Source organism: Lissotriton vulgaris, chromosome 7, assembly GCF_964263255.1.
Source record: "Lissotriton vulgaris chromosome 7, aLisVul1.2, whole genome shotgun sequence".
NCBI classification, from domain to species: domain Eukaryota; kingdom Metazoa; phylum Chordata; class Amphibia; order Caudata; family Salamandridae; genus Lissotriton; species Lissotriton vulgaris.
This window is the reverse complement of record NC_141695.1, coordinates 1,036,066,976-1,036,139,064: the sequence shown is the minus strand read 5'-3', so window position 1 is coordinate 1,036,139,064 and position 72,089 is coordinate 1,036,066,976.

The window sequence follows — 72,089 nt, the reverse complement described above, 5'->3', positions numbered from 1 at the left end:
CCGGGCAATTGAGTCAGTGTACAGTAGGCGGACCCAGCATATCAAAGCTGGAGGGATGCCCATCCTCTGAAGGATAGTGATATATAGGTCCACTCAATAGGCTCAAATGCCTTTATGGTGTCCAGCAAGACTGCCATGGCTTTCATAGATAGGTCTAGCTGACGGAATAATGCAAAGATTGCTTGGTAAGGTCGTTTGATGCGACACTTTGTATATGGAAATTGGCCTATATATTAAATTGATTGGATATATATGAATTGCAATTTATATAGGCAGGTAATGACAGAACTTTTTCAAGCCTCTGCTGTATAGTATTGTATATGCTACAACATTTTTTGGCATGCCTGTTTCAAGCACACTTCGTAGAATGTGTTGCTTCTTTGGAGGTACCAATGTGAGTATTGAGTGAAGTCAGTTGGCTCCCCCCAAGGGGACACCTAATAGGGACATTTATATTAAAAATGGTATTTCTTCTATAATGTACAGCACGTTATGGAATAAATATACTAGCAAGGATACTGAGTTGTGGTGGCCTATTCATGGGTCATTTGACCTTAGAAAAATTCAATATGTGGAACAATGTATGTTTAAGCCCAAAAGTAGACAAGATATGTTTGACTGTGTACAATTGTGGGAGAAAGAAGCGCCTAAATAAGTGAGAAGAGAGCAAGCTTTGATAGATAAAGAACAAAGCAAAAATATCCATGGCAACGTGCTGGAATTGAAAAATAAAAAAATGAAGGAGATAAAAGAGAGAGAGGATAGGGAGCGTCGTTTACAGGTAAATGGTCAATACCCTGTCCGGCGCCCCCTCTACCCTCTCCTTAATAAACCACAGGATGATTCAATTTTGCTAGATCGTTCTCCGCCTCCATATACTTTTCCTTCTGCTCCTGTCACTGATTCTGATGATGATGCTTCTCTTTCGGATCAGGATAAGTCAGGATCAGATCCTCTGGGAGAGACTCGGTCTATGCTGACCGCTGATCGTGCGGCTACCCTTAGATCTGCTGCTCGTAAAGCTTCCTGTGATAGTATTTCTGCTTCTGATCTTTTAGCTGACGTGCAACAATGGCAGGAGAGGGAGCAGTTATAAGTTATATTTTGCAGAAATGTGCGCCGTAGAAGTAATTGAACGGTTTAGGAAGCATTCCACAGAGTTAGTGCCCGCTGATATAGCAACAGATTATAAGCAATTGCGTGATGTCTTTTTCTCCTCCCTCAAGTGGCTGACCTAATTAGACGTGTGGTTAAACTGCAAACTGATGCCTTCCATTTGCGAGAGGAGAAAAAGGCAGCTGCTGCAGCTGCACAGACACTTCAGACCACAGTGCTGCAGGCTGATGCTTCAGAGACAGACAAGAATGTTTAGTTCATGGGAAACCCATACGGGAAGCCGCACCTTTGTATGTCCCTCCTAGGGGTACGGGAACAGATGATAATAAAAATTCTGTGGATGCGAAGGGTTATTTTATTTAAAATTGGGTTAACACTCCTTGGAGCAGAGCAGGTGTTATGGCTCTTAATGCTGCTTTGCCTGACTCGCGGAAAATCTGCCTGCGTTTTATGAAGAAGTTGAAGGAGCCTTTAGTTCTTGTACCATGATTTTATCTGATATTGATATACTTTTTGGGCTTATTTTACCCCCTGATATGTGGAGATCTATTCGTAAAATCGATGATCATACATCTTTTGGGCATGTTTGGAAGGAACTAGAAAGGATTGGTGTGGAAAGGGAACCCGCACAGGCACCACAGCAATACATTTTAGATCTTCCTAAAGCTATACTAGTTAATTTGAAAACTCTCATTCCTCCTAAAAAGATAGATTGTACTGTATAGCATCCTGCAAGCAAAAAGCAGATGAATCGGTCTCTGACTTCTTCACACGTTTTGAGGAGGCATTCCACGACTTTAGTGGCCAGTCATTGACAGATGACACAGGCAGGCATCTGTTTGTCCATAATTTTGTCGCCAGGAATAGCCAGTCGCCTAAAAGCCAGCGAAAGTTCATGGACTATGTCTTCCCCAGTCTCTCTTTTCACTATAGCCCAGTATTATGAATGTCAGGAATTCGAAGCTAAGGGCAATGAGGATAAAAAGAATAAGGAGCTGAAAACAAAGGTTATGTTTGCTAGGTTTATGGTCCATCTTCCGGAAATAGTGGTCGAGGCGGATGTGCAATGTATCGCCCAGGTGCACCCTCTTTTTCCCAAGCTACTTTGTCTGCTGATCAGTGCGCTTACCGCAGGGAGATTGGATATTGGGCTTTTGAATGTCCTCGATCATGCACTTAGCAGTATCAGCGTGGTCGGGGACAAATGAGAGGCCGCCCAGGGACTCCAGGACATACGGGAGGCATGGATGATCGTGCTAGATTTGAGACTGTTGAGCATCCTCCAAATTCTTCAAATACATTTGATAGGCGTAACCAATTTCAAATATCCGATTATTTGAATTCGGATTTGAAGGACTCTGCTTATGCATAGGAATGCCTAGGGTGTGGAAAGGAATCAGTTGAAGTCCCAGTAGATCAGAAGGGTCCCTATGTACAGGCACATGTTTTGGGTTCTACTGATCGGTTTCTGCTTGCTACAGGAGCTACTTGTAGCACCTTGTCTAAACAATTGGTTGCAAGGGCTCCCCTGTCTGGCTTAACCATTAAATTGATAGCTTTCAATAGGACACCTTCCCTTAGCCCACTGTCACAACCACTTGCATTCCATGCTGATACATTTACTGCTCCATGTCCATTTCTGCTTTCCCCTAACACACTGGACAAAATTGTGGGTCTTGATATGCTTAAGTATTTTAGGGCTACAATATGTTGTTCCCCAGAAGGTGTGCATGTTATTTTGAATGATAACTATCTGGTGGTTGAGAAGTCCTGTCTCATTAGGGAGGATATTGCATTGGCTTCACTCCCTAGTACTTTGGGGGCCACTTCGGACACTGATGTGGGGCAAATAGTTATTCCACCAGTGCAAAATCATGTCAAAGAGGCAGCTTCATTGCCGCGATTGCCTCAATACAAAATTTCTCAAGAAAGTGAGAAGGCACTTGTATACATTGTTCATGAGCTGATTGAAGTGGGGGCTGTGGAATAAGTTTCTTACAATATTTGCAATAGCCCTATCCTTCCTATTTTGAAGAAAGATATTGATACTAAAATCTACAGGTTTATCATTGATGTACGAGAGGTTATCAAGATTGTAGTGCCACAATACCCGGTAGTCTCTGACATCACGACACTTCTTACTTTTGTTCCTCCGACTGCTACTACCTTTACCGTGATTGATTTGAAGAATACTTTCTTCTCAATCCCTATTCATCCTGATAGCCGATATTTGTTTGGCTTAACTTTAAATAACCGATCATTTAGATTCTGTAGAGTTCCCCAAGGGTATACAGAGAGTCCTAGTATTTACAGCCAAGCATTGAAAAGACAGCTCGGTTCTTTTCCTGTGCCGACTGAGGTGGCTCTCATACAATATGTCGATGACATCTTGTTGGCAGATGATACGCCTGAACAGTGTGAAGACGGAACGCTGGCATTGCTTTCCTTCCTTGCATCACACCATCATAAGGTTTCACGGAAGAAGTTGCAATATTAGACAAAAGGTTACCTATATAGGTCACCTCCTGTCTAAGGAGGGACGTGCACTTACACCAGACCGCATTCAAGCTATCTTAGATACACCTTTGCCCCGTACTCAGAAAGATGTCCATGCATTCATTGGTCTTACTTAAGGGTGGGCGTAAAATCAGTTTCACGGGCGAATTTGCGGATTTTCTCCGATTTCGCGATCCGCGAATCTCGCGAAATCGCGGTAAAATCAGCGAATCAGCGGGGACGAATTTTCAGCCAAGCAAGGGTTACAGCAGCAGGTGCAAAAGTTGAACCTAATTTCTTTGTAACCTTTTACAAAAGGGTAACAAACAAATTAACTTCAACTTGGACACCTGCTGCTAATTGCTTCCTGGCGCCTCGTTGCCTACTTGCAACTATTCTCTGACCCTGCTCTGACCCTTGAAGCAGGGTCAGAGAATAGTTACAAGTAGGCAACGAGGCACCTGTCCAAGGAATTAAACCTCATCAGGAAGCACTTACAGATATAAAAAACAGGAAGAAGGGAGAGGATGGCAAATACACCCATTTTGAGTTGTCAGGAGGGGTTAAACTAAAAGAGACCTTTACAGCACAATTTTCATATGCATTTTGCTAAAAATAAAAAGCTGTATGTTCTGTAGGGGCAACTCAGGAATCTGGCCCTTCAGATATCCGGCCTCTCTTTCTTTCTCTCGTTCTCTCTCTCCCTCTCTCTTTCCCTCTCTTTCTCTCTCTTTCTATCTATCTATCTATCTATCTATCTATCTATCTATCTATCTATCTATCTCTCTCTCCCTCTCCCATAAACGACTGCATGGGTAACTTCGCTATGCAAGCGGCTCGCGAAGACGCAAAAATCCCCGCGAACACGCAAAAAACCCAGCGAACATGCAAAAAAACAAAAATACGCAAATTTGCACAAATTCGTGAATTTTGAGGATCGCGAATTCGCAAATCCGCAAATTCGTGGATCGCGAATTCGCAAAATTCGCCCATGCTTAGTCTTACTTCTTTTTGTAGGCAATGGATTTTAGGCTTCTCACACATTGTTAAACCCTTGTTCGCTCTTCTGACTAAAGATACTCCAATGCACCTTCCGTGGACGAATGAATGTCAGAATGCTTTCCATCAGTTGCGTCATACTCTTTGTTCTGCACCAGTATCAGGCACTCCAGATTATACTAAGACTTTTACACTCATTGTACATGAGAGAGAGGGGTGTGCTCTCTTAGTTTTAGTACAGACACACAGTGACAAGCAACGTCCTTGTGCATATTTTTCACCTGTTTTAGATCCAGTTGCTCGTGCATTGCCTGGGTGTTTCCTTTCTGTTGCCGCAGCAGCTGTGTCTATACGTCAAAGTGAATGGATAGTCTTGTCACACAGACTGTTGGTGTTAGTACCCCATGCATGTACTTTTGAACCAAGCTAAAACACAGCATTTAACTAATGCTAGGTTGACAGGATACAAATTGACACTTTTGGCCCCTCATACCACTTTGAAAAGATGTTCAACCCTAAATCCAGCTACTTTGTTGCCATATCTAGCGGCTCAGTCTCGGTCACAAGAGCCTCATGATTGTATATTTCTTACTGAGGAACAGAAAAAGGGTTGTGTTGATTTGCAAGATACGCCCCTCTCAAATGTTGATGGGGAACTGTGAGTTGATGAGTCCTGTTTGAAAGTAGCAGATGGCAGGACATCAGCTGCCTATGCAATTAAAACACTTCAGACAGCTCGTATCCCACAGAAGTCAGCTCAGGCAGCTGAGCTAATAGCTTTGACATGAGCGTGTGAACTTAGTACTGACTTGTCTGTGAACATTTATACAGATAGCCGCTATGCTTTCGGAGTGGCTCATGATTTTGGGTTACTCTGGAAGGAAAGAGGCTTTCTTACATCCCACAGGATGCAAATACTTCATGGAGAATTGGTACATAATATTCTGACTGCCTTGACATACCCGAAGAAAATAGCAATTGTTAAATGTAGCTCACACAAGAAAGTGACCGATAAAATAGGACAAGGCAATGCCTTCACAGATCGCACAGCTCATGAAACTGCAATGCAGCAAAGCACCACATCCATGTACTTAGTGAGGTAACAAGCTGAACATTGGCATGATACCAGGCAGGAAGTGCTAGACATGCAGAGATCTGCTTCTGTTGAAGATCTTGAGCAATGGTCTAAAGAGGGAACGTTGGATGATGAGGGCTGTTGGAGAAATAAAGAGATGACCAAGTGGAGACTGCCCACGGCCTAGTTACAACCTATGATTCATATGGCACACGGGCCGTCACATGTTGGAGCCTCCTCGATAACGAAATTGCTTACGCAAGTTTGGGAGCATCCAGAAATTGCCGGCACAGCTAAAAAGACAGTACAGTCTTGCTTGATTTGTCTCCAGTACAATCCTGGTAAAGGGGCACAAACTCTTACAGGAGGGTTTGCTATACCAACTGCGCCTTTTGAAGTTTGCAAATGGATTACATTCAGCTTGAACGGTGCAATAATCTGAAGTATGTTCTATTAGTGGTATGTGCCTTTAGTAAGTGGATAGAGGTGTACCCTATGAAGGATAATACAGCTCTTACTACAGCAAAGGTGCTTCTGAAAGAATTCTTTCCGAGATTTGGTGTTTGCAAACTTTTATGGAGTGATAACTGACCCCATTTTATTGGGAACGTTGTTGAATATGTCCTGAAAGGATTAGGGATTAAGCAGAAGTTTCATGCTGCCTTCTATTCACAATCAGCAGGGCTAGTGGAGAGATACATTGCTTCTCTCAAGCTGAAGCTAGCTAAAATCCAGGCTTCCACATCCTTGAAATGGCCTGATGCACTACCTTTGGCCTTGTTGTCCATTAGATCAGTGCCACATTCACAATCTGGTCTTACACCACATGAGGTGGTATTTGGAAGGCCTATGAATATTTGGGGAATTCCTAAGGCACGCTCCATACATGATGTACCATTTGTTTTGATGAGTGACTACCTATCACAGTTGACTGACAGTTTGATTTCTATTCATCAACAGGTTTGAAAAGCTCTTCCTGACAGGTATGCAGGTGACAGCCTTGGACTCCGGCCTGGGGACCATGTAATGGTCCGATCCTTCCAGAGGTCGAGCAGCTTGGAGCCCAGGTGGCGGGCCCAGAGCAAGTACTCTTCACAATGAGAACTGTGGTTCGAGTGACAAACAGGAGGAACTGGGTTCATTCTACCCATTGCAATAGAGTGCCGTCTACCCTGGTGGAACCTGCTGCCCTGATCGACCATCAAGACATCCTGGATACTAGGAAAGACCAAGTCATATCACCTGAAGAAGTGCGGAAATCTTCCCGGACCACACGATCCCTGGTGTAACCCGATACCAACTGCGACCCTGGAAAGAAACTTCATTGTCGGAAAAGACTGGTTAAGCACCTGTCCTGGGTTAGTGAGAGACTGAGCTGAAAAGGGGGGGATCTTTTGGGGTAGTGACACCCATCTTAACCCTCAGGGAAGAAACCAACGGCTGCCCAGGACTTTAGAGCTCCAACAATTTTTGTTACTTCAACAACGAGATGAATATGCCTAAGGAGAAAACATCAACTGCTGCAAGAATCTGTGATAAGAAGATAATGTGCATTACTGAGTTTACTGTCACTGTAGTTGCTGTGGCAGTGATAACTTGGGTTGTAGAGAAAGTGGCTCCTGCTCGACAAGTTCTGACTGCCACTACTCCAGCACCACTATTTTACTCTCCCTTATCATGAGCAGAAGCAGAGACAATCTTATCTGGACAGCACGTTCATCCAGATGTTGCACAACAACAAACAATGCTATGAACATTACTGACTGTTGGGTGTGTGGAATGATGCCAGCTCATCAGAAAAATGGGGGAACACCTTTCATTCCTCTTCCCCTTTTCCATAATGGCTCTTGTGGAGCCTTGTTTGCACTCCTATTTGCTTCACTAAATATTACTGGTATGGCTGTAGGGAGACTAAACTATTATTAAATAAAGTGTGCTATCCTGATGAAGAAGGTGATCCACAAGCTAAAGGGACTAAATAGGAGTAGGAGGAGTACCGACCTGGAAATGCGAAGTACTCCCTATAATCTATCTAGCATAACATCAAGCACAGCATTGAAATCACCCCCGATGATCCAGCTATGGTCAGCCCAATCTGCAAGCACCCCGTTGACAGTGAACAGGAAGTCCGACTGATTTGTGTTAGGTGAATACACACATCCAATGACAACCGCCTCCCCATCCAATAGTCCCCGCACAAATACATAGCGGCCCTCCTGATCAATCCGTTGCTCCAGCAGCTGGAAGGGAAGAGAGCCACGTAGCCAAATCGCCGCCCCCCTCGAGAATGCAGAATATGAGGTAGCAAAGAGCTGCCCTCTCCATTTCTTGCGCAATTTCACCGCCTCAGCAGCGTTCAAATGTGTCTCTTGCAAGCATGCAATCTGTGTCCACCTTCGGTTGAGTTGTGCCAGGATTCTGTGCCGTTTATGCACTGATCCCATGCCACGCACGTTCCAGGTGCACAATTGGTAATTGTTAAGAGGTCCCATTCCCATCTGTGTGGTGCTGCAATATGTAACAACTGGGCGACCCCATAAGTCCTGCTGTGTTAGAAAGTGAGAGTGTCTCGCAAACAAGTAACCCCTGAACAAAAAGGTCCCTGAGCCAACGTACCCAGGAGCCAAACCATGGCGCCCAACGTGGGCACGAGTCAGTCAAGTTCGTGTGCATACTGGGTGTGTTAGGCCTCCGTCTATTGGCACTGAACTGTCTGCGTGGGCACGACAGCCCACAATACAATGGGCCCCCACACATACAACCCACTTTGTATGAAGGAGGGGATTAGTCATACGTTACCACCTTGAGAGGATCAATCGCGTCGTGGTTCAGAACTCTTCTTCCATCTGGGCCGTGATCTTCGGGAAGAGCTGCAAGCTGTCAACTGAACCAGACACCTCGGTGTGGGTGTCGGTGGTGACGGTGAGCCTGTCTCCGGTTGCTCCCGCGTCGTGGGCGGCCAGTGCCTCCTCTGTTAGACGTTGATGCGGGGATGATGACGAGTGTCCTGCTGTCTGGCGTCCGGGAGGATGCGTCGTCGCCAATGCTCCGTGGGGCGAGTGATGCCCGGGGCTGCGAGCGTCGTTCCGCCGGCCTGGCGAGCCCCCGTGGGTGTCACTGTGGTGGTCGGTGAATGGGTCCTGCGATACCGGATGGGTCAGGGTGACCTCCATCCACTCTGCCGCTTCCTCAGGCGAGTCAAAAAAATGGGACTTGTTGTTATGTAGGATTTTGAGCCGAGCAGGGAACAAAAGTGCATATTTCATGTTTCTGTCCCGCAACTTGCGTTTCACCCCCATGAAGTTGGACCTGGCCCGCTGAACAGTGGGCGTGAAATCAGGGTAGACCGATATATTCCTGTCCTCGAAGCGTATTGGCGCTTCCTCCCTGGCCGCCCGCAGGACAGTGTTGCGGTCTCTGAAGTGGAGGAGACGAGCGATCAGGGGGCGAGGGGGTGCCCCTGGTTGTGGGGGCCGCGATGGCATCCTGTGGGCCCTTTCCACACTGTAGAGGGCGGTGAGGTCTCTCTGGCCCACCAGTTTCTTTAGCCAGTCTTCCACAAATTGCGTGGGGTCTCTCCCCTCGCTCCTTTCCGGAATGCCTAGGATGCGGACGTTGTTGCGGCGGGCTCGTCCTTCTGCATCGTCCACTCTACCCCATAGTTGCTTTAATTGCTTCTCTACGTTCTCTAATTTCGTGGAGTGTTCCGTCTGCTGCGAGATTAGGTCATCCAGCGATATTTTCTGCTCCGCCACTCGATCCGCCAACTTGTTGTGGTCGGCCTTTAGTAGGGATAGGCCAGTCGCCATATTGTCCATGCGCGATTCTAGCGCGTCGCGTGTATTTCATTCAAGATCAGATCCAGCTTGGCGTCTTGCGATCCCTTACCAGTCGGCGGGATGATATCCACGTTGGAGGAGGCCAGTGGGTCTTCGGAGCCCGTGGACTGCACGTCCGTTCGGGCGCCCTGGTCCTGAGGTTTGCCCCTGTTTCTGCCCATTGTTCTTGTTAGCAGAGTGGCGCTGTAGTGGATGCAGCAGACCGCCGCGGTCCCACGGAGAGTCCGGCAGAGGTTATGTGAGGACCACTACGTACTGGGTAGAGGCGGACGTAGCGAGGGCCCCGGGGCTGGCGGGTGCAGTGTAGGCTATCCCGGCGAGGCGTCAGCGTGGGGTGGGTCGGTGCGCCACCGGCGACTCCACCTGCAGGTATGACCCCAGTTCCGTAGAGGTGGTGAGGGAGAAGAGGTGATGGGGTCCAGGCCACAGGAGAGTGTGCCTGTCGTGGCTTGCGGAGGCACGGCGAAGGTCGGGGCTGCAGCGCCGTAATATGGGATGGTGCACTGAGCTAAAAAACGGTGTTGGATCTAGCCCTGATCTCTTGACTGGGTGAGAGTATTCTGCTTAATTCAGAAACTCTGTCCATCTCCACCCCTTGTTGTTAAATATTTTGTCCACCATAAGCGTGGAAGGGTATACTCAGATGTGAGTCCCTTGCTCATTGCACCATCAGGATTCAAGCAAGCTGGGCCGAAGACGGCTGTAATGCCAGAAACCGGTCCCCGGAAGCTTGTTTCCTTCCCAGTGTAAGAATTGGCTTGGTAGTTTGGTTTGCCCTGTTCCCATCATGCACTGGGACAGGAACAGACTAATTTGCATATAGCAAGGTTCTGAGCTGGGATGGTGCACTGAGCTAAAAAACGGTGTTGGATCTAGCCCTGATCTCTTGACTGGGTGAGAGTATTCTGCTTAATTCAGAAACTCTGTCCATCACCACCCCTTGTTGTTAAATATTTTGTCCACCATAAGCGTGGAAGGGTATACTCAGATGTGAGTCCCTTGCTCATTGCACCATCAGGATTCAAGCAAGCTGGGCCGAAGACGGCTGTAATGCCAGAAACCGGTCCCCGGAAGCTTGTTTCCTTCCCAGTGTAAGAATTGGCTTGGTAGTTTGGTTTGCCCTGTTCCCATCATGCACTGGGACAGGAACAGACTAATTTGCATATAGCCAGGTTCTGAGCTGGGATGGTGCACTGAGCTAAAAAACGGTGTTGGATCTAGCCCTGATCTCTTGACTGGGTGAGAGTATTCTGCTTAATTCAGAAACTCTGTCCATCACCACGCCTTGTTGTTAAATATTTTGTCCACCATAAGCGTGGAAGGGTATACTCAGATGTGAGTCCCTTGCTCATTGCACCATCAGGATTCAAGCAAGCTGGGCCGAAGACGGCTGTAATGCCAGAAACCGGTCCCCGGAAGCTTGTTTCCTTCCCAGTGTAAGAATTGGCTTGGTAGTTCGGTTTGCCCTATTCCCATCATGCACTGGGACAGGAACAGACTAATTTGCATATAGCCAGGTTCTGAGCTGGGATGGTGCACTGAGCTAAAAAACGGTGTTTGATCTAGCCCTGATCTCTTGACTGGGTGAGAGTATTCTGCTTAATTCAGAAACTCTGTCCATCACCACCCCTTGTTGTTAAGTAATAAGGGGTCAAAGCGCGTGGCGCACTACCCCTCTTCAGATCCCTGTACCTGTGGTCAGCGTGTCTGCAATATGTGCCACTCCGTGTTGCGTGTCCGCTCCCGGTGCTCAGTCTGGTGGCTCTGGGGCATGCAAAGCGGGTCTGCCAGGGTCGGAGGGTCTCTACCAGGCCCCTACGCGATGGCAAGATGGCGCCAGGAAGTCACCGATGCCTGGCCGATCCGCGATGTGATGCAGGCAGCCTATGTAGGGCGAGGCCGGTCTCGCGGCGTTGGCGGTAGAGTGTGTGTGCCACCCGTACCGTGGTCCTTGTCTCTGTGGCGGGACATCGGAGACCCGCTGACTTCGTGGGCGGGCAGGGGGATGGTCCGGAGGTGCTCCCGCACCACAGAGGGGCCGTTCAGCAGTGCGGCCGGTCCGTATTGAGGTGGCCGAGCGGGGAGGGGATAGCGGAGCCGCAGCCAGGGTGGGCACCGTACCGCACTCCGGGTTCCGGCCAGCAGATCGGGAGAGATCCGATCCCGGGTCCCGACTGGACCGCGGAGGAGGCTGGGGGTAGGCCGGCCAGGCTGATCACTCCAGGCCGGGGCTTCGCCTCGGCTTGCAGGCCGCAACAGGTTCCGTCGTCGGAGCTCAGCAAAGGAGACGTCTCAGAGGGGCTACGCTGCACCGCCTCACGCCGCCTGCCTCCGGAGACAACCTGTGCCGAAATCAGGTGGGTTGCAGGCAGGGGAGTGCAGGATATTCAGCTTGTGTTTAGGGCATAGGACGGAGCTGGCAAACTACACGTCCACCATTAACGGCTCCAGGCCACGCCCCCCCTCTTTTCTTCTGTTACCTTCGTTGTCCTTCACCGCCCTAGCTGCTGTGTCCCCTTCAGCCCGCCACCCCAACTGGCCACTGCCCATTTGCTGCCCCAGCTTCCCACCTCCCAGCTGCTCCTCCCTCCCATCTCCCCATATATGCCGGCCGCTATGCGGCCGCGCCGCTGGTGCACCTATGGCAAGCCCATCTGCGCCCGTCCGCACCTGGACCGTGCCCAGCGCCAGAACCCCTAGCCCCCGCCCCCGCCACGACGACCGCCGCCACTATGAAGCCAGCACTCTGCATGCTCTCAACTCCGGACGGAGCCACACCTGCTTCATGGCCGTCCGGCCCCTTCATCTGCCGAATTGCAGCTACACCAGCCTCAGAGCCGACGAACCACCCACCAAGAAAGACTCCAACCACCTCCGATGCATACTACTGAACACCCGCTCCGCACGCAAACATGCCGTCGAGCTCTGGGACCTGCTCAACACAACAACCCCGGACATCGCCGTCCTGACAGAGACCTAGTTTAACGACTCCTCCGCACCCGACATCGCCATAGCCATCCCAGATGGCTACAAGATCACTCGCAGAGCCAGCACCAACGGAGTTGATGTAGGAATCGCCATCGTCCAAAATACCAGCATCAGCGTCTCGACTAGCACCAATGACGTGCTCAGCACCGCTGAACACATGCATTTCCAGATCCACACAGACCCTAACTCCACCCTCAGAGGCACCCTCGTCTACCCACCCCTCGGACCCCGTCCCCAGTTCAGCGACTCCATCGCCGACTTCATCAGCACGCACACCCTGCTCCCCATCGACTACATCTTCCTCAGAGACCTGAACTTTCCCCTTGAGAACAACAACAACTCTACAACACTGATCGATAACCTCACCAACCTCGGACTGAAGCATATCATCACAATGCCCACCCACACGCTCGACCCCGTCTTCTCGTCAAGCCTGCACGACTCCATCAGCCACACCACCGAACTCCTCTGGACCGACCACCGTTGCATCCACTTCGCCTTCCAGAAGCCCACCACACACCACCGCACCCAACAGATCCCCCGCCGCTGCTGGAGCAAAATCACTGAAGACCACCTACACGCAAACCTTGCTCTCAGCCCACCCACCGTACCCTCCAACACCGACGACGCTGCCCACAGCCTCAGACGCTGGATCGAGGACTGCGCCAACACCCTCGCCCCGCTGAAGAAACTCCCCACAGAGACACCAGCAAGAGGGCCAGCTGGTTTACCCCAGAACTCCAAGCCTCTAAGCAAGCCTGCCAGAAACTAGAGAAGAAATGGCACAGTGATCAAACTCCGTACAGCCACGCAGCACACAAGGACGCCATCCGCAACCATCACCACCTCATCAGGGTGACTGTTAGAATCGGAGGTCTCTGGTTGGCACAGTTATGCACTTGTGACAAGCAAGGACCCTCAGCTCCACGTCAGGGCAAGGGAACTACTCCTTTGAATAACCCCTGCTCACCCTCTAGGTAGTGTGGCTCGAGCAGACAAGGCTAATCCTCAGGGCGATAGTAAGTTAAGCATTCATGATCACACACAGTAAACCCACTGACCCACCACAAGTGGACACCAGTCGTATGGTTGTATCAAAAATACGTATACTTTATATAAAAGATAGATTCAAGCAGGATTATCACAAGACCAGAATAACATTTAGTAAATTGAGGTCACCAGATTACAATAGGCAAACTTAGTCTTTCAGTGTTCGTTGTTTAGCAAGGTACGATGACAGGGAAATAAGAACGTTGCGGACCCTGGATCCGATATGAACTCGAGACGGAGTTCAAGTGTACCTTGCTGGTGGAAGTCCGAGGCGTTTCAGGCGTGGCTACTTGTGAGGGCAGACCCCGAACGAGGCTGACGGTTCTCCCGAGGATCTCTCCGGCTCAATCCCCCTCGAGGAGCGAAATGAAGGAGCTAGACCGTGGAGGGTTGCGGCAATCCGGGATCGGTGCAGCTCACGGGGCGAGGCGCCGTTCAGGCCTGCGGGGCGTACTACTTCTTAGCATGCCGGGTCTGACTCGTGGATCTGTGAGGGGCGTCGAGTTCTCGGGCAGACGTGTGCAGCACCAGGCTTCCGGTACTACGGTACGGGGAGGCCTTTCTTGAGGTGCGGCACGAGCCTTGGTATGCAGGAGCGCAAAGCGGGACAGTCGGGTACGTTACGACGTACGGACCGTCCGAGGCGATGAGATGCTCTCCGTGCAGATTCCGGCTGGAGAAGATGAGAGGTGCGAAGCTCGCTCCGTAAGCGGCGAGGTGACAGGAGAGCTGGCGTCCTGGCACTGAAGTGGAGAGCGGCTCAGGGATGAGCGAGCTCTCTACGGCGGGGTGACTAGGCTCCGAGCTGTCACGACCTGGGAGAGGGCGAAGGCACCCGAGTCACAACTCTGGCGAGGGAATAAGAACTTAGGCCCAACAGCAAACGGGCACAAGCAGTTAGAACCCAATGGTCCTGGGGTTCGGTTTAGGGGGCAAGCCCTCAATCAAGCCCTTGGAGATCGTTTCAGGCACAAGTCTACAAAGTCCTCTCTGGTCCTTTCCTCTCCGTTCTCAGCAAGGCACCACTGCAGGCCAGTCTTACAGAATACAGACTGGTTTCCCCCCTTCAGCTCCTCTTGGTCCTTCCAGTCAGGCAGAGGTTCGTCACGGTCAAAACTGGATCTGATTTGTAAGGAGCGGAGCTCCTATATTTATACTGCATTTCTTGGTTCAACCCGGTTCTGAAGTACTTTGTTGACAGGACGCTGCCGTCTTCTTTCAGGGTGCAGGGCAGAGACATCAGACGCTCCGCAGGAGGTGGAGCCAGCATTTTGGTGGTGGAGCACAACCCTATTCAGAGTCAAGGACTACTCCGCCCACCTATCCTGGTGCAAGCATCTCATTCACCCTCCTGAGCACCCAACTATCCCCAGGGAATCTCCCAGCCCTGTCACTCACACAAACCCAGACAGCAGATACACATCCTGGCAGAGGCGGGCTGAACAGTTAGGCGAGCAAAGGCTAACTTTCTAAAAGTAGCATTTGCAAACACAGGATATTAAAATAAATCTTACTAAAGGAAGTATTTTATTATTCTGAGTTCAGGCATTCTAAACTAGACCTGCTACCGTGTTCCCTGAGTCTGCCGGGACTATAGCGTGTAATAGCTCCGACAGCTCATCTGGCATAAGAGAACAGGTAGCCCTTCAATAGTGAAGAACGAGAAAGGGCGGTAATTCACTACTAGGACATGCCATGCTCTAGGCTTGTCCTACCTTACGCTTACAATGCACCCTGCCCGTAGGCCTACCATAGGGGTGACTGATATGAAGGTGAAGGACGGTTCTGGGACTGGCAAGTGTGGGCACTTGCACAGTCAGCATGACAGTACGGGATTGTACGCGGGGTCAGCAATGGCGGACCCGAGACATATCTTACGAGGCCGCTTCTGTGGGTGGCGGAACCAGCGCTGCAGGCCCACTAGCGGCATTTGTATCTACAAGCCCCGGCACGCCTCATGCACTTTACTGGTGACTGACAGTAAACCAAATAATCCAATCGTGGAAATCAATTACACACACACTTTACATTGGGAGCACTTGCACTGCGGCACGGATCGGCCGTGGCGCAGTGCCCTGAGCATCGAAGACCAGCAAAACATCTGAGGCACATCAGCAAAAAGTGGAAGGGAGACTCACGCCAAGGTGCCAGGTCTAACACGTGTCCCCTCCAGCTGAAAGGTGAGGAGAACTACCCTACCCCAGGGAGTTCCTCATCACTAAGGCGGAAAAACCTTGACAGACCGTCAGCATTGGCGTGGTCTATGCCAGGGCGGTGTTCCACCGTAAAGTCCATACTCTGTAGAGAAATGGACCACCTCAACAGTTTTGGGTTCTCACCCCTCATTTGCATCAACCATCTGAGGGGCCTGTGGTCCGTCTATACTCGGAAGTGAGACTCAAACAAGTAGGGTCTTAGCTTCTTCAGGGCCCAGACCGCAGCAAAAGCTTCTCGCTCAATCGCACTCCACTTCTGTTCCCGTGGAAGTAACCTTCAACTGATGAAGGCCACAGGGTGATCCCAGCCCTCCTCAGTCGTCTGTGAAAGGACAGCCCCTATCCCATGCTCTGAAGTGTCTGTATGCACTAAGAACTCTTTGAAGAAATCAGTAGCCAGGAGCACGGGCGCCGTGCACATGGCCTTCTTCGGGCGTTGGTCCAGATCACTTTCCGGGGCTGCTTCTTCGAAGTCAGCTTCTTCCAAGTCAGCTCTGTCAAGGGGGCAACGATGGTGCAGTACCACTTGACGAACCTCCAGTAATACCTGGTGAGTCCGAGGAAGGCCCTCACCTCCGTTTGGGTCTTGGGGGCTTCCCAAGCCAGGATGGTTTGAACTTTGGGTTGAAGGGGCCCCACCTGGCTGCTCCCAACTTGGTGTCCCAAATACACCACGGAACCCTGCCCGATCTGGCACTTGCTTGCCTTGATCGTGAGACCAGCCTTGCGCAGAGCCGCCAACACTTCCCAAAGATGCGGCAAGTGTTCCTTCCACGTTCCGCGGAACACTGCGATGTCGTCCAGGTAGGCGGCACTGAACGTGTCCAGTCCAACCAACACCTGGTTGACCAACCTCTGGAATGTGGCAGGGGCGTTTTTCATCCCGAAGGGCATGACCCGGAATTGGTAGTGCCCATCTGGGGTTGAAAACGTTGACCTCTCTTTGGCCCCTTCGGTTAAGGCAATCTGCCAGTACCCAGACGTTAACTCAAACGTACTGAGGTACCGAGCAGCTCCCAACCGATCGATGAGCTTGTCAGCTCTGGGGATGGGGTGCGCGTCAGTCTTCGTGACCGAATTGAGTCCTCGATAGTCCACACAGAACCGGAGTTCGGGTGTGGCTCCCGGCGCTGCAGCCTTCGGGACCAAGACCACTGGGCTGGCCCAAGGACTGCTGGAGGACTCAATCACCCCAAGAGCAAACATCTTCAAGACTTCCTCTTTGATGCAGGCTCGTACCCTGTCAGCCACGCGGTAAGCCTTGTGCTTCACTGGTAAGCTGTCTCCCGTGTCCACATCATGGACGCACCAATCTGTGACACCCGGAACCAGGGAGAACAAGTCAGAGAATTGCCCCAGCAACTGGCGGCACTCACTCTGCTGCTCAGGGGTCAGGGAGGGTGAGAGTATAACTCCATCCACTGACCTGTCTCGCTCGGAGGCCACCAAGAGGTCCGGAAGAGGCTCGGTCTCCTCCTCCATTCCATCATCGGTTGCCAACAGCATGCCCACTTCGGACCTCTCCAAGTGGGGCTTAAGGCGGTTAACATGTAGGACCCTCAAAGGGTTCCTAGGAGTTGGCAAGTTCACCAGGTAGGTGACAGGACTCTTGCACTCCAAACCTCAAATGGACCCGTCCACTTATCCTGAAGTGCACAGGGCTCCACTGGGGCCAAGACCCACACCTTTTGTCCAGGCTGAAGCTCTACCAGAGTGGCATTCTGGTCGTACCACCGCTTCATCTCCTCCTGGCTGGCTTCCAGGTTTGCCTCAGCAAGTTGCCTGAATCGCCGGGTCTGGTTTCGGAAGGCCAGCATGTAGCTATATACATTCTGGGGAGGTTTCCTGGGAGATTGCTCCCAGCCTTCCCTAACCAGACTCAGAGGTCCTCGAACCGGGTGACCGTACAGAAGCTCGAAGGGACTGAACCAGAGCGACTTCTGTGGCACCTCTCGGTACGCAAACAGTAGACATGGTAAGAGGACGTCCCACTTACGCCTCATTGGTCCTTCTAGGCCCATAATCATGCCTTTTAGGGTTCGGTTGAATCTCTCAACCAACCCATTTCCTTGAGGGTGGTAAGGGGTGGTGAACTTGTATGTTACACCACACTCTTGCCAAAGGGACTTCATATATTTCGATATGAAGTTGTGCCCCTGTCAGACACCACCTCTAGAGGGAATCCTACTCAAGAGAAAATTCCCATCAGTGCTCGTCCCACCACGTGGCCGTCACTGTCCTCAGAGGGATGGCTTCAGGGTACCGGGTGGCATGGTCCACCAAGACCAGGATAAACCTGTTGCCCATGGCTGTCTTGGGGTCCAGAGGCCCCACCATGTCAATTCCCACTCGCTGGAATGGGGTACTGACGGCGGGGAATGGTTGGAGGGGAGCCTTGTTCTTCCCTCCACACTTACCACTTGCCTGGCAAGTCTGGCAAGTCCTGCAGTGAGCATCTGAGCCCCGGTGCATCTGGGGCCAGTAAAAGTGGGTGACAAGCCTGTCATAGGTCTTGTCCATCCCCAGATGTCCTGCTAAAGGTACATCGTGAGCAAAACCCAGTAGGAAGGCTCTGAACTTCTAGGGTACCACCAGCACACGGGCTGACCCAGGTTCAGCAGCCTTAGGCTCTGAATACAGGAGATCAGTAGACCAAGTGTTTTCCGGGCCAAACGCCATTGGCCTGGTCTGCAGCCTGCTGCCGCATACCCGCGAGAGAAGGGCACGTTTTCTGCTCCTCACAGAATTCCTCCCTGGAGGGATCCCCTTCTTGCTGCCAATGGGTCATCTCAGGCAAGTCTCCCAGTTCGGCGATCTGTTCCCCGGTAGGCTCCAGGGCATCCCCCTTGAGGTCTGCCTCCTCCTGGGCCATGGGAACTTTGGGGACCGGCTGTCCGCGCCCCCGTTGCCTCCTCTCTAAGGCCGGTTCCTGGGCCTCTCCCTCAGGCTTCAGGGCCTCTTCGACACCCTACTGGCTGCCATGGACCTCGTGGTCACGCACTCCTAGTCGGGTAGACCCACCATCCGCAGATGGGCCGTTTTCTCCACCTTTTCCCAAGGGGAGTTCTCCAAGTCGATCCCTAGCAGACAATCTACAGGCATGGAGGTCCTCACAACAACTTGAAGAGTACCTGAGACCCCCCCACACTCAAAGGGAACCTGAGCCATTCGACACTGGCTCTCAGAATTCTCAGCATTAACAACTTTGCAGTAGGCGTGCGGTACTACCTGCTCTTGAGACACCAGGTGCTGCCTCACTGCAGTCACGCTGGCTCCTGTATCTCGAAGAGCCTCCGCTTTCTTACCATTGATGGTAACTACCTGCCCATATTTCTTCGTGTTACTGGGTAGGTAGTTTTCTGGGACCATCTCACTGTCTCCTAGCGAGACTAGGGTCATCTGGACGGGATCCCCACCCATTGGGATTGCTACTTCCTCCCCAAAGTTAACATTATTTAGTTGCCGGGGTGGAGCACCAGTGGGTGCTGGTTTTGCAAACAAGCAACACTTAGGATCAGAGGCAACTTGACCCAGGTCGCCACACCTAAAACAGGTGATGGGCCCCTTTGGAACAGGTTTACCTGTTGGGGCCCCGGTTGATTTCGGGGGTGGAGGAGGCTGAGAACCTTTCCCTTGGTTCCCTTGGGGATTACTTTGGGGGCCTTTGCGGAACGCTTTCTGTTTTCCCTTGTCCCCCCCACTCTTCTGCTGGGGACCCTGCCCACCTTTGGCTGAGTCTCCCACTGGACCCTTGTGGACCCTGGTGCTGACCCAGCGGTCCGCTTCCTCAGCAAGCTTCCTCGGGTTGGACAGCTTGCTATCAATCAGGTGCTGGCGTAACTCAGGAAAACAATTATCCGACAAGTGCTCCCATGCCATTAAATCAAGCAGCCCTTGAAAATCATTTACCTCACTGCCTTTCACCCAACCTTCCAGCGCTCTGCAGAAAAAGGTCACATACTCCACATACATACCCCCTTGAATCTTCACACACTTTCTAAACCGTTGCCGGTACATTTCAGGCGTTAACCCAAACCGATTCATCAGGGCATCTTTCATGTGTGGGTAGGAGACTGACTCTTCAGGAGGAAGATCTAGCAGGGTATCCCGCCCCTCGGTCAGGAACCGTCCCCACAACCCTGCTCCCCAATCCTCCTCAGGGACCCGGTGGGAAGACATGGCTACCTCGTAGGCTCGGAACCACTGCCCTATGTCATCTCCTTTGAAATACTCTTTCACCACATCCTTCGGTACGTAGACCCTTGACTCTCCCTGGGCTGGCGTTGTGCTGCCACCAGGAGCTGCGTCCAAGCTCTTTGCTTTCAGCTCCAACTCTTTCAGGCATATCTCGTGCTCCAGCTGGAGCCTTTTCTCCTCCATGGCCATCGGACCTTTCAATCTGACCATCTCCACTTCATGTGCTCTGGTTGCGGCACTGTCTGCCAGCTCTTCGGCCGACAGGCCTCCCTGGCCTCCGATGAGGCTATCGGGTGGATCCACTACCACCTGATGGACTCTTTCCAGGCTCTCAGTGCCGTGATGCGCTGGGCTCGGGTTTTGCAGTTTGCTTGTGAAACTCGGAGCTTTTCGCATAGGACTCTCAAGTGCTCGGCTTTGCACTTTTCCAGCCCTTCCCAGTCAACATCGTCGATTCCAGAGATAACAGAGAGTGCTCTTGAGGTAGGTGAACCAGGCATGGTTTTGGAGATTGGAGATCTCTTGGCAAGAATGTAATCTGGTCGTGTTATTGGTCTGCTGTCACTAAGTGGTGATCAGTAATTCACTATATATGAATCATGAATGCAAATCCGAAATCCTCACCGCTGGTATCAATGTTAGAACCGGAGGTCTCTGGTTGGCACAGATATGCACTTGTGACAAGCAAGGACTCTCAGCTCCACGTCAGGGCAAGGGAACTACTCCTTTGAATAACCCCTGCTCACCCTCTAGGTAGTGTGGTGCGAGCAGACAAGGCTAATCCTCAGGGCGATAGTAAGTTAAGCATTCATGATCACACACAGTAAACCCACTGACCCACCACAAATGGACACCAGTCGTATGGTTGTATAAAAAATACGTATACTTTATATAAAAGATAGATTCAAGCAGGATTATCACAAGACCAGAATAACGTTTAGTAAATTGAGGTCACCAGATTACAATAGGCAAACTTAGTCTTTCAGTGTTCGTTGTTTAGCAAGGTATGATAAAAGGGAAAGAAGAACGTTGCGGACCCTGAATCCGATATGAACTCGAGATGGAGTTCAAGTGTACCTTGCTGGTGGAAGTCCGAGGCGTTTCAGGCGCGGCTACTTGTGAGGGCGGACCCCGAACGAGGCTGACGGTTCTCCAGAGGATCTCTCCGGCTCAATCCCCCTCGAGGAGCGAGGTGAAGGAGCTAGACTGTGGAGGGTTGTGGCGATCCGGGATCGGTGCAGATCACGGGGCGAGGCGCCGTTCAGGCCTGCGGGGCGTACTACTTCTTAGCACGCCGGGTCTGACTCGTGGATCTGTGAGGGGCGTCGAGTTCTCGGGCAGACGGGTGCAGCACCAGGCTTCCGGTACCACGGTACGGGGAGGCCTTTCTTGAGGTGCAAACACAACAGGTGATGGACCGAATGTGGATCAATGTCACACACTCACCCCAGTCCAAAGATCTGGGCCCAAATCCATCGTTTTTTTGCACTCCACACCACCCCGGGTTAGACAATGGCGATATGCAAATCAGCGCTGACCCTGTGCCCCATGGGAACAGTCCAGTCCAAACTACAAAAGCCATGTCCTTCCCAGAACGGAATCAAGCATCCGAGGACCGGACCGGTTTCGAGGTAACACCTCTCATCAGCCCGGCTAGCTTGACTCCAGTGGTGTGGAGTGCCTGGGACCCACGTCTGGGCATCCCCAGCGCACTTAGGGCGGAATATGCAAACACAACAGGTGATGGACCGAATGTGGATCAATGTCACACACTCACCCAGTCCAAAGATCTGGGCCCAAATCCATTGTTTTTTTGCACTCCACACCACCCCGGGTTAGACAATGGCGATATGCAAATCAGCTCTGACCCTGTGCCCCATGGGAACAGTCCAGTCCGAACTACAAAAGCCATGTCCTTCCCAGAACGGAATCAAGCATCCGAGGACCGGACCGGTTTCGAGGTAACACCTCTCATCAGCCCGGCTAGCTTGACTCCAGTGGTGTGGAGTGCCTGGGACCCACGTCTGGGCATCCCCAGCGCACTTAGGGCGGAATATGAAAACACAACAGGTGATGGACCGAATGTGAATCAATGTCACACACTCACCCCAGTCCAAATATCTGGGCCCAAATCCATTGTTTTTTTGCACTCCACACCACCACGGGTTAGACAATGGCGATATGCAAATCAGCTCTGACCCTGTGCCCCATGGGAACAGTCCAGTCCGAACTACAAAAGCCATGTCCTTCCCAGAACGGAATCAAGCATCCGAGGACCGGACCGGTTTCGAGGTAACACCTCTCATCAGCCCGGCTAGCTTGACTCCAGTGGTGTGGAGTGCCTGGGACCCACGTCTGGGCATCCCCAGCGCACTTAGGGCGGAATATGCAAACACAACAGGTGATGGACCGAATGTGGATCAATGTCACACACTCACCCCAGTCCAAAGATCTGGGCCCAAATCCATCGTTTTTTTGCACTCCACACCACCCCGGGTTAGACAACGGCGATATGCAAATCAGCTCTGATCCTGTGCCCCATGGGAACAGTCCAGTCCAAACTACAAAAGCCATGTCCTTCCCAGAACGGAATCAAGCATCCGAGGGCCGGACCGGTTTTGAGGTAACACCTCTCATCAGCCCGGCTAGCTTGACTCCAGTGGTGTGGAGTGCCTGGGACCCACGTCTGGGCATCCCCAGCGCACTTAGGGCGGAATATGCAAACACAACAGGTGATGGACCGAATGTGGATCAATGTCACACACTCATCCCAGTTCAAGGATCTGGGCCCAAATCCATCGTTTTTTTGCACTCCACACCACCCCGGGTTAGACAATGGCGATATGCAAATCAGCTCTGACCCTGTGCACCATGGGAACAGTCCAGTCCGAACTACAAAAGCCATGTCCTTCCCAGAACGGAATCAAGCATCTGAGGACCGGACCGGTTTCGAGGTAACACCTCTCATCAGCCCGGCTAGCTTGACTCCAGTGGTGTGGAGTGCCTGGGACCCACGTCTGGGCATCCCCAGCGCACTTAGGGCGGAATATGCAAACACAACAGGTGATGGACCGAATGTGGATCAATGTCACACACTCACCCCAGTCCAAAGATCTGGGCCCAAATCCATCGTTTTTTTGCACTCCACACCACCCCAGGTTAGACAATGGCGATATGCAAATCAGCTCTGACCCTGTGCCCCATGGGAACAGTCCAGTCCGAACTACAAAAGCCATGTCCTTCCCAGAACGGAATCAAGCATCCGAGGACCGGACCGGTTTCGAGGTAACACCTCTCATCAGCCCGGCTAGCGAGGCGCCGTTCAGGCCTGCGGGGCGTACTACTTCTTAGCATGCCGGGTCTGACTCGTGGATCTGTGAGGGGCGTCGAGTTCTCGGGCAGACGTGTGCAGCACCAGGCTTCCGGTACTACGGTACGGGGAGGCCTTTCTTGAGGTGCGGCACGAGCCTTGGTATGCAGCGAGACAGTCGGGTACGTTACGACGTACGGACAGTCCAAGGCTATGAGATGCTCTCCGTGCAGATTCCGGCTGGAGAAGATGAGTGGTGCGAAGCTCGCTCCGTAAGCGGCGAGGTGACAGGAGAGCAGGCGGCCCGGCACTGAAGAGGAGAGCGGCTCAGGGATGAGCGAGCTCTCTACGACGGGGCGACCAGGCTCCGAGCTGTCACGACCTGGGAGAGGGCGAAGGCACCCGAGTCACAACTTTGGCGAGGGAATAAGAACTGAGGCCCAAAAGCAAACTGGCACAAGCAGATAGAACCCAATGGTCCTGGGGTTCCGTTCAAGCCCTTGGAGATCGTTTCAGGCACAAGTCTACAAAGTCCTCTCTGGTCCTTTCCTCTCCGTTCTCAGCAAAGCACCACTGCAGGCCAGTCTTACAGGATACAGACTGGTTTCTGTCCTTCAGCTTCTCTTGGTCCTTCCAGTCAGGCAGAGGTTCGTCGTGGTCAAAACTGGATCTGATTTGTAAGGAGCGGAGCTCCTATATTTATACTGCATTGCTTTTGTCTTTGCAGGCCAGGTTGACTGAGCCTGGTTCAACCCGGTTCTGAAGTACTTTGTTGACAGGACGCTGCCGTCTTCTTTCAGGGTGCAGGGAAGAGACATCAGACGCTCCGCAGGAGGTGGAGCCAGCATTGTGGTGGTGGAGCACGACCCTATTCAGAGTCAAGGACTACTCCCCCCACCCATCCTGGTGCAAGCATCTCATTCACCCTCCTGAGCACCCGACTATCCCCCGGGAATCTCCCAGCCCTGTCACTCACACAAACCCAGACAGCAGATACACATCCTGGCAGAGGCAGGCTGAACAGTTAGGCGAGCAAAGGCTAACTTTCTAAAAGTAGCATTTGCAAACACAGGATATTAAAATAAACCTTACTAAAGGAAGTATTTTATTATTCTGAGTTCAGGCATACTAAACTCGACCTGCTCCCGTGTTCCCTGAGTCTGCCGGGACAATAGCGTGTAATAGCTCCGACAGCTCATCTGGCCTAAGAGAACAGGTAGCCCTTCAATAGTGAAGAACGAGAAAGGGCGATAATTCACTACTAGGACATGCCACGCTCTAGGCTTGTCCTACCTTACGCTTACAATGCACCCTGCCCGTAGGCCTACCATAGGGGTGACTGATATGAAGGTGAGGTAAGGTTCTGGGACTGGCAAGTGTGGACACTTGCACAGTCAGCGTGACAGTACGGGATTGTATGCGGGGTCAGCAATGGCGGACCAGAGGCATATCTTACGGGGCCGCTTCTGTGGGTGGCACAACCAGCGCTGCAGGCCCTCTAGAGGCATTTGTATCTACAAGCCCCGGCACACCTTGTGCACTTCACTGGGGACTGACAGTAAACCAAATAATCCAATTGTGGAAATAAATTACACATACACTTTACATTGGGAGCACTTGCACTGCGGCACGGATCGGCCGTGGCGCAGTGCCCTGAGCATCGAACACCAGCAAAACATCTGAGGCACATCAGCAAAAAGTGGAAGGGAGATTCTCGCCAAGGTGCCAGGTCTAACAGTGACCAAGAGGACCTCCTTCAAAGACCGCCTCGACAACAATGCACACAATAGCAAGTAGCTCTTCAACATCATGAAGGAACTCTCCAACCCCAGCTCCAACACCAACAACATTCCGCCGTCGCAAGCCCTGTGAGACTCCCTTGCCATCTTCTTTCACCGCAAGATAGCAGACATCCACGACAGCTTCAACACCCAGACAGCCCCAACAGACAGCAACAAAACAGACCCTCCGCACACCATCGACCACGACCCCATGCTAGCCTGGGCCAGAGTGAGCCTCGAGGTTGAGGACACCATCAAGACCATGCGCACAATCCACTCCGGCTCTCTTTCAGACCCATTTCCGCACCACGTCTTCAACAGAGCACGCAGCTCCATCGCACCCCACCTGCTCAACGTCATCAATCTCTCCCTTGAGACAGCGAACTTCCCAGAGAGCTGGAAACATGCCGAGATCAATGCCCTACTCAAAAAACCTAAGGAAGACCCAAGAGACCTCTAAAACTTCCGGCCCATCTCTCTGCTCCCGTTTCCGGCCAAGTTCATTGAGAAAACTGTCAACAGAGAGCTAAACCGATACCTCAAAGAAAACAGAATCCTGGACCCTTCCCAGTCAGGGTTCCCCAGCAACGACTGCACCCAGACTGCCTTCATCACCACCACAGACGAAATCAGGACCCTGCTGGACAATGGCGAGACTGCAGTACTCATCCTCCTAGACCTCTCTGCCGCCTTCGACACAGTCTGCTACCGCACACAACGCGCACGCCTCCACGCCTCAGGAATCCGAGACAAGGCTCTGGATTAGACCTCCTCCTTCCTCTCTGGCAGAACCCAGAGCGTCGGCCTCCCTCTTTCCGTTCCAAAGCCTCCGAATCATCTGAGGCATGCCCCAGGGATCCTCCCTCAGCCCGACGCTGTTCAACATTTACATGGCCCCGCTCGCACACGTAGCCCGACAGCACGACCACAACATAATCTCCTACGCCGACGACACTCAGCTGATCCTCTCCCTCACCAAAGACCCCATCACCGCCAAAGCCAACCTCAACGAAGGAATGAAGGCCATCGCCGACTGGATGAAGACCAGCTGTCTGAAGCTCGGACAAGACTGAGGTCCTCATCCTCGGCTCCAACCCTTCAGCCTGGAACGACTCCTAATGGCCGACGGCACTGGGGGCAGCCGCGACACCCACCGACCACGCACGCAACCTGGGAATCATCCTCGACTCAACACTCTCAATAACCAAGCAAGTCAACGCCGTCTCCTCCTCCTGCTTCAACACCCTCCGCATGCCCTGCAAGATCCACAGATGGATCCCAACAGATACTAGAAAGACAGTCACCCAGGCCCTCATCAGCAGCAGATTCGACTATGGAAACCCCCTCTACGCAGGAGCCCTGACCAAGCTCATCAAACAACTACAACGCATCCAAAATGCCTCAGCACGACTGATCCTCGACGTACTACGCCACGGCCACATCACCCCCCATCTGAGAAACCTGTACTGGCTCCCCGTCAACAAGAGGATATCCTTCAAGCTCCTCTCCAACGCACACAAGGCTCTCCACAAGACCGGCCCAGCCTACCTCAACAGACGGCTCTCCTTCTACATCCCCAACCGCAAGCTACACTCCGCTGACCTCTCACTCGCCACCGTCCCCTGCATCTGAAGAACAACCACTGGTGGGAGATCCTTCTCCCACCTCGCCGCCAAGACATGGAACACCCGCCTACTGAGCCTATGACAGACCCAAGACCTGCTGACCTTCAGGAGGATACTCAAGACCTGGCTGTTCGATCAGTAGTGCCCCCCGCCCCCAGCACCTAGATACCCTCGCGGGTATGTAGTGCGCTTTACAAATGACTGATTGATTGATTGATGCTCAGGGAGCAGGCAGAGTAGGGGGGAACTGGGACAACTACACTGCAAAGATTGCATTCAAGAGCAACACCCACCCACCCTGAATAAAACACCCAAGTGTCATCATGGGTCTAACCTGGTGTTTAAACCACAGCTGCACATGTATTTCATTCCTATACTGCATGGTAGTTCTCATGCTCCCCTGTGTGCTGAGCAGCTGAGTAGCATTGATTTCAACACCAACCATCAACAGATGCAATGCTAGGGCAGAGGTGCTCATGGGTATTTCTGTTTAGATCTGTAACTACTGTGCATCACAGACCTCACAACCAGTTTTTAAGCAGTTCTCACCACACTCACTGCTTTGTGACTGTTCCTTTCTTGTTTATTGTTTGTTCCTGATAAGATGATGTTGCTAATGTTATCATGACTTAATTCTTGAAAAATGTTTTTATTGATTTTATTGATAGTACATGTTCATCGCCAATAAACAGTGCATTTTGCTGCAACAAACAGCGATAACATCATCTACAATATTTGCATTACCAGAGGAGATATCTGCACATGTCATGGAGGAGCTGGCATGGTGACTGGTCAGGGATCGTCGTTGTCTGTGTTGTGGCCGCCATGCTGCGCATGGACAGTTTAATGTACTCCTCTGTGCATAAATTGCGTAGAGAGTAATCTATAGAAGCAGATTTTGCTGCAGCAAGCATGGTTTATCTGTCAAACAACAGTAACCTGGGGATGGGGAGCGGAACTTGGAGTTGACTTTGAGTTTTGTCACGTTTCTGCTGCTGTTGGCGTGTGCAAATGCCACCTGACGGTCCCCCACCCCTACAGTGGATGCGTGTGTTGAGATGGCAGCCTTCATTTAGGGAGAACCGGCTCAGTGCCCATGGCAAGCCTAAAGATGATGGACACCTGCGCAGGTCTATGACGACAGGTCAGATGGTTGCGTGGGCTGACTAAAGCTGATCCTCATCTAACTGTAACATTACCAGGATTGGGACCCAGTACGTGGAGATAGACATTTTTCTGAGGCCTATGACTTCTTCCCGACGTATTGCTATAGTGTCAGCTCTAGCCCAAGCGAGTGCAGAGTGCCTCCAAGCTTGTGTATGCGGGGATCAGGTGCTTTCCACCTTTTCATGATCAGTCGCTTTGCCGCTACTATACCCAGGTCTAGGAATCTAGAAGTGACTTTAGTGTTACGTGTTCTGCGAAACATATGCAGTAGATATGTAGGCCCATAAAGGGTATCTCTCTGCCTGTACATGTTCGAAGTATGTCTGCCACCCCTCTCCAGTACGCACTTAGGCATGAGCAGCCACAGAGCATGTGCACCAAGTCTGCGTCTGTGGCGACGCATCTGGGGCAAGATGCGTCAGTGCTGTGAAAATATCTGTTGATGTTGCCTGGCGTAAGGTACGCTCATTGTGTTATGTATTATTGTATCTGTCTAAATCAAGCATTTCTGGGGATCTGGGCTGGGCTGGCCAGCACTTTTCCCAATTTTATCTGGGAATGGTTGGCTCAGGTCCTGCTCCCACGTACGTCTGAGGGGGTCTAAACTGAACGCTTCATGTTGGTGAAGTGTAGCCGCAAACCACCTCGTTAGGTGTTTGCCTCATCCCATAACATGTAAATATTGCACAGTGAGGTGAGTTTGTGGTTCAGCAGCTAGGTCTCCCCACCTCAATGAAAGTGTGGCAACCAGAGATCTATGTAGGAGGAACTCTCCTGCAGGCAACCCGTCACTTTCTACCAGTGTTGTGTGAGAGATGAGGGAGCCCTCATTATATAAGTCTCCTAGCGTTTGTATCCCCGCCTCATGCCAAAGTTGCAGGTCGGTGCACGTAATTGTGGTCTGTCCTCTAGGGGTACCATCAAGTGTGAGTGCAGGGGCATAGGGTGTTATGTCTCGAGTTAAGTAGAGGCTTCTACGATAGCACCTATGGTCCACATTTTGTAATTGGGATTCGAGGGGTCATGCCCGTCCGCCAGGGTGGAATAGTGCAAGGATCTGGGATAAAGAGTAAGTTGAGCGTGTGGTTGCTCTGTCAACACGCTGGTGATCCGCCATTCATCGGGCGATTCATTGCAGCTGCGACACCAGGTAATAGTGCTCAAAGCAGGGCAGCACAAGACCTCCCGGATTAGTGGGCAAGTACAACTTTTTCACTGCCACCCTGTGGCAGTTGGGACCCCAGATGAAATCCCTGGCTGTCTTTTCCAATGCCGTAAAGAAGGAAATAGGTACATAGATAGGCAGATTGGCAAAGTAGTACAGGAATCTCGGGAGAGCTACAATTTTAATCAGTACCTCTCTGCCTACTACTGCGAGAGGGAGTTGTTTCCAGAACTGCATCTGGGATTTCACTGCCGTTAGCGCCCTTCATAGATTACCTTCAAAGAGGTCAAGTGGTTGACGGTACACTCGTATGCCTAAGGAGCGAAAGGTGTCCTCACACCATTGCACTTGCGTGCCATTGAGTGTAAGTGCTTGGTCGTGGCATCCCTCAAAAAAGGCGAATAATTTAGATTTAGCTACGTTCACTCTTAACCCTGACATAGCCTCAAAATCCTGCAGAATGTGAGCCAAACGCTCAGGCACCTGATGAATGTCACGCAGGTATATTAACAGATTGTCGGCGTACAGTAACATCTGGTGTGTGCCATTGCCCAGTGGTATGCCATCTTGCAGCTGTATTCTCAACGCCTCAGCCAGTGGTTCCATGGCGAGCGTGAAAAGGTGGGGGGACAACGGGCAGCCCTGCCTTCTTCCATGCCACACTTGAATCACACCTGAGACGTAGGATCTCACCTTCACCCTCACCCCTGGGTTGGTGTAAAGTAAACTGGTCAACTGTAGGAAAGCAGGGTCCAGTATGTATCTCTCAAGGGTTGCAAACATGTAATCCCATTCTAGAAAGTCAAAGGCTTTCTCAAGGTCTAAAATGAGACAGCCCGCTCTTGGCCATTCTCGTGTGGAGTAAGTTGCTATACGGAAAAAACGCTGCAGGTCGCGAGATGTGTTTCAGGACGGCACAAAGCTGTTTTGATCTGAGTGCCTGAGGGTGGGGCCGCTTGTGCCAGTCTGTCAGCTAGGAGTTTTGCCAATACTTTATAGTCAGTGTTTAGCAGGGCGAGAGGCCTATAGGATACCATATCAGATGGATCCCTGTTGGGTTTGGCCAGTGAGATCAGGTGGGCCTCGCATAATGAAGAGGGAAGTCGCCCCTCATCTACAGTGGCTGCTTAGAGGGCATGGAGCTGCGGCACTAGCCACACTTGATATGCTTTGTAGAATTCTGCCGGGAGTCCATCTGGTACCGGGAACTTCCCGGTAGCTAGGGTTGCGATTGCTGCTCTGATCTCCTACGGTGAAATCTGCTCACCCAGGAGGAGTTCGTTTTGGGATGGCGTTGCCTCAGGTAGCTGCATCTGGCTGAGGAAGGCGAGGAGGGTGTTGGGCTCTTTTAGCCCTCGGTGTTTGTGTAGCCGAGTGCAGAGTTACGTCAACACCATGTGAATATTGCGCTGCATGTACACCAAGATCCCTTTGTCATCCTGCAGCGCCGTGATTGGTTTACAGGCGTGTTCTTGGCGGATCAGCCAGGCCAGAAGACAGCCTGCACGATCGGCTGTGGAGTACGTGCGGGTAGTGTGTGCCGCATAGTTGTGGCAGTGGAGGTGCTCCACCAGGTCACCATGCTGTGTGCTTAGTGTCTCGAGCTGTTGCTCATCTCTACCTCCTCCCTCCCCTTCCATCTCGTAATGTAGGAGTATCTTTTCTATTTTACTAGGGTCAGATGTTAGTGTCTTTCTGATATTCCAGGACACGCTCATACAATGCCTTCTCGTTGTAAATTTAAAGGCGTCCCATTCCATGAGTGTGTCCCCCTCAGCACCCTCGTTAAGTAAAAAGAAATTGAGAATCGCCGTCCCCAGAGAGGATCGGAATGAAGAGTCTTCTTGTACCGCTGTTTGGAGTCTCCATGTAGGAGCGGGAGGGCGTTCAGATTCCCAGGCGAATTGAAGTAGTTGGGGGTTATGATCAGAGTGTGTGTGGCCCAGATATTCACTGCAACGGACTAGGGGGAAGAGCGCAGGAGATCCGACTATTCTGTCCAGCCACACATGTGGTCTGTGTGCCGCCGAGTAATGTGAGTAGACCCGGGCATCTGGGTTGCTGGAGCGTCATATGACTAATAACGCCCAGAGCATTAGCCAGTTTGTGAGGGACTGCACATTAGAAACTGCTGCGGTCTTGGACAGAGGGGGAAAGGATCTGTCCAGCCTTACACTAAGCACCAAATTAAAGTCCCCTCCCAGGGGACCCCTCTCTAACCAGCTAAAATCTGTGACAGGATTTCTAAGAAGAGTGGCTGGCTGACATTCAGGGCATAGCTAGAGCCTAGAAGGATTGGTTGACCGTTTAGTTGCCCGCTTACCAGTGTGCATCGTCCTTCAGAGTCAACTAGTACCTCATGACTTGTAAATGGGACCCCAGCCCTAACCCAGATGAGTACCCCTTGAGCGAGAACAGAATAGTTAGTGCCATGTACCTGGCCTCTCCACCTGCGGCATAGGCCCCCTAGTTCTGTATGAGTCATGTGTGTTCCTTGAAGTAGCGCAATGTCTGCGGCTCTATGTTGTAAGTATGCATATATTGAGTATCTACACGACCGGGTGAGCAGACCGCGCACGTTTCATGTGATTATGTTGACCTGTGTCATGATTCCCGTATATCCTGACTGGAACTGTGTGGGGTGGCCCCAAGGTGCGGGTGCTTGGGTCCTTGCGAGCCTACTCCACTCAGTGTTTCTAATAACAGGGTACTGGTATAAACTGAACTGTGCATAACTGGGAGGGCAAGTTCCGAAGTGGTACTCATCCAAACTATAATGCCCGTTCAGGGCTTAAACTGAGTCAAAATGACGTATGGCGTGGGGGTGCATGGCGTGAGTTAGTGCCAAGACTAATACGAGGGTGTGCAGCGTGTGTCGATCTGTGGACAGTGTTCGTCCCTCTATGCAGGGAAGTTGTCACCCATTTCCCAGACCCGCGGACTGTGTGTATGGTAATTGAAATGCGCAGCGTGATTTTTAGGACCTGAGTGCAGCATATGTGTAAAAGTTGCATGCAGGTAATGGCATTGTGTCATGTGGCATTAAAAATCAACATTATTAGTAAACAAAGCAATATTAATTAGTACTTGCATGCGTAGCCCTCTAAGTCTCTTAGATGATGTCATCAGTAGTCTGTGGGGTGACATCAGTCAGTCTCACCCAGTCACAATCTTGTAGTCTAGGGATGTACAAGCCACTGACGGTCGTCGATTCAGAGAAACTAATTTCTCGGGCCGCTCTACGGACCTGAGACCCTAGTGATGCAACTGCTTCCAGGGCATTATGGCGCTCCATCTCACTCTGCTCCGGCCACGGCGCCGCCGCCCCCGAGGGCATGTCTCCCGTTCTCCTCCACCTCCCACGACGACAGGACTTCCTATTGCTTGGTCGAGCTACCTCCACACTTGAAGGGCGAGGCCCCGTCCACAGGCCCGCCTCCTCCAGCCTGTCCCATGCCTCGTCCAGTGACTCAAAGAAGCGGGTAGTACCGTTGGCTACCACCCTCAGTCTGGCCAGGAACAGCAGAGAGTATGGGAGTTCCAGGTCGCCCAGCTGGCGCTTCACACCAGTAAAGGTGCTACGCCGCCTCTTCACCTGCGATGTGTAATCTGGGAACACCATGATCGGATTGCCACCAGAGAGCTTGTGAGTTGCTTGTGAGTTGCCCATAGAACCGTGTCCCTGTCTCTATAGTTCAAGAGTTTGAAGAGGAATGGCCTTGGCTGAGCCCCGGAGGGTGTTTTTTGGCTGGTACACAGTGCGCTCTTTCCACTACAAATTGTGGCGATAATGTTCCCGGAGGTAAAATGTCTCACAGCCAATGCTCTACATACTGTTCCGGGGCCCGGCCCTCTTTTCCTTCCGGCAGGCCCACCACGCAGACATTATTATGATGGGAAAGTCCTTTCCGCATCGTCGACTCGATCTTCCAGGGCGTGCATACAATCCAGAACGTCTTGAAGGGCCGCAGCGTGACTGTGGGTGACAGGCTTCAGTTCAGACAGTGACTGTGCCTGTGAGTGTACCTTCTCTGCCAAATTATGATGGTGCGCCCTTAAGAGAGTGAAATCAGATGCTACTTTGTCTATCCTGGCTTCAAACGATTTTCATGTTTGCTCCAGTGTGGCTCCAATTTTCTTGACCGCGGCTAATACCGAATCCAGTTTTGCCACCAGTGCCACATTTGAATTGTCCTTAAACTCACCATCTTCCATGTTCGGTGGTTTCAGGGTAGCAGCGCACGTTGCGTTCTGCTGTGCATTGTTGCGAAGGTTGCCTATGGCTAGCTTCTGCACCAAGAGCATTGACCCCAGGCACCAGGCAACCAACAATGTCAGGTTATTATCGCACAGCTGTTCCAGGTAGCTTAGGCAGGGCTTACCCACTGGGGTCTCCCAGGGTCCGGTCTAGAGCAACTTAACTCTCGGGAGGGGCTTCACAGCAGCCGGCCGCAGAGCCACAGTCCTAGGAATTCACTCCCACAGTCGACCAGAGTACCTGCACAAACACAACCGGGGGGCAGTTCTACCCGGAGTAGGGTGCATGCCACGCTCAGCTACTAACCACCGCTGCGTACGAGTTGCAGGGCGCGCGTCTCCCCAGTCTGAATCTGCCAGGGCTTGGCCTGCCAGTAGTCCCGGTACAAGTTTGTAATATCATTGTGTCGCAGTACAGGAGTGAGGACCCACAGGAGTGGGGGAGAGGGCCTCAGCTTCACCCAGGTCAATTCCAGGGACAAGGGAGGGACTGCAGTCTGCTGAGTCCGCAGCAGGCACCAGAGTGACAGCAGTAGCAGGACCAGCTGTTCTCCTCAACGTCTCGCCAGTATGTGTGTAGCGTTCGCAGGCCTGCAGATCACATCCACCAATGCCATGCTGCCAAAGCCTACGCCAGTAGGCCAACAGAGACTAGGCCCGGGTGCCAATGCGACCGTGTGCGCCCCATGCAGTGAGGGAGCAGATAACCAGGCTGCAGAGGGCGTTATGCAGGTGATCCTGGGTATCGAGACGTGCGTCGCAGCTGAGCTGAGTGGGTTGTGTGCGACTGTAAGAGCAAGGAGCAGGCCTCAGCCAGGTCCACGTTAGGTTTGTCTAGCCACCAATAGAGGGGGTCCACCCAGTGTGCCCTAGAGCAGCTGGTAGCAGTTAAGGGCGCAAGGCACAGGGCACTGCATTAATGTCACAGAGGCGATGGGCAGCAGCGTACCTGTCCCGGAGGTCCTGTAGACTTGGTCGGTGGCTCCAGCGATACCGGTGTGTTTCAGGCTGTTTGCGATGGGGAGCTGCTTGGTCCCGTCCCACAGTTCAAGACAGTGTTGCACCGCACCCCAGTGTAGGTGGCAGTGTGCAGTGTGGGGACCGCAGGGCCCAACCTCCACAGACATGGACCTAGGCTAGAGGTGCCCTGGCTCTCTAGGCACAGTCACTGGCTGCAGTAATGGCTGCATGCTTTAGTTGTCCCCCAGCGTGTTGTCCTGCAGTACAGGGCAGCAGGGGATGTTCCGGCGAGGCAGGCCACGTGGTTCTGTGTTCCGCCGCATTATGCCTGCTCCTCAGGGCCCGCCTCCTCCACACTACCGGTCACAGTTGATAGGCCCCCCCAGGGCCAGGTACGGGACGCAGCATCTTCCCGCCGATGGTGTCCATGGTGCTGGAAGCCCTAGTGATTGTGCGGCCCCTTTCCAATGCCCGGAGGGGAAGGTCCCCTTGGCAAGGGGTTGCTGCGGGTTTTGGGATGACGCGGCCACCGCTTGGCGAGGCAGGTCACAGGCCTTAAATGCAATGCGGCGGGAGTCAGGCCTACCGGAGGGTCCAGGGCTAAGGTTGCAGTGTTCCAGTGAGGTTGCCAGCGGGCAGCAGGAGGGCAACGGGTGCTGTCCGGATTCCACCGAGCACTGCCTCAGATATTACGCTGTTCGCCATAGATCGGCTGGCTCACCGCAAATCCATGGCAGTCAGGTCACAGTGCCGCGCTCAACTGCCCACCGAGTAGGCCGCAAATTGTCTCTCGCTGGTTCCATCACTCACACCCTCTTCTAGTGCAATTGAGATAGCTCAGCAGCAGCCACGGATCAACGCCATTGCTCTTCCAGTGTTTAATTGCACGGATGGGTCGGATGTCGGATACTGTGCTGGAAAACAGAAGGATTCAACACGGAGGGCTAGTGAGTTGCATTGGCCATGTTGGCTCGTGGCCACGCCCCGTTATCATGACTTAATATAACATGTATGTACAAAATACACTTTTGACTATGCCCTGTACATGCCTACATAATGTCTCCATTGTTGTTTTCGACAAACAATGAATACAAAAAAAAAGATCAAATCTGGAAGGGCATCAGTTCTCGTGGTTAATTGGATAAAATCAATAATATACATACCTCAGGGTGGTGAGCTTGCAATCAATTGGCAAACATTTGCGAGTTGCCTCTGAAAACTTTAAGTTTTTGAGGCTCCACATCACACAGTACTATCAGACATGCTGGCAGGTCCATCTTGAGCCCCGGTTGGATAATCAACATAGGGACTTGATGGTATGGTATATTCTTCCAATTAAACTACTAAGGGGCCGTTTACGATGTCATTCAGAAACTCTTCCAACTGAATTGGTTTCAGAGTCATTTCTGGCCAAATCTGGTTTTGCGAGTCCGACTGACCGATTACGATGCTTCCCAACCTCGTTCGGTCAGACTCTCATTGACTTCAATAAGAGCCTGTGTTCTGAGGGAGAACACAGGCTCCCATTGAAAAAAAAGGGGTGGTTGGGGAAAACCTTGCACCCTGTGGTGTACGCCTATGGTGCCTGCCACACTGTGCATTATTTAAGCGGGGGTACCTTGGGTACACCCACTGGCCCCAACCGGAGACCTCATGATGAAGGGGGGACCGCTACGGGCCGCCACAGTCAGATTCCGACAGCCGTTTTGTGTCGGGCAGACCGAATTGGAATGCTGTTCGAATCGGTCATTGTAATAACTCGCTCGAAAACTGCGTTCATATGACTGTACGATTCGGCTCCGAACGACTCGGGCTGTCTGAATGCCTTTCAGAACATATTCGGAGAGCCTGAATGGTTTCTGTGCATCGTAATCTTTCGGCTGGAAATGTGTACGATTCAGTCAGAAACATAAGTTCCAAATCGGTTACACTATACAAAATGTTCTTTGAAAAACTACCCTTTTCAAAACCCCTTCATATAATCACAAACATTCTAGAATATGACTTTTCCTACCTTTGGGGGAATGGGGTGCCTAGGGTTTGGGAAATGTATTAAATCTGTGTGTGAGGGAGAACTTTCTGTTGTAGACATCATGTTTCACTGATTGTAATCAATCATTGGATCTTTGGACATCACTAAGATACTGCCATTTGGCTGGAGATGTTCTACCTTAATGAGACAGGATTGTGGATACTGCTATATGATGATGCACTACCACATTCCTTGCCTACTGGCACTGCAGTTGTGCTTAAATGTTGGAAAGAGATATTCAAGTTGATGGACTAGGACAATGAAATGACCCAGGAAATGGCTCCCGGGAGGGCAACGGGCTTACACAGTTGCAGGCTTGTACTGATGGAGGCATTTTCAAATGAGGGGATATTTGAACATATGACCACATCAAATCCTTTAGGTCTGCAGTAAAGACTACACCACTCTCATTTTTATGAGTACCTCAAAGTGTCTCATGCATTAGGGACTCACAAACCAAATGGGACGCTGCTGCCAAAACTTACCCCCACTGCTATCATTGATTCTTTACAAAACAGACAATGCAAATGTCAACCAATACCAAACATAATAGAAGATATGAGAAATCTGATTCCAGATTTGAATTTGAGTGACGTTTGGCGCATAGAACATAAAAATTGCAAACAGTGTACATCTCATTCTTAAAAAAATAAACAACCTGCAAAGCCAGAAATAGTCACAGCTTGGTACTAAAGATAGAAAATATGGAATATGATAGCTCACTGATGTAAAGTCCTAAGACACAATCCTCCTGTGGGTTCAAATGGGAAAACATTGATCATCACTTTTAGAAAATCAATACTGAACTCTCTTCATATTTAGTTCCAATAGATTTCATTTAGAAGCTTGGATGCTGGGTTCAAGTGCTAACAAAAATTATGAGAAATATGAACAAAATACATAATACATACCATATTATCCTTTGATGTCTCCTTTCTTTTACTGTTTGGGAGATTTGACATAGCTCTAAAGGCATCCTTAAGAGAACAACTTTTCTCTGTAAGTTCTCTTTCAGAAGAGAGAAGTTCTTGTGCTTTCCATCTATACATCTGAAAAACAGACAGAGGCCCATTTTAGATAGACAGTAAGCAGTTTATTATTCCAGTTTACCTAATTTTCACCAATATTTAGACTTTATCTTCAAATATTCACAGAAGACACCCCTCACATGGGAAATTTGGTAAATCCTAGGGGAATGAAAAGTCAAAAAAAGTTTTTCAGAATTTGCAGGAAGACAGTACACTGTGTGAGAATGACAGTATCAAAGCTGTGATTGGCACATTAGAAAGTGCCTGTGAGCGTGGCGATAAGGCTATAAGACTTCCTTCTCTCAGGGTCCCTTGAAACAGTGGCAAATTCCATAGCAACTTTAACACTGTACTAAACGTGTGTGCCTGTGTGAATCAGTCCAGAAGAAGTTTGTGTGAATAAACATATACAATAGGCAATGGGCATGGAGAATTCATAAATGTCTCTCTGAGCCCATGTCTTCTTAGAACCAGCCAGTGATTTAATCCTGTCAAAGTCAAGATTAAAGCCCTTTCCAGAGTGGGACGGGAACAGCCCCATAATTAGTATGGGAGTATTGTAGGTGACTTGAAGGGACCTTGAAATCCTGATGGCCATTTTAAGTACATAGGCCCAATACCTATGCCTTTCTTCTCACTATACTTTGCATTGAGAGATACTTCAAGGGAGATTGAAGTAACCAGAAGGATTTACGATCGCTCAGAGGTGTTCTATGGACATTCTTCCTTTTATTACTAAACGCAGAGTTAAGTGTTTGCAGCCTTTCTTGCTGTGTTGGGGTAGATCTCTCTTGCATTATAGAGTGCCTCTGTGTGTTTTCACACATTTGGATTTCTATTTTGGGGCTCATTTGTAGGCCTATCTGTTGTGTGAATTTCACAAGCTAGTTTGCTTGTTTTCCAAAGAACTGTGCTATTGCACCTTATCCACCATGCACATTTGTCTGTTTAACCTTAACAAGGAACTGCACATTTTGTGCTTTCTGCATTAGTGTGAATCTGTTTATGCTATTTGTTGACATATCAATCTGTGACGTTTCCACGGTAAGCTCAAGCGTTACCCACTTCAGGATATTCTACCTTCCCTTGTCTACAAATAATTTGAGTATTCCTGACAGGGCAGCAGGGAGCGGACAGGACAAGTACAAACCAAGCTACTTAATGATCAACCCATGAGCTGTCCTAGCAATACAGGCATTGACTATGAGGTTTGGGGGTAGCAGGATTACAAAAGGAGGTCATAAAAGGTAATCCATTTATTTTTGCTATTCAGTGTCACAGGTCTCAAGTCTTCAAATGCTTAGCATTTTGGATAATAAAGACGAGTTGCCCACTCAAGTTATGACATCTCCAATGCTGGTATCCTTGGAACAGCATAAGGATTCACACAAAATCCACATGTACACAATCCTGTTTCTTCTCTTCCTACCCAGGTGAATGTGCAATGTGTTTTTTTTATTGTTACCCTTTTTTCTTTTAATCTGTGGTTTGTTCCTGACGTTCTTTCGCTTAGGTCATCAGATCTACCGCCTAGTTAGATCTGATGACCTAAGCTAAAGAAGGTCAGGAACAAACCACAGATTAAAAGAAAAAAAGGTAACAATAAAAAAAAAAAAAAAGGCGGACCACTCAGCCGTTGAAATGGTGGTCGATCTGAGGCAGAAAATACTGCAGAGGAGATGGACTTTAGACCGGACTTTGTTGCTAGATGAGGAGGTCAGTCAGGACCTGATGACACAGTCAGAGGAGTTCTTTAGGTTCAATAATGGGTCGGAGAGCAAACAAATAGTATGGGAAACGTATAAAGCCTGTATTCGAGGTATTTTGACTTCTTGGATGATAAGGAGGAATACATTAAGGAGGAAGGAAAGGGAAACTCGGTTACAGAAAATAAAGGAGAAAGAAATCGAACTGCAGAGAGCTTCAGCGGAGCAGTCTCTCAATAGGCCATCACTTCAGAAGGAGCTAGACATTTTATGTGCTGAATACCAAGCAGAACAAGATAGAGTCTTAAAGGAAAAATGGGACGTTAGCAAATTGCAACACTTTTCATACGGGGAGAAGTGTGGGCGTCTCCCTGCATGGAAAGCCCGAGCGGACAGAACGAGAAACCAGATGGACAAGATAGTATTGACAAGCTCAGGTGAGACCACAAACGACGATGATCTTATATGGAGCGAATACAGTACAGACTAGTCAGCAGGCTGAGGCGTGGTTGCACAATATACCGCTCCCTGAGATATCAGATACAGAAAGGGTTATGTTGGGTTCTGAGATAAGGGAAGGAGAGGTTAGAGCACAGGTGTCAAAAATGACTAAGGGCAAGGCAGCAGGCCCGGATGGGCTTCCGGTGGAACTATATAAGATCGCGCTTGAACAAATTGTGGTAGTCCTGACATCATTATTCAATGAGATCCTAAAACAAGGGGTACAGGCTCCAAGATCATGGGCCGAGGCCATAGTTACACTGCTATTGAAGCCAAATAAAGACCCAAGCAAGATTGAGTCCTATAGACCTATATCCCTATTGAATGTAGATTACAAGGTGTTTTCTGGGATATTAGCAACCAGACTAGCTAAGGTGGTAAAATCGGTAATACACATGGACCAAAGGGGTTTTATCCCAGGCAGGCAATTAAATGAGCTGACTTTCCAAGCAGTAGCAGCAATAGATACAGCCCAAGAGAAAAATCTGCCCCTAACTATTGTAGCAGTCGATGCGGCCAAGGCATTCGACCAGGTAAATTGGGATTACCTATGGATGACTGCGGCAAAATTCGGCCTTCCAGAGAACTTTATCGCTGCTGTTAAGTCATTATACTTTGCCCCAACAGCAAAAATCCTGGTTAACGGTGCCCTTACGGAGCAGATATTTATTGCGCGAGGGACTTGTCAGGGCTGCCCCCTGTCGCCCCTTTTTTTTAATTTGTATATCGAGCCTTTTGTTTGTTTGTTAAGATTAGATCCTGTAATTAAAACCTTTAAGATCGCGGACTTAGAATTGAAATTTGCATTGTATGCAGATGACCTGCTGATGTATACTTCAAACCCAGTAGAAGCCATACCTAGACTCAAACATCTCGCAGAAGGCTTTGGCAAGATCTCCGGGTATTCCATAAATAAAGAAAAAACTGAAATTATGGAATGGAATCAGCAGGTAGTAACAGAAGGGAACAAGAATAAAATGAGGTACTTAGGTGTTCATTTAGTTAAGAAAATCGAAAACATCCCGAAAATTAACCTAGAAAGAGTCATAAAAGATACTAATGCCCTATTACAATGTTGGTCCTCTCTCCCCTTAAACATTTATGGGAGGGTAAACCTTTTGAAAATGATTATCCTTCCTAAAATTACATTCTTATTTAATTCAATCCCATTATCTTTTCTGTTACCTTTAATTAAAAAGCTTCAAGGAAAATTGGGAACATTCATTTGGAACTCTAAAAGCCCCCGAATAGCCTGGAAGAAATTAAGAAGAAGCTTAAAAACGGGAGGATTGGCATTTCCTGACTTACTCCTTTATTGCCAGGCGTTTCATTTTAAACATTTTAGATTAATGGCCGGCCAGATGGACCAATCATCAATGGGTTTGTTATTTTCCGCCTTATTAAGAGACATTCCACAGGGGTCTAGCCATTTTCTTTTCAAGTTTGGGGATTCAACATTTTTAAAAAAAAGTAAGACTGAAGATTCTGAGGGCAGCCCTGAAAAATTGGGTATTTGTGAGGAAGAAGCTGAATATACCATATTATACATCGCAGGCCCCAATATGGGACTCACCAGGCCTTCCTGCCAGCCTAAATGACCACTTGTCATTACCGTTGAAACAGGCAGGGTTGATCTGTTGGGGTGATTTGCAGGAGGATGTATGTCTTCTGAACTGGGACACGCTTTCAAACCTTACAGGGGGAACCCTCACCAGGTTTAAATTGTATCAGTTATCTGGGTGGTGGACAACCAGGTCAAAAAGACCCCTAGATAGCAAACCTCCTAACCCTAAATTTGATGCGGTACTGAGGGTCGGTAGGTGGAAGTCCCAAATATCTTTCTGGTATGCAGCAATGTTAGAGGATGAGGAAGTGACAGAAGCTGAGATAAGCAAACTATGGAGTAACGTTACTATTGTTGATAGTGGAGCCCTTATGGACCTTTGGTATGATTCTTTTAACGTTTTAAAAGCGGTAATTAAGTCAGCAGCTTTCAAAAGAAACCACTTGTACACAATGTATAGGGCTTATATTACCCCCAAAAAACTGGCTAAATATTCCAACTTAGCGTACAACTGCCCGAGATGTGGTTACCCAAATGCGGACGATGTCCATATGTTTGCTGAATGTCCTGAAATAGAAGAATACTGGGGCAAGATAAGAGATTTCTTAGAAAATGTTCTTTCGGTACCTATCACAATTTCTGTATCCACTAAACTATTAGGGCTTTTTCCAGGTTACCAGATAAATGATCTCCCCACAAAATTTGTTTTCTATGTTATGGTGCTCGCAAGGCGTGAGATCTGTAGAGCCTGGAAGGATCCAATTTCCCCCACCTTTCCAAACTGTTTAAAGCAGATTGTGATGACAAGTAAGTCAGACATGGCGTGTGACCCTGGGAGTCGAGATAAGGTCTGGGCGGCTTTGGAGGCATGGCAAACCCGATGATTGGTATTCCAATGATTTAACTGGAGCCCTGTTGGTTCCCTGGACTCCTAAGTATATTGGGGCGCACACTGAGCGATAAAAAGGAGTATGGAAGGGAAGGCAGAGGCGACTTGAGGGCGCAGGCTTACCACTTTGCTTTTGGCCAATAAAAAAACAACTAGGGCCGGAATAGAACGACCAAAGCTCATTGAGGTGCCAGTATCCCATCAAGAGTTCCGTTTATGCTTTATGAGGATTACCAATTAAAAAAAAAAAAAAAAAGATCTACCGCCTAGTTAATATAATGTCCTAGGGTGCAAAGACAACACTGCAAAAAATAAGTATTTGCCACAATCTGAGTGCAGTGATGTTCTGGACCAGAGATACAAGCTAGTTACGGTAGTTGATAGGTAGTTGGCAAGCTACAGGTATGGGCTTTAAAGTGGAAGGTGTAGATTGTCCAAATTCCTCCTTTTACATTTTGAAAGCTATTTACAGGAAATGTAGGTGATTTAGTATCAGTCATTTTTCATGTCAGGGTACAGTTTAGACTTTGCACTACAGGTTCAGTGTTAACACAAACAAAATTGGACCATATAAATATAAATAATATATGCATTGTTTACCTTAATAAACTCTGATGGCTCCTCCGGTTTAGCTTCCACAGACGTTTTATTCAAGGTTTGCTCAAGAATGTCGCCCTTGATTGGCACTTCTTTCTTGGTGGTCAGAAGTTCTGGGATCATCTATCAATAGATGTGGGGAGAATAGGCATGGAAACAGGCTTAGATCTGCTGAAATAGGATAGGTTTCTAGTTATATAATTGTTCAGCAATGATCTATTTTAAATGCTTCAAAAGCATGTACCCCCGAAGAAGAGACTAAGGTCTCGAAATGCATTGGGTGTGAAGTTAAAATGTATATTTTTGTATTGTATGTAAAACATTGAATTGTTTAACGTAACTGAAGAGTTTTTTCATGTAAAATACTTCAATTATTTTTGATGCAAATATAAAAATAAAAGCTTTTGAATAAGCAAATGAGAAAATGGATTGAACTTGTTTATTGCAAAAAATAATTCAAGTGTTGGTGCATGTTGTAGTCTCAGTCGCCCATGTGGGGCTGGGCCTCTATTATTTATTGTCATGTATGCTCAGTAGGCATTTATTACAACATTGCACACCTATCGAAAAATAGAGATTAAAATTGAATCTGAGTGCGCTAGGTACACTCCTATTTCTTTTTAAAAAAGCAACACAGCCATGTCACACATTAATAGGGGCTCCTCTGTCCAGTTTGTTTTTGTGCCTTCATACTCCTCTCAACACCGTAGATGAGTCTCAGTACTGTATCACATGTGAAACTAGTCAGGCTTCACTGGACACTGGTTTTGGAAGGATCATGAAGTTCAGAAACTGTTCAGAGACTTATTTTGCGGACAGCTAGACCCTAATGGATTCTTCTATGTATCTCAGAAATACATTTGGCTAGTGCTTTTTTCAAGCCCTGGCAGTTAGCTAACTGAAGGGAATGCCATGTCCAATTTCCATTAGGGATCAGGAAGCTGTGGGGATCTTTTTAGCTAAGCAAGGGTAAAAGACATGATGAGCTGGACGTAAGTCACTTATTGATACCTCTACGTAGATGACTCCCTATGACTCCCTCTGATGAGCTGCTCAGTTTCTACACTCTTCATCTTGTTCTACAGCTTCTCTTTGGTCCTAATGCCGGTGGCAATTTTAGGTTTGAGACTCCCCCTTCAACGAGGGGATAAGGAGATACCAAGGTAAACCGGTATTTATTGGCTACTCTCCTGCTCATTGGGGTGAGATCATACTAAATAGTAGGCCATGTTCTGTGGCAACTGCGAGAATTATATTCACCCCATTGATTCCTCCTGAGCCAGAGCCATGCTAGAAAACAAGTGCTCTAGGCTACTGACACATCATAGATAAAATTCTGCAATTCTCACATTGGTGTACTTTGAATCATCACAGTGTAATGTGAAGATTAGGGGTGGAAGGTGGGAATAACAGTATATTGCACCCTTCTAGAACAAAGGATAAAATACTATTGAAACTTGCTATAACTGTCCACAAGGGTGTTAGTGTCCTCTAAATAATGTATACTTGCTTCAATATCAGTAAAGTGACTTTTTTTTAAAGATTCTGGTGCTATTTTCCATCTGGCCTTATGACCCTAATGCATGGGCGGGTCTATAGAATGGAAGGTACTAATTCCTTGTTGTTATGCAATATACATAAGGCTTGGAATGTAAAGTTGGATATTTGCAATAAAACATAAACCCTTGACCATTTTTTTTTAACATTGGTTGGCACTTTTTTGTCTTTTCCTTATCTTTTCCTTATTTAACTTTCTAAAAGCTTTATGGGTACAACAGGAAAGTCTATATCTGTGGTAGCATCATAAATGGTCTCAAGGAGAAATGCTTCAAACCATGTCCAATCAAAAAAGCTCAAGGAGCTTCTTCTGGGTCTTTAGCAGGCCACAACTGCAGTTGCATGGTCCTGAATTACACATAACAAAGGATTAATGAGCACTGAGATCAACACTACGGGCCCATTTCGCAAAGGACCTCTGCACTCATAGCGAAACCTCTACAATGAGAAACTGCAATGCAGAGGTCCTGAAATGAGTGCGGGGCACCCGTCACAACTGTAGGGCCTCTGCCATGAGTGTGGAGGCCTTTTATTGAATTTGGCCCTTGAAATCCAAGATTTTCTGGCAATTGGCATAGGATGATGTGTGAAAAGTAAATGGCCAACTCACTTCACAAGAGTCAAAGTGACAGCGCACTGACAAAGAGAGAATCAGTTGTAAATCGAGACTACAATTACTAATCCACCCTGAGAGTAAACATGTTCTCTAGCAACACAGTAAACTGTCATTTTAACATTGTGGACATGGCAAAAAAATAAAATGTGGGCTATACATTATCACTTAATTTGTCAAACTGGATAGACGATGGCAGCTAGGGACCTTTCTGCTGCACCACTACGTGTGTTATATACAATAAACAGTTCACTTGTTAGGATCCTTATTTTCTGCCCACCTCTAAAAGCCAGCCACCATCTTTGGCCTTTCATTATAAAGTCTATTTACACAAATAGAGAGGCAAATACCCAAGAAGTTCAACAGTAATTACAACTTAGTTACAGTGTTAGAACACAGAAAGGTATGATGCGAGAGGTCCAGTATTCTTATAAACATCTTATGCTTCTTTCATTGTACCGCTCGTAGCTGTGTGGGTGGACATTGACCTTGTAGTGCTGTTTGTACCTGTGTCCCTGGGAGCAGAAGGACATCGTTTTGGGCGGTGGCAGGAACAGCGGGACTGCAAGTCCCAGGAACACCAGCGGCTTGCTTCTCTGCCGCACCAGGAGACTCTTCCCTCTTGACCCCGCCTCCCTCCCGGGTGCTCAAAACCACGACCTGCGGCCCCCGCTCCGCAGGAGCCGCTCGTAGCTGTGTGGGCGGACATTGACCTTGGAGTGCTGTTTGTACCCGTGTCCCTGGGAGCAGAAGGACATCGTTTTGGGCGGCGGCAGGAACAGTGGGACTGCGAGTCCCAGGAACACCAGCAGCTTGCTTCTCTGCCGCATCTGGAGACTCTTCCCTCTTGACCCCGCCTCCCTCCCGGGTGCTCAAAACCACGGGTGCTCAAAACCACGACTCGCGGCCCCCGCTCCGCGGGGGCCACTCGTAGCTGTGTGGGCGGACATTGACCTTGGTGTGCTGTTTGTACCCGTGTCCCTGGGAGCAGAAGGACATCGTTTTGGACGGCGGCAGGAACAGCGGGACTGCGGGTCCCAGGAACACCAGCGGCTTGCTTCTCTGCCGCACCTGGAGACTCTTCCCTCTTGACCCCGCCTCCCTCCCGGGTGTCCTGCCCAACCATTGGCTATAAGAACTTTGTGGGTTACGCGCCCCGGGGGACGCGCGCGGGCAGGCGCCGGGCTTAGCCCGGGCAAAGGGCGGGCCGTTTGAGGCCGTTAGAGGACGGGAGAGACCGGCCCGGGCCACCTCCCTAACGCATTATTTTCTCCGTTATCTTATATTGACCAGTGTGTCCTGAAGCCGGACACAATATAATGACCGGTAGAGAATCAAGAAGCAAGGCTGCTCACGTGGTCTCAGGTACTTTGGACAAATTCCTCTACAAAGCAAATTTTGTGGTTAACAATGGTCTCACTGTGTTAGAAAAACAAACTGAGGAGGGTGTAGTAAATTCCTCTTTGGCTTCTCTGGGATTATCAACTAATGCTAGCACACCTTTATTGCTTGACGCCACCCATCTGTCATTAATGGATAGCATTGACCAGACCATAGAGTCAGTCTTACAACAACTAAGGACACCATCGACTTCGCATAGGGACAGAGACTCATCACGCATTCTTGGTGATGCGGAGCTCTCTCCCGCCGCTGAGTTGGTACAGTCTGAGGCTCAGGGGGAGGGTTCCACACTAATAGAACATACGGGTTGTAGAGGGGATCTGGCATCGAAAAGGAAAAGATCTAGGAAGCCCAAAGGTGCTAAAAGGGCTAAAGTTGATCCCATAATGCCCACTCATGTAGATAATGTGGGCGCGTCTGGTACATCACCTATGGGAAATGATATGGAAACATAGAGCATCCCATCTGTCTCCTCCATACCCGTGCACACTGGGCCATTTATCTTTGGTGGGGCCTCCCCCAACACCGCAGAGCTCCTTATTAGTTCACTCACTGACATCCTCAAAAGCCTTCTGAATCCCCTCTCCCTCAAATTGGATTCAATAGAGTCTAGACTGATAGCTCTAGAAAGATTGAGTGGCTCCAATTCCACCATTAGCTTCTTCCGGGGGAAACACCAACATTAGCATAGTACCTGTGCTTCAATCTGCACCAGTACCACCTCCTAGGTTACTTCCCCCCGGTACCAGTTCCCAGAAGGTCGAAGCAACCTCCTACGGCCAGTTTACCCAGCCAGGAGAGACCATCTAACGAGACAGCTAACGGTTCTAACCAGTTGGTTAGCCCCAACACCAGGCGTAAGGAAGTAAATCTGCCCCCAGAGGCGGCAGCCTACACCGTAATGGAATCACATGATTCTCTACGCAATAAGGTAATTAGCTGGTTAAACATCCAAAGGCCTCTACCACCTAACTTAAGAGGAGATGTTCTTATGGGCAGAAGGGTCCCATGGGTTGGGTTTACCGTTAAGAAATGTGTGGGGGACTGTATAATTGTTAGCTTCAAGAGTCCACAGGTTGCTACCTACATTTGCAACTGGCTTGGCAGTTCAGGCAATACCTCTATCGAACTGGTCCCTCTCTCATATTTTTATCCTAATGTACGTAATTTAACTTTGAGGAGGGACGATGGTTGGACACGGGTGTGTTTTGCAGTGGATGGGTCAAGATACAGGCCCAAACATAATGCCTTCCCTGCCTATGTTAACTATATGTTAACTATATGCATCCAAACAGATTCTCTTGTCTCGATTATGTCGATTGACTTCAAAAGGGTGTGCCCCTACAAGCTAACTTAAACACTGATAGTGAATGTGTAGGTCAGGGGACGGCGAGAGGTGATATCGAGATTCCCACTCGAGAATTGGAACCCCCCTTATGGAGCAGCTCAATTCTCACTAGTCCCAGGGGCCAAGTAGTTACTTTACCCCAGAGCCCACTGGGTAGTAATTTAACATCTATAGCCGTGTGTGCTCCTAACCTAACACCTGCTGCTCCATCTCTCCTGGAAACATCAGTGCAAAGGCCCGTAGTTCCACCCACGGATACTGTATTAGAAATAACTGAGGGGCTGGGATTAAAAGCTCCTACTGAAATCCTGAAGGTTCTCTCCTGGAATGAGACGGGTATTGCAAATAAGATACATACAACAGACTGGGATCTCCTAGTAGGTAGTAGTGATGTCTGTCTTTTCCAGGAGACGTGGGCCAGGGAACCCCTGAGTAGAACGGGTTATGCAGTCTTCGAAATTCCGGCCAGGTGGAGTGGCAAGGGGAGGCCTTCGGGTGGTTTGGCGGTTTGGGTAGCTAGTCATATTGGATGCAATGCAGAAAACGTATCTACGTTCTCGCAGGTCATCCAGTGTGTACTGCTCAAGTGGCCCAATGCTTTAAATCTGGCAATTATTAATGTATACTCCCGCCCAGTCAGTGTGGCCATGGAATCGTCTACTCTCGAAGACCTATCGTCTTTTCTGGGCCAACTGCCAAGTGACTGTAAGATAGTGATGGGCGGAGACTTTAATTGCCATTTTGAACCTTTAGAAGGCTTAAAGGAGGGTGATCTTACTGCTGAGGATGACTTCTGGGGTGTTCCACCATGCCTATCCCCACACCCTAAATCCTGGTCCCCACTCGCAGTGCAAATCATGTCCCTTACTTTAAACTTTGCGATAAGGGCCTGCAATGGTCGCACCCCGTCCGACAGCCCTTCATTGTGTACCTTCAATAGGAAGGACCATGAGTCGAGGCTGGATTATATTTTCGTAGATATTGGTCTGTGGTCTAAGGTCCAGGACTTCAGGGTGGTAGTTAGAACAGATAGCGATCACAACACACTTTTACTAGAGATGCAACATCCTGCATCTGTTGGTGGGTCATTATCCGCTAACCCTAGTGATGACCCAGGGAATCTGGTTCTCACCTCCAATAGACGTAGAGTAAAATGGGGGAAACTGATAAATGCAGAAGGAAACATAAGCAAAATCTATGAAATAGCACTACCCAAGTTCAAAGAAGTGGATGGAATTAATCGAACAGCCTAGACACCCAGATTATAACGAGAAACTAGGTCAAATCCATGCAGACCTAGTGGGAGCCCTTGCTGAGGTTTTTTATCCAGTGGTAGTATCACGCAGCAAAAAGACCCGAACTCCAACCTGGTACAATTCTTCTTGTAAGAAGATTAACACAGAGCTAATTGCCACAGTTAAAGCAGGTTCAAATAAGGTTAAGGTCGCTGAACTTAGGTGGGACTACAAGGCGGCCATGGCACTGGCAAGGTCGGAGTAGGATTGGAACCGATGGCAGGACCTCTCCTCAGCACTAGAAGCAAAGGATTCTAGAAAAGTTTGGTCCCTGGTAAATACTGGCACAGGAGAAGCTAAAGCGGCAGTGGAGCCCAACATTGCTTCCTCTGCTTGGGAGGCCCACTTTGGCAAATTGTATCAAGACACTACTCTACTTGCCAATTATGTGGCCTCCGAGGCCATATCTATCCCTGCAGCTGGTTTGGAATTTTCCCTCGGTGAGGTGGTCAGTGCAATAGAGAGACTGGCAATGGGGAAGGCCCCAGGTCTTGATAGATTGCCCGGTGATCTTTTTAGACACCACCCCGAGATCTGGGGCCCGTACCACCTTATTCTTTTTAATGCAATCTTAGGAGGTATGGAGATCCCCTGTACTTGGCTGGGGGCGGAGATAGTGCCTATTTTTAAAAAGGGTTCTCCTCTTCTCCCAGCCAACTACAGGCCGATCAGCCTTTTAGATGTCCCCCAAAAACTATTCTCTCACCTTCTCCTGGACCACCTTTTAGATTGGATGGAGGCCAATGAAATTTTGAGTCCCCTACAGGCTGGCTTCAGGAAAAACACGTCCATCATGGACCAGATTTTCTGCCTCGTCCTACTGTACTGGAAAACGGTGAGGATTGAGGGGGGGAGGCTGTACATGGTGTTCGTGGACCTGAGGTCAGCCTTTGACTTGGTCCCACGTAAGAAATTGTGGGAGGTCCTGAAGAAGCTAGGTGCTCCTGCCCAACTACTGCATGCCATAATTAGGCTGCACGATAGTAATTATGCGCAGGTTAGGTGCGGGAGGGATGGAGCGCTGTCATCAAGGTTCCCTGTTCTCAGAGGGGTAAGGCAGGGTTGTGTCTTGGCGCCAACCCTGTTTTGCCTCTTTGTTAACAGTGTCATATTCCATCTTGACAATGTTAGGGACAATGACGCCCCCCTTTTGGCAGGCAGGAGGGTGCCGGCTATTATGTTTGCTGATGACACCCTCCTGCTCTCCAAATCCCCGAGGGGGATCCAACGCATTTTAGATGGATTTGGCCTTTTCTGTAGACAACATGGTCTAGAGATCAATACAGAAAAGACCAAATTCATGATATTTAATCCATCCCCTAAAACCAGACCCAACCCTACTTTGGGATTAGCTAGCCTCGAAAGGGTAACAACTTTCCAGTATCTGGGGGTAACATTACATGAAAACTTATCCTGGGACCCCCAAATAGCAAGATCCCGCCTAAAGCTGTCCCAATTGTCAGGCGCAATTTCGACGGTTGCAAACACCTCAACCTTTAAACCCATCAGCCCGGCAGTAGAAATGTATAAAACCCAAGCAAAGGCGGCCGCATCCTATGGTAGCGAGCTATGGGGGTATAAAGCAGGGCTAGAACTTGCCAGAGTGGAAAATAATTTCCTTAGACGCCTTTTGGCTCTCCCTCGAGGCACACCGCTGCTCCCCCTAAGAATAGATGTGGGTCTCCCCTCTATTGCTGAAGAGCTCAAGTCAAAGCCATTAAGGTTCTGGCACAGGCTCTGGTCTACCAGTGACCTCGCGCACTACAGGCAAGACCTTGTTCATGTTATGAACCTGAACCATCGTGATAAAATTCCCTGGCTGGCTTTTGTAAAGAAATAATTGTATCGTATGAAACTGCCTGAGTTGTGGGAGGATCCCGAACAAGGTTGCCAAAGGGTTTCTCGCAAAAGATTGGTGCAAATTTTTAAGGAGAAAAGATTAGCACTTCTGGTGTCTGCACCGAACAACGGCACTTTAACTGATCGTTTTCTGGAATCCAAAAATTCCTACCAATTTGAAGGTTTTATGGATATTATTTTTCCCATTTTAGCAAAAAAATTGTTTATACAATGGAGGCTAGGCACTTTGCCTATCAAAACCTTTACTTGTAAATGGCTAAAGGGGGTGAAAAAATTTGCCCAGCTGTAATAACCAAGACGAAGATGAAATTCATCTTTTGTTTTTCTGCCCAGCATAAAATAGACCCAGAAAATACTGGCTGGTGCCGTTATGCAGGAACTTGGGATTTAGGAGTTACTTGTATGCGTACAGAATATTGAAAACTAGTACTCTGCCCCACATAGTTTTTGCAGTTGCTAAATTCATAATGGCCATGTGGCAGATAAGAAATAAATTACTGAAGGTGCGGGCAATGCTATGAACTGTTTTTTAACCCTCATTTATGCCTGGATTATTATGGGAAGTAATTTTATGTAATGTGTTTTTATAATAGTGAAGTTTTTACTGTGAAATATGTATTGTATCTTTTATGGTCTAAATGACCGAAATAAAGAATTTTTGGATTGGATTGGATTAGATTGGCTTCTTTCATTTATTCTGTATGAGTCAATACTGTTCGACATAGCCACGTGTTTCACCAATGATATAGGCTTCTTCAGGGCTGTGGACATGACAAACAACACTGGCAAAGACAATGCACATAAACATCAAACAAAACACACATATATAAACAAATACATAGTCGCAAATCCAATGAAAATCTTACATTACGGTGCACGCATATTTTGGCTGTTACACATAAATTAGTGAACTAATGTGCTGTGTTAAACACAGAGAATAACAAAACATACATTGGCAGGGACCCCCTTGAGATTCAAACGTATTAGACATTAGGTGATACCCTGTAGCAACAATAGAGTTATAGTATGTTCTCCCTTATACATTTTATGTGCAGATGGAATGCATAGACCCAAAACAACAGCTCAGGGAGAGGTACCTATATTGACAAAGATCATAAAAAACAAGGAACCTACATAGACTGACACCATCTTGTGTGTCCTATGCATAAAGGATTCTAAAGTAAAATGTGTTGTAGCAGGGCATCTGCTACTTCACAAGCTATTGCTTTAATAACTAGCATCCTCTCTTGCACCTGTCATCGTCCTCATCAGTAGGGGATGAATTAAATGTCAAATTAAAATATCTATCATCCTTGTAAACCATCAAGTTAAAACCAATAAGAAAAAAGAAGAAAGAAAAAGGAGCTGTGTGACACACCCACCGTAGGACTGCTGGATATTCTCCTTAGCAGTTGTAATTTGCCGGTCCAGTATTTCACTCTCGTTCTTGGTCAAAATCTGAGGGATATACACATTCCATCGTCAAAAGACATCATACTCTGTGCACTCCCACTAATTACGCTTATTAATTATATAAAAGAAAGGGTGAGGGGGACAGAGGTCGCATGCCACACCTCTGTTATCAATCCTAAACCCATATCCTCACAGTGACATAAGGAAGTGGCGCATCAGTCTCATTCAATAAGTGATTCATTTGCATATAGGATATCGGCATATCATATAACATCCCCTGCCACGCCATCTTGAGAACAACAGAATACATATGGGCTCTCATCGCCCCATATGTCGCAAAATCAGAACTCCCTCATTACATCAGGAATTGTGGGAGTTAAATCAAAGTGACATCACCTCATTGCCACGCGTGTATTGCATGCAGGTGCCAAAAACGAAACGAGTAGTGAGGTCACACCACACAATAGTAAATCCAAAGCCAGTCTGCTCAATACTTTAAATTAGTCATTCACTGAGCGAAAATTAATTCAAACAAAATGTTGAACAAAGCGGACTCTCAAGAACGCACAGAGTCTAGAGCTGAAACAAATTGAAATATGATAGTACTAAGACCATTCATACCACTTCATAAAATAAATTGGGTAATCTAATATTGTGCCCAGTAAGCACCAATTCATACCTTGTTAAACGGTGCTCTGTGTGTACACCTGTTCGTACCCCTATTTCAATCTTCAACTAAAATTTCAAGGCTCATCAGATCTGAGGCTGCAATTAAAATTCAAACACAATAACCATTCTTGTGCGTAATACCAAAAACCTCAAGGTTCAGGGTCCTCTCTACGCGTTACTATCAAACCCATTAATGATGTTACCATACCATTTAGCTATTGGAAAGGAAACACCCATAGCTCATCATAACTTACAAAAATTTGCTAGTAGACCAATTAGTGATACAAACATTTCCTGTTAAGTATCTGGAAGGAGACACCCATAACAATTCTTTACTTGTGGCTAGTAACAATATATTAATGTATTTTGGATAATGGAAGGGAGACACCCATACGAGTTCAATATTCGTGTCATAGGTAGCTTAATTCAACACAAAACATAGACATTCCTCACAATTGCTCAGAGGGACAAGTCTCACAAACTGCTGCTACTAGGGTATGTGCATAATCTCATCATTCACATCCGTGGACTTACGGACTTACCTGTGTACGGTCATCACGGGCGGACTGCAATGTTTCCACACACAACCAGAAAAAGGAAGAAAAACAGAAATTTCTCACTCGAAATAATTGAATCCTTTAATGGACCTCGACTATAGTTGAATTGTAGCGCACCGCACACGCCACCACATCCAAAACTCCCTACGTATACTATGATCACCGCATAGTTCAGGGGTGTGCATAGTGGTACCGTCGTGCCAATTACCATCCCATTCTCTTGCACAAATCCGGTCATCTGATGGGAACAATTAAACCTTCTGGTACGGCATTTCTCACCAATTCACAAAAAAGGATGCAGGAAGTCATACTATCAATATGACTCAATGCACAGTCAGGGATCATGCCAGGTCTAATAAGACATAATCAATCATTCCCATTAGGTGGCTATTGTTACATTTACAGTATGCATTGTGTCAGGACCATGTTTCACCATGCTATTCATTCTGGCTAAATACCCATGAGTGTGTATCTCTAACGAGTTGTGTGGAGCACCCCATCCTCACCACTTTATCAGATGGCGAGGCTCGTTCTTTAGGGATCACTTAAGCTTGATCATAAGAGCACCATGGTAGTGCACTTCATATCAGTCTCATATCAGTCGCATTTTACCAAGGTATACACATGAAATGTAATTCAGACTGTCACCTAGAAATGTTTATGTGCAACGTATGTCATTGAATTTATCAGAATGAAGAGATTGTCATAAAAGTGATGTAACTCAGTATCGAGATTAATTCCCCCACTAACTGATCTCAAACAACAAATCCATTTTGCCTCCAATTTCCTTAGAAACAGTTGCCTGTCACCACCCCTCTGGGCTGTTGTTACTGGGTCTATAGCGTGAAATCCAAAATTGGACCAGTTATTCTCTGAGTCACATACATGGGAAACCAGTGCATAGGAGATATCACTGTTCAAACATGCTCTCCGAGGTTCTTGGTTGCGAATTTTGAGTGGGACAACCGTACGCCCAACATATATTTTGCTGCACACAATTTTCTCCCTGAGTGTACTGGGGTAGCTCAGACGTGGGTCCCAGAGCCTCCACACCACTGGAGTCAAGCTAGCCGGGCTGATGAGAGGTGTTACCTCGAAACCGGTCGGGTCCTCGGATGCTTGATTCCGGTCTGGGAAAGATATGGCTGTTGTAGTTCGGACTGGACTGTTCCCATGGGGCACAGGGTCAGAGCTGATTTGCATAAAGCCATTATCTGACCCAGGGTGGTGTGGAGTGCAAAAAACGATGGATGTAGGCCCAGATCCTTGTACTGGGGTGAATGTAAGACATTGATCTACATTCTGTCCATCAAATTGTTTTTTGTAATTTTCTCCCTGAGTGTACTGGGGTAGCTCAGACGTGGGTCCCAGAGCCTCCACACCACTGGAGTTAAGCTAGCCGGGCTGATGAGAGGTGTTACCTCGAAACCGGTCCGGTCCTCGGATGCTTGATTCCGTTCTGGGAAAGATATGGCTGTTGTAGTTCGGACTGGACTGTTCCCATGGGGCACAGGGTCAGAGCTGATTTGCATAAAGCCATTATCTGACCCAGGGTGGTGTGGAGTGCAAAAGATGATGGATTTAGGCCCAGATCCTTGTACTGGGGTGAATGTAAGACATTGATCTACATTCTGTCCATTAATTTGTTTTTTGTAATTTTCTCCCTGAGTGTACTGGGGTAGCTCAGACGTGGGTCCCAGAGCCTCCACACCACAGGAGTCAAGCTAGCCGGGCTGATGAGAGGTGTTACCTCGAAACCGGTCCGGTCCTCGGATGCTTGATTCCGGTCTGGGAAAGATATGGCTGTTGTAGTTCGGACTGGACTGTTCCCATGGGGCACAGGGTCAGAGCTGATTTGCATAAAGCCATTATCTGACCCAGGGTGGTGTGGAGTGCAAAAAACGATGGATTTAGGCCCAGATCCTTGTACTGGGGTGAATGTAAGACATTGATCTACATTCTGTCCATCAAATTGTTTTTTGTAATTTTCTCCCTGAGTGTACTGGGGTAGCTCAGACGTGGGTCCCAGAGCCTCCACACCACTGGAGTCAAGCTAGCCGGGCTGATGAGAGGTGTTACCTCGAAACCGGTTTGGTCCTCGGATGCTTGATTCCGGTCTGGGAAAGATATGGCTGTTGTAGTTCGGACTGGACTGTTCCCATGGGGCACAGGGTCAGAGCTGATTTGCATAAAGCCATTATCTGACCCAGGGTGGTGTGGAGTGCAAAAAACGATGGATTTAGGCCCAGATCCTTGTACTGGGGTGAATGTAAGACATTGATCCACATTCTGTCCATCAAATTGTTTTTTGTAATTTTCTCCCTGAGTGTACTGGGGTAGCTCAGACGTGGGTCCCAGAGCCTCCACACCACTGGAGTCAAGCTAGCCGGGCTGATGAGAGGTGTTACCTCGAAACCGGTCCGGTCCTCGGATGCTTGATTCCGGTCTGGGAAAGATATGGCTGTTGTAGTTCGGACTGGACTGTTCCCATGGGGCACAGGGTCAGAGCTGATTTGCATAAAGCCATTATCTGACCCAGGGTGGTGTGGAGTGCAAACAACGATGGATTTTAGGCCCAGATCCTTGTACTGGGGTGAATGTAAGACATTGATCTACATTCTGTCCATCAAATTGTTTTTTGTAATTTGCACACACAAATGATAACATACACGACAAAGCAAGTGAAGCAATTGATAAAGTGTCTAACCGTGTACTTTCTCCCCATGCTATATTAAAAACTTTTTATGATCTGCCCCAAATGACATATACTACATGCTCCACAAGGGTAGAAAATGTACCAGAGGTTAGTTATCTACTTGGAAGTGTAAATTATAGAAGATGCAGAACCACCATTAGGGAGATGGTCTGCCTGAGTTGAGGAGAAAGAAGGTACAAGAAACATGGCTACTGAGTCCAATTGGTTTCTACCCTAAGATTAGAGTAACTAAATAATGCATAAAATCCAGCACGTTTTTAATCGTTTCCATCAGAGGACCGGATTTGTGCGAGAGAAAGGGATGGTAATTGGCACGAAAGTACCACTATTCTCACCCCTGATTTGTGCAGAGATTATAGTATATGTAAAAGGTTCGAATTAAGGGAGTTCTGGACGTGGTGGCGAGTGCGCTACAATTTAACTATAATCGGAGTCAATTAAAGGATTGGATTATTTCAAATGAGAGGTTTCTCTTTTTTCTTTATTTTTCTGGTTATGTGTTGAAATGTGAAGTGCAGCAGAGTAACATGCTGACATTATTTGTTTATTTTGATGGACCGGATTACGGAAGCTTGAAATGCAACTCCTATAACGTTGGGCCGCGTAACTAAAAGACACAGTCTAGTTTCTTTTTGTCTGCACCAGAATTTCTTTCGTATTTAAGGTATTTAAGGCTTCCAGGGCAGAAAGGGTGCCTTCTTTAATTTGGAATGCCACATTGCAGTCCGCCCGTCATGGCCATACATAGGTAAGTCCACGGATGTGAATGATAAGATTACGCACATACCCCAGTAACAGTTGTTTGTGAGACCTGTACCTCTGAAAAATTGTGAGAAACTTCCATGTGCTTTGTGTTGAATTAAGCTATCTATGTCGCGAGTTATAACCTGGTATGGGTGTCTCCCTTACGTTATCTAAAATACATTAATATATCGTTACTCGCCGCAAGTTCATAATTGTTATGGGTGTCTCCTCTCAGATACTTCCTCAGGAAATGTTTGTATTGCTAATGGGTCTACTAGCAAATTGTCAAACGCTATGATGAGTTATGGGTATTTCCTTTCCAATACCTAAATGGTATGGTTACATCAGTAATGGGTTTGGTAGTAACGCGTAGAAAGGACCCTGAACCTTGAGGTTTTCGGTATTACACACAAAAATGGTGAAAAGAAGAGCCTTCACAGGTTTCTTTAGTAATATTCTTGAAGTTTATTGTTTATACAGCATCCCAGCACAGAGTAGCATCTTCCATAACCAGTGCTCTCTATCAACTGTGCTTCCCAGGAATCTTCAGTAACTCCCATTCTATTACATCGCTAAGCAACAGGAACCATGGCATAGTGCTAACTAGACATCTCTACACATCTCCCCTTTATACAAAACACAAAAGAATTAAACATACTTAAACAATAACTGGAAGAAATGATAATTAGTTATACATATCCTTATAATAACACAATAAACTTAATTTTTCTTATAACAAATAGAACCATATAATAAGACATCATGGTTCACACACTTTGCAAATATTTCCCAAGCTCCGAGTTGAACCATCTTCCAAAATCACCACATTGGACATTACATTTTTAACTTGAAACGGTCTTAAGTATTTGCTTTCGCCTTTATGAACCCATTCATTATTCCGTACAAAAACCCAGTCACCCACTTGAACAAATAATTGCTTTACTCCTTTTGTAAAGTTGTAAACACTCTTCATCCTTTCTTGACCTCTCTCAACTTTCTCTTTCACTCCATCTCGATCTGTTCAAATCTTCTCTTTTTTACATAACCAAACAGGACATTCTTTCTTCCCTCGTCCTCTCTTCCCTTAAGAGATACAAAGGGAGCCACACCAGTAGTGGATTGTGGAATAATTCTATGCATCCACATCATTTTTCTTAACTCTTGTCTCCAAGATAGCCCATTTCCGAGTGACAATTGAATATTATCCATTATGATTCTATTAACTCTTTACACCAGACCATTTGCTTGAGGTCGAAAAAGAGCTACTCTCTCATGAGTAATACCCATCCTATTGAGATAATTTACCATCTCATTTGAGACAAATTGTACACCATTGTTGGTCACCAAAGTACCAGGTATCCCTTCTTCTAGAAAAACTTTTTCAAGAAATTGTATTACATTGCTAGTGTTGATCTCACCCATAGTTTCCACTACAAACCATTTGGAGTGATAGTCTACCAATACAAGAATAAACCCATCTCTCATTCCTAACTTGTTGACTGGACCAATGAAATCTATAGACAAGTGTTCCCAAAGTCTCGATGGAAATTTAGCGCATTCTAAAGGAGGTTGATGCACAAGCTTAGATTTATCACTGTTTAGACAAAATTGACAATTCTTCGCCAAAGCTTCTACATTGCTGTCAACTCCAGGCCACCAGAATGATTCCCTAACTCTGCGTTTAGACATTCCTTGACCGGGATGACCTTCAGGAATAATCTCAAGGATAGGTTTCCTTATTCCTTCAGGAGCTACGACTTGCCACCTCCTCAGAACATTTCCTTTGCTTAAACTCAACTCATCTCTTATTTAAAAAAATTCTTTCAACTCTAGATCTTTGTTATCTTCAAAATCCCACCCTTGCACGATCCTAGACTCTACTCTCAACAAAATAGAATCACACTCCTTAGCTTTATTCAACTCCTCAGATGACAAGGCTATGACTCCTTTGTTAACATCAATATCACCATTAATGTAACCAAAAACTGCATTACAATCCTCATTCAAAGATCCGCATCCTCGATAAATAATCAGCAATTATACTTTTCTTTCCTTTAACATATTCAATTTCATAATTGAACTCCATAGCAGATAACAACCATCTAGAAATTCGGGGTGTTACACTACCTTCTAACCCCCTTCCACCTTTAAAAATATATAATAATGGTTTATGGTCTGTATGAACCTTGAAAGGAAGTCCCCACAAATAAAACTTAAAATAACATATCCCCCACAACAAGCTAGAGCTTCTCTTTCGATAACCGAATAAGACCTCTCTGCACCTTGTAATCTTCTTGAGGCAAAACCAATAATTTGCTCTTCATCATTGACCACTTGCAACAACACCGCTCCAACTCCAACACCAATAGCATCGTTAGTTAAATACGTTTTCCCAGTAACCTCAAGACCCCCTAATGTAGGTGCTTCAGAGAAATTTTTCTTTATAAGTTCAAAAGCTTTCTTGCACTCATCAGACCATTCAAAGACAACATTCTTTTTCAAGATTATCCTTAAAGGTTCAACAAGCTCTGTAAAAATGTCTACATATTTGGCACAATATTCTGCTAAACCTAGAAAAGATTGGAGTTAATCTTTATTTGATGGTTCAAGAGCCATTGTCACTGCTTTTACAATGCTGTTCTTAGGCCTTATCCAATCTGAACTTACTTCATGTCCCAGATAATGAACTTTTGTTTTCCTTAGCTGACATTTTTATTTTTTTATCGTTAGATTATGTTTCTCAAGTCTTGTCAATAGTTCTTCAAACAACTTATCATGGTCAAAATAATCCTTCCCAGCAATTAAAATGTTGTCATGGAAACACCAAATCCTTTTCATGTCTCCCAAAATATTTTTCATAGCTCTTTGAAAAGCGGCCGAGGCCGATGCAAAGCCAAAAGGCATCCTCTTGTATGTGAAAGCACCAAGAGGGGTGGTAAAAGAAGTCAAATGTCTACATGACTCATGTAATTTAATTTGGTGATATGCTGCAGACATATCTAAAACACAAAAAATATGCCCATCATCCATGGTTGATAACATTTCTGATATATTAGCCAGCTGTTCTCTATCTACCCAGATATTCTTATTGAAATCTATACAAAGACAAATTTTACCGCCATCCTTTAGGGCAATTACAATCGGATCCAACCACTTAGAAGCTTTGATTGGATCAATGATCTCTTGCTTCAACAGATTATCAATTTCTTGACGTAAAGGTTCCAACATCAAATTTGGCATATTTCTTATCTTATGAACAACAGATGTAGCATTTTCTTTTAGAATTACTTTATGCAAGAACCCCTTCAATAGTCCTAACCTTGAATTAAAGACTTTAGGATATTTTTCAAATAATTTATTCTCATCACATATGTCTTCAAATGGATGTCTTTTCTAGAACCATAACGGTTCTTTAGCATTAGGATCAATAATGATGTTTAAGTCTCTCTGATGACGCCATCCGAGGAGATCAGAACCAAAATCTGTGATATATATTCTACCTCTAACTGCTTCACCCCTAAATCTTAAAGTCATCCAACACATTCCCAATATTTCAATTCTATTTCCTGCATATCCAACTGTACGGATATCAGGATTATCCCTAACTGGACCATTTCCTTTTGACCAAATATCTTCAAAAGACCTGTTGGATATAAGAGTATATAAACTTCCAGAATATTACAATGGGGCTTTTCTAGTTTATCTGTGCTCTCCATCTTCACTTTATGGGTAGAACACAATTCATCTGCTTCCGAAACCTTGAAGTTATTTTGTTCCCCATCAATCATCAATAAAACATCATCAACATATTCACAAATATCTTCAACTTCTTGGACCCTATTTCTCCCAATTACTTTTGTACGACACATTTTGGAAAAATGTCCCTTCTTACCACAACTTCTACATAAAGTCCCGCTAGCCATACAATTGAAGCTAGAAGCTATATGTCCTGGGGCTCCACATCTAAAACATTTCATATCTCTAAAATGGTAATTTCCTTTCTCTGTTTGCGGTTTCTTAACATCTACATTCAATTTTACATCAGTTTTCCTATCACATTTTTTCTCAACGACCTCAACTTTTTCCAGTTTTGTATTATTAAGAGAACCTTCCATTTCTTTTAACCACACGTCAGTATGTTCCATTCCTTTCACAATTTTGATCATTTCAACTACACTCTTTCATCAGTAACTTCTTTTTTATTTTCTCACTGCTAGTACAACGTACTATTTGATCTCTTATTAACAAATCATTTAACTGTTCAAATTTACATGTTAAAGCTAGACCGCTCAGCGTAGAAACATAAGCTTTATGTTCATCACCCTCCTTCTGATTTCTAGTAAAGAATTTGTGACGTTCAAGCACAACATTAGTTTTGGGAGTAAAGTGAAGTTCTAACATTTGTATTGATATAAACGTTGTTAGGTTGTCCATCACCCATTTCCAGAGAAATTTCTGGTAGTTCTTCATATACTCTTCTCCCTTCAACTCCCAAATGATGTAACAGAATTGGTTGACATCTAACTGGACCATACTTATCTCCACCAATGGCTAAAAGATAGGTTATAAATAGTTTTTTCCATTGTACCCAAGGTATTACTGGATCTCCTGGAGATGATAAAAAAGGTGGCGGAGATGACATAGATTGATCAGACATAGTACCTGTAAAGCAATAGAAAAATAACAATTTAAAATAATAATGTAAAATATGAAATTAAAATAACAACTTAAAATAATGAAAATACTTTGTATATAATGTTTTTGTAGCGTTTGCTCACTGAATTTCAGATTTTCCTAGTATAGGTATAATTCTCTTAGTTGCTTGAGAAAACTATATTTTCCAATTGTTTTCGATGTTCATATAATCTTTCTACTACTATCAGTTCCTTTTTGGTGGTTTTTGTATTATTTCCATTCTCCTACAGGATCTCCATTGTTGAAATAGTTCTTCCACTGTTTTTGTTTTCCTCCTAGTAGTACTTTTATCATGTCTATTCCCTACAGTACTTCTATTCTTCAGTTAGTCCTTCCTCTGTGTTTACCTTTCTCAGCAATGGACAAAGTAAACGTCGGAAGGAGGAAATCACCATGAATACTGAGGTGCCAATCGAACAAAAAGGAAACTTCGGGAGGAAATCGCCGCAATACCGATGCGTGACCAGGTAGAGAGCTTATTTTTCTCTTGTAAAGACTTTTGTTCCACTTTCCGATGCAGTGAATAATTATTGCGCTGTACCGAGAGTGTTGGAATTCTTGCTTCAGCAAGAAAATATCTTCCATAGACCGAAGTTAATTTTCCAAACTATTGCTGAAGTCAAATTATTGCCAAAAACAATGAATTCATCGGACGGGCAGATATGGGACTGCGAAATGCTCGAGTGGCGTCTCGCATCAAACGTTGCTAGGAGACCAGGCGGAATGTCTTGAGCAGTTTCACAGTTTTAATGGAGAAATTGTTATAAAACAAATAGTCTTTTTGATATTCAGAATTCAAGAATTCATTGCTTTCCCTACGATATGGGACTAACGAGTGATGTACATCAGAAGAGAATTCAAGAAAAGTACAGTTCAGTGTTTATTTCAGTATCTTGTACTCACAATATCTTGTCCATATGTAGCCTTGATCTTTTCTTTATCCAAGGGTGGAAATGCTGCTATCTGCCCCTTACGCAGGTCCTTGTCACCATGAAAAGAAGAGCCATCACAGGTTTCTTTAGTAATATTCTTGAAGTTTATTGTTTATACAGCAACCCAGCACAGAGTAGCATCTTCCATAACCAGTGTTCTCTATCAACTGTCTTTCCCAGGAATCTTCAGTGACTCCCATTCTATTACATCGCTAAGCCACAGGAACCATGGCATAGTAATGGGCTTGATTGTAAAGCGTAGAGAGGACCCTGAACTTTGAGGTTTACGGTATTACGCACAAAAATGGCTATTGTGTTTGAATTTTAATTGCTCCTTCAGATCCGAGGAGCCTTGCAATTTTAGTCGAAGATTGATAAAGGGGTATGAACAGGTGTTCACACAGAGCACCGTTTACCAAGGTATGGATTGGTGCTTACTGGGCACAATATTAGGTTACCCGATTTGTTTTTGAAGGGGTATGAATGGTCTTCATACTCACATATTTCAATTTATTGTTTCAGCCCTTGACGCAGGGCATTCTTGAGAGTCCGCTTTGGTCAACCATTGGTTTGAATGAATTTTCGCTCAGTGATTGACTACTTTAAGGTATTGGCACAAAAGGGGGTGGTGATGGACGGAGCATCTGAACCAATCAAACACCCACACCCAGTCAACAGACCTGGGTTTAATCCATCACCGTTCTTTAGCCCACTCTGCCACCCCAGTTCAGAGATCCAAGCCATGCCTTCCCTGGACCGGAACAATTTGTTTGAATTAATTTTCGCTCAGTGAATAACTAATTTAAGGAATTGAGCAGACTGGCATTGGTATTACTATTGTGTGGTGTGACGTCACTGTTCGTTTTGTTTTTGGCACCTGCATGCCACGTGTGGCAACGAGGTGTCACTTTGATTTAACTCCCACAATTGCCATGTAATGAGGGCGTTCTGATTTTGCGTCATATGGGGCAATGAGGGCCCATAGGTATTCTGTTGCTCTCAAGATGGAGTGGCAGGGGATGGTATATGATATGCCGATATGCTATATGCAAATGAATCGCTTAATGAATGAGACTGATACGCCACTTCACTACATCACTGTGAGGATATGGATTAAGGCAACCTCTATCCCCCTCACATTTCTTTTATATAATTAATATGTATAATTATTGGTAGTGCACAGAGTATGATGTCTTTTGATGATGGAATGTGTATATCCCTCAGATTTTGACCAAGAACGAGGGTGAAATACTGTACCGGCAAGTGATAGTTGCTGAGGGGAATATCCAGCATTCTTACTGTGGGTGTGTCACACTATTCCTTTTTCTCATTGGTTTTAACTTTATGGTTAACAAGGATGATAGATATTTGACTTTGACATTTAATGTATCCCCTACTGATGAGGACGATGACAGGTTCAAGAGAGGATGCTAGTTATTAAAGCAATAGCTTGGTAAGTAGCAGATGCCCTGCTACAACGCATTTTACTTTAGAATCCTTTATGCACAGGACACAAGAGATGGTGTCAGTCTATGTAGATTCCTTGTGTTTTATGACCTTTGTCAATATAGGTTCCTCTCCCTGAGATGTTTTTCTGGGTCTATGTATTCCATGTGCACTTAAAATGTATTAGAGAGAAAATATTATAACTCTATTGTTACTACAGGGTATCACCTACTGTCTAATACATTTGAATCTGAAGGGGGTCCCTGCCAATGTATGTTTTGTTATTCTCTGTGTTTAACACAGCACATTAGTTCACTAATTTAGGTGTAACAGACAAAATATGCGTGCACTGTAATTTAAGATTTTAATTGTATTTGTATGCATATGTGATGTTTATGTGCATTGTCTTATGTTTGACTGACAGTGTTGTTTGTCATGTCCACAGCCTTGACGAAGTCGATATTGTGGGTGGAACGCGTTGGCTGTGTCGAACTGTATTGACTCATTCAGATTGAATTAAAGAAGCATAAGATGTTTATAAAGAATATTGGACCTCTTGCATTGTACCCTTTTGTGTTCTAACGCTGTAACTAAGTTTTGATTAATGTCAAAATTCTTGGGTATTCGCCTCTCTATTTGTGTAAATGGTCAGTTAATTGGTTGTACGTGGCATATTAGTGGTATTCTGATACATAAAACAATCCAACATCCAGTTGTCAAAAGCGCATTTTATGGTGCCTTTCGAAGTGTGAGTCTGAACAGCAGTTTTGCAAGACATTGTGTGAGGCTCCAAAATGCTGGTGCTAAGTTAGGAGTTCTCCAAACTTCTCAAGACCCAACTACTAGTGCTACTACATATAGAATGAGGTTCTTGGATTCTACATAATGACATTTTTATATGGTGGCTATTTTCTTATCTGTAAAAAACTGGGGATCATGCAATTCATGGTATGGAAGATCTCAAATATGGTGGCCAGTAGTCCCACTAACAGTAATTTATGGGAACTGGTCTCCACAAGAAAAGTTAAGGATGCAAAAAGAGTAAGTCAGTATAAAAGATACATTTGAGCAAGATAAGAAGATGAGCAGATTTGTAGTTTGGAACCTTGTAATAAGAAAACTAGCACATTTATAAGGAGATTTAAAGCCTTTGAAGCTGGGATGGTGAAGGATGATCCTGTAAAGATGGCAGCGATCTTTCTGAAATTCGACCACATAACACATCATCAATTTCTACAACCCAAGTGGAGGAAACAAGAGCTTTTATGAAGCCCATAAAAGTAAATACTCACAACAAAAGCAGGATATAATCTGTTAGGGCTGAAGAAAGTTGAAATGGTCATAAGACTCTACCCATTGTGAAAAACTAAATACCAGGACCACCGGCTTACCGAGTGAAGTATCTATGTTCTTTCTAGAGGTGTTGGTCCCACAATGATTACTTTTAATCCGTAGACTTCTTCAGGGAACTAAACCCATGCAATCATCCATCAGAGTAATCCCTACAAGGACCCTAAGGCCTCTGGGTTATGCTGACTGTTAGAACTGGAGATCTCTATTTGGCTGAGGCAGTTACCTTGATCCAAATAGGGACCTTTGCTTCTAATTAATTAATTAATTCATTAATTGCAGGTTTATATAGCGCTAGGATCGACTCCCGGAGGAGTATCTCCGCGCTTCGACCGCTGCGAAACCCTTCCTGGCTTCCCTGAGAGATGGTCCCTTAATGGGTATCTCCAGGGTGAGACCAGGCATCCCCAGCGGTCTGGTGGGGCCGTTAGTGAAGATGAGGCAAGCTAATGCCCAGAGTTGCCGAGTGTGATCGCTGATCAGAGTGGGCACCAAGGCGAGAGAATTATCGAGTCCGCTGACCCTGGTCCAGAAACCTGCCGCGTCGGGAATCGAACCCTGGTCCCGGGCCGTCCTCTGCTCTCGGGTCTGCCGCCTCTAACCAGTGAGCCACACTACTTCACTAGTCAGGTAAAGGAGGGACACCCTCTTTGATAACCCCTGCTCACCCCCTAGTAACTTGGCATGAGCAGCCAGGCTTATCTTCAAGGCAATGTGCAAACTATTTGCAACCACACTCCCAGTGACACAGTGATCACACTACAAATGGACACACACTGATGTATGAAATTAGCTGTATCTTTATCTAGAAGAAAAATACGGTAAGACCACATGATAAAAATCCAACATATGCGTATTCGTAATGTTTCACTTTGCCGGTTATTAGGCCAACAAACACTTGTAGGTTCTTGCGGTATTAATGAGCAGTTCACGATGTTCAAATGCAGTCCTAATGCAATTAAGCATGGGCTATTTTGCGGATCCACGATCCGCGAATTTGCGGATTCGCGGATTCGCGAAATCCGCGGATTCGCGGATTTTATGGATTTTTTAATGGGGGGTCTTCTGTGCGAGTTCAAGTGCCTCTTGTGTGTATAAATGGTCAGAGACCGATCAGAGCAGCAGATGAAGAGAAAGAAGCTCCTGGTCACAGGAACAGCACAAGGATTGCGCTCGTGAAAGTCAAGGATACAAAAGCCTCTATCCAGCATCACAGCTGATTTTCAACGGTAGATTTGGGAAGAAGGCACACCTGCCCAGCCTCGACGATGCTCACAATTGTTTTTGGGCTGATGAATGAGTCACTGAATTTGAGCTTCAACTAGTTCCAGCGACCATGTGTGTGTTACTATGCAATCGCCCCGAAGGGCGCAGGGGTCCCTTGAGTGAGCTGTCCTTCATAGTGGGTAAATGTCGGGAAGACGGTGCACACCGCGAGTGTGTGAGTGGGGCCAAATGGGCGGGGCTTCCATGCGAGTTCACATGCCTCTTGTGTGTATAAAAGGTCAGAGACCGATCAGAGCAGCAGATCAAGAGAAAGAAGCTCCTGGTCACACGAACAGCACGAGGATTGCGCTCGTGAAAGTCAAGGATGCAAAGGCCTCTATCCAGCATCACAGCGGATTTCAACGGTAGATTTGGGAAGAAGGCACACCTGCCCAGCCTCGACAATGCTCACGATTGTTTTTGGGCTGATGAATGAGTCACTGAATTTGAGCTTCAACTAGTTCCAGCGACCATGTGTGTGTTACTATGCAATCGCACCGATGTGCGAAGGAGTCCCTTGAGTGAGCTGTCCATCATCCTGCAACTATTTTAGGATGGCTCCGGCAAGCTGCCAGCGCCATCCTAAAATAGTTACTAAATTAGCTTCATCAGGAAGCACTAATAGATAAAATAAAGCAGGTGCTCGAGCACCTGCTTTATTTGATCTATTAGTGCTTCCTGTTGAAGCTAACTTAGTAACTATTTTAGGATGGCGCTGGCAGCTTGCCGGCGCCATCCTAAAATAGTTACAACAACTTCAAGCTAAAAGGCTTGAACTTTTTTTCCCCCGATCCGCCGCTCGCGGATTTGCGGATTTTCGGTAAATTCGCAGGAGTTCGCGGATTGCGAATTTACCGAAAATCCGCGAAATCCGCGAGCGGAACGGATTTTGCGCTCACGCTTAAATGCAATGCTACACAGTTCATAATGCAGTTCGTACTGTCAGATTAATGCAGATCGTAGTGCAAGAATAATGCAATCCCCAATGCAACTAATCAGGCAGTTCGTAATGCAAGAATAATGCAATCCTCAATGCACTTAATCAGGCAGTTTGTAATGCAAGAATAATGCAATCCTCAATGCACGTAATCAGGCAGTTTTTAAAGCATGTATAACACACTCCTTAATGCAATTAATAAGGCAGTTTGTAAATGCGAGAATAATTCAATCTTCAATGCACCTAATAAGGAAGTTCGTAATGCAAGTATATCACACTTTTTAATGCATGTTTAATGCACTTCTTAATGAACGTATAACTACAGTTCGTAATACGTGAATAATTAATTCCTCAATGCACATGTTAAGGCAGTTCGTAATGCGAGAATAATTAAATGCTCAATGCACGTAATAAGGCAGTTCGTAATGCAAGTATAACGCACTCCTTAAAGCACGTAATTAGGCAGTTTGTAAAGCAGGAATAATACAATCCCAAATGCAAGTAATAAGGCAGTTCGTAATGCAGGGATAATAGCAGGCCTATCGACTCGATTAGCATGGGCACCACTAGGCCCCAACCACAGACAACAGTCCTGAACTTCCGAGGGCGGCCCCAGTCTGCCGGGCAGGTCCGGGCCGCTCGAAGACTCAGCGTGTCTAACGCGATGCAGCGGGAGAGAGACGGGAGCCTCCTGTACTCCTCCCCAGGCCACACATGCTTGCGGCTCCTGACCGGAGTCCAAGCCTTGAGGGATGCCCTTTCTCTCTCTCTCTCCCTCCCCACTCGTCGGACGTCCTGCTGGGTGCTCCTGATGACGACACAGCTCCGATGTAAGGCGACGCTGTAGCCGGACAGGTTACGGCACTGCCTTCTCCGTTGCTGAAATCCTTCACCACGTTGCAGCTCAGGCCGGTGGTGGTAATCTTGATCCGCAGCCTTTCCAACCAGCACCACGGACCCCACGCAGTCTCAGGCTGCACACGCACAAAGTGTCGCTGAGACTTGGATGGGTTTCGGGCCACTCAGTCCCGGGGCACTGCTTACAAAGGTCTCAGGCTGCAAAAAGCACATGCACAGAGCGGCGCTGAGACACACTTGGAAACTTTGATGCTCCTGAGTTTCTACAACAGGGAGCCAGCTCTCCTCGGACCCTTGGGGACAAATTACATCAGGACACAGCACACAGCAAGGTCCTTTCAAGCAGGGGGACACAGCACACAGCAAAGTCCCTTAGCCTCTCCTTAGTTCAATCAGCTAACTGCAGGCCAGCCCCAGAACACACAGCAAGGGTCAGTCCTTCTCTTCAGTCTCTTCAGAAGTTCTTCCTTGGCAGAGGTTCCTCTTGACCAAAAAGTAGTTTTAATCCATTTCAAGCTTGATCAGTCCAACGTCCAGGGGTTTCAGCTCTCATAGTTATACGCCTAAATGTCTTTAAAGTATTTGTGTTCAGGGGGGCACTGACCCCTGTCAAAACCAGTTCTGGGTGTATCCCTGCCAGTGACACCTTCTTCCTTTGATTAGTGGGGGTCTGGTTCCTCAATCACTCAGCAGGAGGTTGAACCATTCTTTTATGGCAGCAGCCCAGGCCTCTTCACCTCCAGGGGCTACTCCTCCCTCCTACAATCCAGATGCAGGTCAGCCTGTTGCTGACTCACCTCCTCCCCTGGGTCAAGACATTTCCCAGATCCTATCACATTCAAATCCAGACAGTCAATCCACAACCAGGCAGAGACACACAGATTTGTTAGAACAAAGAAACCAGACACTTCTAAAAGTGCGGTTTCTAAACACTTAATGCAAAAACCACCTTCACAAAAAGATGAGTTATTAAATTGTAAGTTCAGGCACACTAAACTTCACCTCTCCATCTTAAGCCTATGGGAAGATAGGCTGGAAACATATTACACAGCCTTCTCCATTCTATCCTATGGGCCCTTGCAACAGTGAAAAAAGAAATGGAAAGTATTTCACTGTCAGGACATGGTACACACCTCAGTACCTGTCCTACCTTTCACAGACACTGCACCTTGCCCAGGGGGTTACCTTGGACCTACCATAGGGGTGTCTAATGTGCATGGAAAGGGAAGGGTAAGGCATGGCAAGTGGGTGCACTTGTCAGGACAACATGGCAGTTAGCAAACTGTGCACAGGCACTGCAGTGGCAGGCCTGAGTTCTCTCTTTAGGGCTACTTGTGTGGGTGGCATAATTAGTGCTGCAGGCCTACACGTAGCATTTGCATTACCAGCCCTGGCACACATATGCACTTTGCTATGAACTTTACTAGTAATGCAACCATACCAATTATGGACAACAAATTACCATAACACTTTATACAGGGAGCCCTTGCACTTTGACACTGATCAGCATTGGCAAAGTGCCCAAAGTATCTAAGTCTGCAACATGTCAGAAAACGGTCTAGGAGGAAGGCAAAACTTTTAAGGAACTTTAGCCACAACGGGCCAAGTCCAACACTGACCAATAACCTTACTGATCTCATTTACATAAGAACTCCATGAAGATTCTTTCTGTTATATTGGCTGATGTTCTCCACAGTTTTATAAACACAAACCAGTTGGCATTTTCCCTGATTAACCCTTGGAACTCAGAGTTTCCAATTTGTGGAGAATAAAAGCTCAGACGAGACAATGAAGAAACAATTAGCTGTGTGTTTTTTAAAAGTAGGAAAACATTTTTTGCCTAATCAATTGTGGATCACCCTTTATGTAAAGATTTTATAATCACTATTTAAAAATGAGATTGGCCTGTACGACTCACATTTTAGTGAGCCCTTCCCAGGCTTTAATATCAAAGTAATTACGGCCTCATTCCATGAAGATGGGATGGGAGCTTGCTGGCTAAATATACTGTTAAATAACTTGTGTAGGCATGGGGCTAGAATTTCAAGACTTTGTAAAGTTTATTGGGGATACCATCCGGTCCCGCAGCTTTTCCCCTCTTTAAACGGAAATGACTATTTCTATCTCATAAATAGTGATTTCCTGATTTAGCATTTCTTGTTGGTCAGTGTTTAAGCCAGGTAGGGGATACCGATCCAGCCGCTGATCTGAGTCTAATTGTGGGTCTAATTTCTCTTCAGTGTACAGCTCTTGGAAGAAGTTACCAAATGCCTTGCCTTTGCTAGCATTATCCTCACATAGTTTAAGGGCGCCATCCTCCTGAATTTTCCGAATCTCACTTCTCAACTGGTCATGTTTTACCTTCCATGCGAGGAGTTTCCCACAGCCTTCCCCATATTCATAATGGGTCAATTTACTGACTTCCCATCGTTCCTTAATATTTCCTACAGGGTTTTCTGCCAGCTGCTCTTTAGCCTCATTTAGTTTGTTCTGCAGTCCTGACCTTGAGGCGATGTTTCGACAACTTGTAAGATTTTCTTGTGCTATTTTAATATTTTCTTCATATGTTTTAATTTCTTTTTTCCCTTCTTTTATATAAAAAGCAGCATGGCTTATCAGTCTCCACCGGAGGTAGGCCTTAAAAGGTGTCCCAGACTATATGTGGTGCTGGTGAGTTTAAGTTAATATAAAAAAATTCAGTCGCTTCTTTCTTTAATGCAATCACCACTTCGAGTTTGCCTAGGAGTGTTCTATCTAGAGTCCATCTATGGAGGCGTGGCTTAGCCGCCTAACATGGCGGACCGATCCTTCTGAAGCTCCCGTCACCGGCCCACTTCAAAGGCCAAAAACGAGACCCCCATGGCGTGATCGGATGCGGAGCATGACCCGCTCCATGCCTTAGATGCCATGATGAGTTCCCCGGGCGCACTCGGACAAGATGGCGGCTGCGGAGTGCGGCGGTGGATCTGAAGTGCCGCGAACCTTCACACCAACGCGGCTGGGGCACACGGGCGAGATGGCAGAGTGAATACAGTAGCGGACCCCTGAACCTGGCGGCGTGAATGGGAGAAGCGGGACTCAGGCGGAGTAGTCTGTAGGCGGCCCATCCCCCTCCCTGTTGTGCGGCCGCCTGTGAGGCGGGAACGACCGATTCCGACGGAGACCTGAGCGGCCCCAGACGCTGGCGCCCTGAGGTGCTGGGCAAGCAGGTGACCCTGCGAATCACCCCCGAAGGCGCTGCTGCCCCGGAGGATAGATGACTGTGGACCCCCGGCGACTTAACCTCAGTGGCACAGCAGGTGAGGGGTTAGAGAGCTGGGGAGGTGGTCGGGCGTCACACGCCAAGCGGACAGAAGACATCGACTTGCCCAAATTGATCCATGCCACTAGGGACATCTATCTCCCTCTGAAGAGGCCCCTCACCCCCCACAACCTCGTCTACAGTGGCACTGACGTGACAAGAGTCATCCTCTAACCAACGCGAGCCCTGCTAGACACCTCGAGGGGCTTTGGACAGCGTCTTTCAATCCTCTCCCCCCCGGCGTGACCACCGGACCGCCGGATCACCGCTAGCAGAATCCTTCTAGAAGACCACGTACTGCGGGGGGGGACGAGGGACGGAACACGGAGCCTGCCCCACCTGGGACCCCGGGACAGCCCGGCCACCACCACTGCCGGCCTACCCACCACAGGGGTGGTCGCCACTGATACCTGACTTCGAAACGCTCGGGCACCCCCACCACCGGGCCGCCCCCCTCCCTCCACCGTACGTGCCCACAGAGACGGCAACTGGAAGAGTGGCCGAGCAACTACGGGGTTAACCCGACTCAGAGCGCCCTAACGCTCAGCCCACGCAGGTGCCTACCACCCCAGG